Here is a 72,089-nt window from a genome sequence, read left to right as displayed (position 1 = left end):
TATATCAGGGAGAGGGAGTAGGAGTTTTGCTCTATTTACGAAAAACTTCTCAAGCGAGTATTCCTGTGACTGAATAGCCTAAACTCACTCGCGAGCGATCCCCACTACTTCTCCATCTAGTTGAGCTCCGAGTGAGAGCGAAAGACATTTTCAGTATTTCGCTTCACTCAGGAGTTTTTCGTCGACTCCTTAGAAATGCTTGACTCGCGAGTCGAGTGAGAGCAAGAACTCATGAAGTTACTCCTGAGAGGAGCGAGTCGGCCCAAGACGCTTGACCAAAAACTCCCCCCACCTGTGTTCTTCTCGAATATTATTATCAATAAAAAAAACTTTTATAAAAAATCGACCCTACAATTTATAAATAAATCGGAATTTGCATTTGATTCATATATAACTTGTCAAGACGATTTTTTTTTATTATTGACTTACCGTAATGAAAAAAAAAAAAAAAACTTCATTTTGGAAACGTTCTCGTGATAATTTTTTAAAAAATTATTAATTCATTGTTATTAAAAAAAAACTTTACTTTGCGAACATTTTATGTTCATGAGGTCAAAAACGTTCTGAAATTTTGTGAGGTCATTTGAAACCACAAATTCAACGGGGAAAAAAATTTGTTACTAGACAAAAAACCCTACGCGACTACTTTTTATTAACAAAAAAACGCGTTTCACGATGCGACCGCGGAAATAAATGGCTCTAAAATAAAAACTGTTTACAGGATCAGGTCATCTAATAACTTTTATTTCGTAGAGGAAGAATCATAGAAACTGTTTATCGAATTTACCATCAAAATATTCGACGCTTTTCAAGTTATTAATGTTTAAAGTCAAAAACGAAAATTTATGAACAGTTAGCCATAAGTATAACTATTAATAATATTTATATATATTGTATATAATGTAATAAACAAATCTTCAAAGTGTAAAAAAAAGAATATGTTAAAATTCTGAGTGTTGAATTTTTAACATTTTTGTGTGTTAATTTAACACGCAGAATTTATCTTGATTAAACAATCGCAATTGATAGATTTTTTAACACACAAAAATGTTTTTTTATACGAAAGTAACACTTTATATATGTTACTGTCAAGCCAACATACAAAATACGTTAAAAATAATTTTGACTATCACAAAAGAATTCTTAGAAAATTTGTGACTTTTAACATATACGCGTTTTCAGTATGAGGACTTAAAATATTTATTGCTGCGGGACTTTTAAAAAATTGGACTTTCCATATCTTCGGGGATTTATAGAGAGAGAAAGTGGGCATAAGACGTAGTGTCTTTCTCTAAATGATTACGTCTGCGCGTATCCCCACGGACAAAGATTATGATCTTTTTTTTTCGTCTCCAACTACTGAAATTCTCTTTGTAATCATTTCTCATTTCTCATTTTGTTATAGATAATATCATCAAAACTTCTAAAAAATCGTTTCTACGATATACGTATTAAAAGATCGCAAATTTCCTGAATCGGAAAAATAACTTATCGTGTACAGAACGTTTTTTTTTTTGAAGTTTATGTCCTTGTTTATAAAAAGCCCAAGGACCGTGGGGATACGCGCATCAGACGTAATCCTTTAGAGAAAGACAACGTAGTTTCGTCTTATGCCCACTTTCTCTCTCTAGCAATTCCCGAAGATATCTAAAGTCCAATTTTTTCTAAGTCCCACAGCAAGAAATTTTTCAAGTCCTCACATTGAAAATTTGTAAAAGAAAAATAAAAAAAAATCGACCAAAATTCGTATATAACATTTAATTCAGAATTTCTGTCGTGTAAAGAAAAAAACAAAAATTTCCGTAAGAGTTAAAAATTCGTGAAAAAAAAAAATTTTTTTTCTTCAATAACTTTTTTACTAATTGGGCTATTGAGCATAACTTGAGTTCAAGAGAAGAATCTTTTCATCATCTACATGAATTTCTACATATATATGCAAAATTATCAATAATTGTTATAATAATGGCTAATTGCTTATCGATTTTTGTTTTTGACAGTAAACATTAATAATAAAATAACTAAAAAATTTTTGAATGTTTTGATTTGAAAATTAGTACACATTTTTTATGATTCTTACTATTCAAAATAAGAGCTTAGATGACTTGATCCAATAAATAGCTTTTATTTTAGAGCTGTTTGTTTACGCCGTCGCGATCTGAAACGCGTTATTCGCTTATAAAAGTAGTCACACATGGTTTTATTCCGGTGAAAATATTTTTTCGCAGTATTTATAATGTTACGAATAATTCCACGAAATTTCTATACTCTCAATATTTGATACAGTATGACTGAAGCTTTTTTATAAATTTTTAACCTAACGGTTATCTGATATAGTTCTCTAACTACACACATTTGTGTATAAGAATTAGCATATTTTCTATTTCTTACAATGCTTATATATCATAAACAAATAATGTTATGACAAATATTCGTCTGGACCTTTTTGTTGCCCGATTATTAAACCATTCAAATATATTGTTTTTATATTTTTTAAATTATTTGTTTATGTTATTTTGGAATAAAAAATGTATACCCGAATAATTATTTTCTTTATACCTCGAATAGAACTTGAAATTAATATTTTTATAATAAGACTTCGTTCCTATCTGGTGTCCCACGACACCACACGGTTTTTTTTCAAATTCAGAAGAAATCAGGGGTGCTGATTGAATCACAGCCGTGATTCAATCAAGTAAAATTCATGAACAAAATACATTTAGTTCACTGACCAAAACTTAGACAGTTGAAGAAAACCTTTTGTGAAGACCGACCGTATGACGATACTATACCCAATCGGCTTAGGACACTATCTTTTCGTTCCGATCTTAAAAAAATTCAGTCTGTTGTTTTAAGCCGATGAGTAAAAATCTTCGTGTTCAATCGGGTCAACGAAAAGACGTGAGTGGAAAGGTGTGAATTTTATCCCCACCACATCACGACTTGAACTGAACGAAATACTTATATTAGGAATAACTCAAAACAACCTTTGAATTAAACTTCTGAACAAAACCTCGTGAGTAAAACGTTTAGTTCACGGCGTTTGAATCATTCAACTGCACGAGCCAGTGTTCCGCTAGATGGTGCTAATAATAATATTGACATGAATAGTGTTATTAAAAAAATGACCATTCAATAAAATATGCTTATGAAGCTTCTGAATATTATTGACAAAGGGGCATTGGGAGGAGACGCTTAAGATGGGGAGGGGGGGAAAGTGGTAATTTAAGCTATTTGTAAAGTTAAAAATACAAACTAGTTGAAACTGCCCGTAAGAAAATTATTGTATAAAATTTTATAAAATTTTAGTAAAATCTTATTATACCTCAGCACAAGTATTTTTCAGTCAATGCGCACAAGAAAATGATCAAGGATCATTTTTTTAGTAGATAAAGATCAATTTTAAAACATTTTTTTTTTTAAATACTAGAAAAAATATAAGGAAAAAAGTTGACATAAATTTGGAGAGTGATCATTTTTTTTTATACAAAAATTAGATGTAAAATGAAATATTTCATAAACTATTGAGAAGTTATCGAGACAAACTAGTATCATTGTTTTTAAGATTTAATAACGAACAAAATGAATTCTGAACGAAGTCTCTACGACAAATAATTGCTGTGATAAAAATTATTAAAGCGCGAAAGCCGAAAAAGCGCGTCATTTTGTCCGCGCCCGGATAAACAAAAGAGTGTAACTCGGCAGCAAATCGATGATTTTACAATTTTTTTTTTTTAAGTAAACTTTTTGTTAAATAAAAAATAGAAAAAATGAAAAATAAATAAAATGAGCTAATAGATAACTTTCTTTGAACCATTAACCCAAACAATTACGGGTCAGTACAGTTAAAAAAATTTTTTTTTTCATAAAAAAACACGACTTGAAAAGTTTTTGAAACGTATCAACAATTAAACAAAAATTTATATGCTTTTTTTTGATACGACAGAAATTCATCTCGCGAAATTCTGAATCGAATGGTATATAGGAATTTTGGTCGTTTTTTTGAAATTTTTGTTTTATAATTTTCAGTACAAGAACTTATAAAAATTTCTTGCTGCGGGACTTAGAAAAAATTTGACTTCGGATATCTTCGGGAATTGCTAGAGAGAGAAAGTGGTCAAAAGACGTAGTGTCTTTCTCTAAAGGATTAAGTCCGTGCGTATCCCCACGGACAGATTGTGATCTTTTTTTTTTTTTTTCGTCTCCAACGACTGAAATTCTATTTTTCATCAATTCTCATTTCTCATTTTGTTATAAACAATGTCATCAAATTTAAAAAAAGAACGTTCTTACAATATATGTATCAAAAGATTGCAAATCTACTGAATCGGAAAAATACCTTGTTCTGTAAAGAACTTTTTTAAAAAAGTTTGTTATTTTTATAAAGAAATTACTTAACAAATTTGAAAAAAACTCAAATGATACGTACAGTGAGCATTATTATTTTGTATTCTCAAGTGTTTTTTTGTTATTTTAAGCTACAACAGATTTCATATTCTTGTTAGGCATTAGATGATTACTTTTCAAATTTTTCATGCCATTTTATAAACTTTATAATTTTTTTATAAACAAATGAATTAATTTAATATTTTGGAAAAATTTTTTTTCACTATATTGTTAGCGCTGAAAATAAAAATTGAAAAACAATTTTTTTTTTTAAAAACGCATTTATAATTTTTATTAATAAATGCGTGTTGTCAGAGAACTATAACAGATAAACGTTAGGTTCAAAATTTTTAAGAAAGCTTAACTCATACTGTATAAAAACGACTTTAAGGTCGAAAACTGTATCTGCAATAGTTGCAAAGTTACAGCAATTTGTTTGTTGACAAATTGAGTCAGTGCTTGGACTTTGTCGTACTCTAAAATCCTGATGTTTTTTAAAAAATAGAAAAAAATTTTTTTTGCCATGTTGTTGCAGGTTGCTGTTTTGGTAATTTTTTATGTTCTAGAAAAAAATTAAAATAAAAAACAAAATTGTTTATAACAAATTGTTCAACAAGTAAATGAATTAATTGTTGACAAAAAAATTTTTTTTTTTGCCATTATATTTATAAATGCAAATTACGATTCAAAAAAAAACGATTCCTTCATTATTTATTCAAATAATCAAAATATGAAAAAAACGATTATAAACAATAATATATTGTTTTTAAGAAAATTTTTTTTTAAATCATCATTTCTTTACGGTAACAATATAGTGAAAAAAAAATTTTTCAAAAATACTTTATTAATCCATTTGTTTATAAAAAATTTCTACACGAATGGAAAGAAAAAATTTAAAAAGTAATCATATAATGCCTAACAAGAATATGAAATCAGTAATAGCTTAAAATTGAAAAAAAAAAAATGATTTAACATACATTATTAAAATTTTTAATTTTTTTGTTACTTCAAAAATTAATAATTAATGAAATCAAAATATTTTATAAGCTTTTATACCGTCATCTCGTTGAGTATGTTTACAAAAAGGGCTCCAAGAAACAAAAAATTTATAGATAAATTATTTAAAGTTTTATACGCCTTTTATGACAAACCCGTAAAAAAAATGTTGATTAACAATTGAATAACTTTTTGAAAAATGATGATACAAGTTTTATTACCGCGGAATCATATTCTTTGAAGTGTTTTGATGACACCAGAACGTTTTCAAATTTTTTTATTGATATTTAATTGCATAAAAAATCATTTAAAAACTACATTCACTAGAGTGGCGGCGCGTGCATGCCGAAACTGCCGCCCCGGGTCAAAAAATTAGATCTGTTTTAAAATAAATAATAAATTCAAATATTTTTCCTTTAATTCAAGTTTATAAATCGTATTTATTTTATATAAGAATTTAATCTGTTTTTGCCCGTACTAGTCATTATCCAGGCTAATATCAGACTTATTTTCGTATGATATTTAGTCTGTTTTAAATCGTGTTTAGACTAAAAACAGACTTTATTATTATAATTATTGGTCTGTGTTCAATTGTTTTTAAGGACAAATACAGGACTTTTTATAAATATAAATAATAATAATAATAATAATAATAATCTAGATTTATTAATTTATTTTAATTTTCTTGGTAATTAAAACATGCTAATGCGCTTCCATAATAAGATGTCACACAGAGAAAATGTTGGCTCGAAATCTACCAATTTTTACAATGCTGTCGACTAAACTTGAAATAGGAAGTAAAGCATCCAAAAAATTATCGTGCTCTTACAAGAAATGATTATATTGTATCACGTTACTTATTACGCGCGAGAAACTTATCGATGAGCTTCAATATCAAGTACTTCCATACATTATAATAATTTTGATGCAGCATAATAATTTTTTACAAGAGCATAGTAATTTTTTGGATACTTTACTTTCTGTTTCAAGTTTGGTCGTCAGCATAATAAAAATTGGTAGATTTCGAGCCAACATTTTTCTCCGTAGCACAAGAATTTTGATGTTTTCTTATGCCAAAATATTTTCAATTTTATCCAGTAAATAAGAGAAAATTCTTGACATTTTAAGAGTTGCTTTATCACTTTTATTCAATGATATAAATATTCAATGAAGACAACTAAAAAATTAAGCTGTCAAATTTTCATTGACTGCCGACATTTTTAAACAAAAGATACTAAATAAATAGTAAATAAAACATAATCAATTCTGCAACTTAATGTTTTTTCATAATTATTGCCCATAAATAAAAATTTTATAAGTCCATGATTTAATCTAGATTTGTCCTTGTAAATTTTCAGAACTAAAATGTTTTAAAGTTCACGAATTAATCTAATTTAGTCTGCTTGTAACGCGTTTGTTTTTTAAGGTAGCAGGTCAAAAACAGCTTAAAATTTTCATAAAAGATCAAAATCATATCAAATAGTCCAATCAGACTAAAATCAGGTCCAATTTTTCAGTCCAGGTAGATCAAAAACAGATTAAAATTTTTATCGAAGTTCAATAACAGACCAAGTAGTCCAAATATAGTCCAGTTAGACTAAAATCAGATCAAATTTTTCGACCCGGGGCGCAAAAGCCGATTTTCAATGTTAAATTGAAATTATAAATATTGGAGCTACAATTCGGGGAGTTAAGAACTTTTTTACTAAAATTTTCTGCTCTTTCAGAAACTTTTTTCATATTTGAGCTATCACTTATACTTTTAGAGATTTTGCCAAAAAACTGGACGGCTAATTTTTCTAACGGTTTTTTGTTAATAACAATTGTTATTTTATTTTTCCACCTAAAATCCAAAAAACGTCTTTCTCTAGACGCCATTCCGGATCGTTTGAGCCATCAAGCATACACTGAAAAAAAAGTTTAAGTCCTATTGGTATACTCTTTTTTAATAAATCGGTATTGCGGATATAATATAAAAAGTTTAAGTATTATCGCAATACTCTGTTTAAGTGAGTGGCTTATATTTTCCGTACGATACTATAGCAAGTCCAGAGAGTATAGTAAGAAAAGTAAGACTCAGCGCGTATGTCGCATCTTTTTTCCCCGTGTTTATATTATACCTTTAACCTGCTTTAACCTATACATCGTTCTTAAGAGCATTCAAAAGATTAATTACATAATTGGAATTAAAAATAATCATTTATGGATTCCTTTCTGATTCTGATTCTGATAAATCATTTATAATTGTACGATCTAACCATTATTAAAATTATTATTTCATCTTTAAATATTTTAAAAACTAATTATATGAGTATTAATATACCTTGTCACATCTAGGGTTAATACTCTGTGACTTATATTACAATTATAATTATTATTAATTATTTATTAATTTTTAAATAAATTTCATTTTTAAATAAATATAGCAATATTTATTTCCATAACCTTTCTTTTCTAATTCTGTCAATTTATGAGTGTAAGGATTTGAGTGTAGTGCTTATATGAGTTTTGCGGTGGCGCTTAAACTCGGTTTAAGCGTATGACTTAAACTCGTTTAAGTCATACGCTTAAAAATATTGCGTTGAGACTTATATTTGGTATAAGTATATTCGCAATACCAAGTATTGCGATATCACTTAAATTTATAAGCGTGGGACTTATACTTTTTTTTCAGTGTATTTTTAGGAGACCTGTAACTATTTTTTGCAGAAAATCAACTTCTCGACTAGTCTAAAATAGAATAAAAAGACATTATTTAGGTATCTTCATTGATTCGTTTATTTACCATTTGATATGGTATTAGTCTTTTTCTTAGACTAGTACTTAAGCCTTTTTTGTGTCTATTTAGACAGTAGATCTGGAGGAGTAAACTCCGATCGTGGTCGGAGCTGGCACACACACTTCTTTTTTAAAAGTTTATCATTGTTTATAAAAAATTAATTAACAAATTAAAAAAAATCGTTCGTACAATATAGGTATGAAAAGATTGCAAATTTTCTGAATCGGAAAAATAACTTATCGTGTAGAGGACTTTTTTTAAAAAAGTTTTCGTCATTATTTATAATAAATTAGTTAACAAATTTGTAAAAAAGTTCTCTTCACGATGAGTTATTTTTCCGATTCAGAAAATTTACAATCTTTTGATACCTATATTGTAGAAACGTTGTTTTTTTAAGTTTTGATGACATTGTTTATAACAAAATGAGAAATGATTGATGAAAAATAGAATTTCAGTCATTGGAGACGAAAAAAAAAAAAAAAGATCACAATCTGTCCGTGGGGATACGCACGGACTTAATCCTTTAGAGAAAGACACTACGTCTTTTGACCACTTTCTCTCTCTAGAAATTCCCGAAGATATCCAAAGTCGAATTTTTTCTAAGTTCCACGGCAAGAAATTTTTATAAGTTCTTGTACTGAAAATTATAAAACAAAAATTTCAAAAAAACGACCAAAATTCCTATATACCATTCGATTCAGAATTTCGCGAGATGAATTTCTGTCGTATCAAAAAAAAGCATATAAATTTTTTTTTAATTGTTGATACGTTTCAAAAACTTTTCAAGTCGTGTTTTTTTATGAAAAAAAAAATTTTTTTAACTGTACTGACCCGTAATTGTTTGGGTTAATGGTTCAAAGAAAGTTATCTATTAGCTCATTTTATTTATTTTTAATTTTTTCTATTTTTTAGTTAACAAAAAGTGATTTTCACTTTTTTTAAATTTAAAATTCGAAAAAATTTTTTTGGAAGTTACCAATTTTTCTTTATGGTTGATATATTATTTACTAAGGGAATAAAAAAAAAAAATTGTAAAATCATCGATTTGCTGCCGAGTTACACTCTTTTGTTTATCCGGGCGCGGACAAAATGACGCGCTTTTTCGGCTTTCGCGCTTTAATAATTTTTATCGCAGCAATTATTTGTCGTAGAGACTTCGTTCAGAATTCATTTTGTTCGTTATTAAATCTTATAAACAACGATACTAGTTTGTCTCGATAACTTCTCAATAGTTTATGAAATATTTCATTTTACATCTAATTTTTGTATAAAAAAAAAATTATCACCCTCCAAATTTATGTCAACTTTTTTCCTTATTTTTTTTCTAGTATTTTGCAAAAAAAAAATATGTATATCCGTTTACGAAATGCACTATTTGTTTATAAAAAATAGTCGTGCAGGGTTTTCTGTAGATAATTTTTTTTTCATTATTAATATTAATATTAATTGAAATTTCAAAACGTTCCAAATTTTTCTACCTCAGCATTCCTTTAAGCTGAATGTACCATATTTTATTTTCTTATGAAATCCAAAAGAAAAGAGAGTCAAAAAAGTAGTTTGAAAACAAATCAATAATGTCAAATATTATAAAATTCAAAGAGTTCTAAGAAATTGAGAATTAATTATATCGACTCATGTACGGTTGTATGAATTTTTCTGGTGACATATATTAAAATATGATATTACTAATAGCACCATCTAGCGGGACTACATTTCATGGAGTTGAATGATTCAATGGTATGAGTGGCAGTATTATTCAGACAGTTTTGTTCATGAGTTTAAATCAGTGAGGTTTTCTTCAAGAGTAGGCCTCAAGAGTTTTTGAATTGTATATAGTGTGAACAGCGTAGATGCTAGGTATAGTATTCATGAATAGAGCGGTGTCTTCGAAGCTGTGGTCAGTTCACTCATATAGTCAAGTATTTAAGTTTGTGGATTTTAGGATCAGAGCCCAGGTAGTTTTCTAGCTATACATTATACTCAATTCGGTTCTATAGTTCGTTTGGCGCCTAAAGTATAGTTCAGTTCAAAGTCGTTGCCAACATAGAGCCAACTATTTAGTTCAATGAATAAAAATGAATTTGAGTAAAACTTTTGTTCAGCACCCCTGGAAGAAATTCTTTAATTTTTTTCTCCGTGCGAAAAATGATTAAAAAAACAAATAAATTTGAAAATAAATTTTGTTTTGAAAGAACAGTATCCTTCAATTTGACCCTTATTGAATAATAAATTGATAATTAATCAATGTCTATTACAAAAAAAATCTATGTTTCGAAACAACTGGTCTCCTTTTAAAATATCATTTTAAAATAATCTTTTTAAAACTTTTATTATGTCCGAAAAAAAAAATAGTTTTTTTATTCGAAAAAAACATGTCCAACAAAAAATGATTCTCATTGATAAGGAAATTTTGAAATGATATGGTTATGTCCGCCGCTTAATTTTTAATTATTTATCCGGGATTACTCCCTTTGGTAGCGATAGTAATTTTTGGACAAGCGGGTTGAAGGGTGCGGACAACAATAAAGAATACGAGGAAGAATTTATCTTCCTATAATTTATTATTTATAGTGGATCTTTTGGAAAATTAAGAACCCAAACGTCTTCGAAGAGACTGGTGCTTTTGCTTAAGCCAAAAGTATTTTAAGTATGATAGAATAATAGTTCTTTCACCTACCTTTCGATGTCAATTCTTCTAGTGCGGCAGCTATTATCCCTCCAGAACTAAACAGCTCACTCGACCTTCCTGGGGTTAGTAGAATGGGTGCGGCTGGGTTGGTAGGATGATATCTTATGTACTACTTTCGAATGAAAACCGCAAGGTTGGAGTGATGAACTTGATCTTTTATTAAGTATTCCAAATTACACCGTTTTTACTGAACGTCACTTGTTCACTCTAGTTTTTCACAACTTTATATTTAATTTATATTATAGGATCATTTATCCTTAACAGATATTTCTATTATAGGATTCTAATTTATATTTAATGCGTCCTTTTACACACCCGGAAAGTGGTTTTATGCGCAATTAACTCGGCACGAGATGGAATCGCAAATTCACGTGATTTGCGTCACTGGTTCGATCGTACCGGATGGTTTCTAAAATCCGACAAATATTGTACTAGATGCACGATTATACGGTTGCGTCAAATCGAATTTTAGATCAATATTTGAGGATTTTTAATATAAAATTTAAGTTTCTTACTGACTTTTCGACGCCTAGGGCGGATCCCTGCAGTAAGGTTAATAGAATTTAGCAATCTTTGACTATATCTTATTGACTTTTCGACGCAGATGCGGATTCCTGCACTAGGGTTTAAGTTAAAAATTATTAAAAATCCTTTTATTGACTTTTCAACGCCTCGGGCGGATTCCTGCAATAAGAGTACACGAAATTTCGACGTTCGAAATTTTGCGGACCGTGAGTTTTAAGAACCGACTAGCCCTGAGCTATGGGTGCTCAGGCTTTTTATTAACTTTGGTTGGCGATTTAATAGGGAATTTATAATTATTGTCATTGGTGGAAAGTGACGACAGTTTATTGTTTATTCGTTGAACTTATTGCAGGTGTCTTCCCACTATTCTTTGCCGAATAAAACCAAGGTGAGAAAGCTGACGCTACTTTTTCGCGCGCTTTGCAATGAGGAGCTCAGAAATAATTATTTTAAATAATTATTAAAATAAAAAAAAATTATTCGGACATAACAATCTCCCGGAAAGTAAGAGGGTTGCAAAACTCTCTTGCTTTCCTAAACATATGTCCCCTCTTTTAAAAAGCCTGCGATAACGCTTACAAAAAAAAAGAATTTGAAAATGTCTTACAACTAATATATGATGTATAAAATATAAGATTATATAAGAATTTTATGAGATTATCTATTTTTTTCTTTTATATGTATGTAGAAATTCTTATGGTATTTTTTTTTGTATAGTTTTATATTAATATAAACATTTGTATAGTTTTCCCATAAAATCTACTATTTCCCATCACCAACAATAATATAATACTTAGATGAAGGTTACATAATATGATTACTAAATATTAAGATTAAATAGAATTATTTTCTTAAAATTAGGGTTACAATTATCTGATCAAAATCTTATTTTTTTCTTAACTATTTCCACATGCATACATATATGCACAAATATGGCCTTGAGAAATGTAATGCAAGGAAATAAGCTGGCGAGAACGGTTCACAATTAGTGCAAATCTGCATTGACCTGACACCTAGCGATGTTTAATTGCAAGTTGGATTTTGCCGCGTCTGCACGAGCGAATTTGATCTCCGGCTACCGTCTTATCTCGGTACGCATTCCGATTGCCTCTCGGTATAATTCGCGTGTGCGGATGTTCAATGTAAAACCTACTAGCGAGGAGCAAACAGTGTTGTTGCGTAAACAAAAAAAAAAGAAGCCAGAAAAAAAACTACCAAAATGTACCCGACTGACCAGCAATACGCGGGCTATTCCACCTGGTTCCAGAGCATGAGTAGCCGGTGTCGTTTTGACGTAAGTTTTTGCTTTATATATCATATATAGATATATATATATACAAAAAAAAACCTGTAATAAATTTCTCTCTCTCTTTTTTTTTTTTTTAGCAACTAGTTAGGATCGGGGTGATTGTGGAGGCGTTTACGGGCCCGATCAGCCCACTCGTGGGGTTGGAGCTCCTGAGGCAGCTGAGGAGGATGGTGAGGGTGCTCCCCCCGGAACTGGAGATTGTCGAGGGCCACTTCGCCCTAAGCTGGTTTGTGGTGGGGCCTCGGGTTCAGTTAGAGGTCCTGAACATCCAGGATGTGCGGGTGCTTGCCACCTGCATGATGGAAACGGCGGAGGATATGATTAGGTAAGCAAAAAAAAAATTTTTGAGTGTTTTTTTTTTTTTTAAAACTTCATTCCGTTAATTTCTTATGTTTACCCTTCCCCTTTTTTTTTTTTTTTTTTTTTTTTAGATCAGCAACGGGACTACTGCGGGATATCGAAGGGGAGTAAGTACCCATCAGTGGTCCAGCGTTTGGGAGGATCGTTATGATTTACATATAAAAATATAAAATTTATATTATACTTATTATAAAAATTTTTTTTTCTGTAATTAATAAAACAAAATACATACCAAACGCTAATTATATTACGAGTCTCGTTCTTCGACATTACATCGTAGTACCGCTACTTTGATTAGTTCTAACCACACGTTTTAGAGTATGAATTGAAAAATTTCGGCTTCCCGCCGCCTGCTCCTACGTCGCACTCTAGTGGCAAATTGTCATAACGTTCTTTGTGCTAGACAAAGTCACATGTTTGAGTATTTTATTTATTTTACACTTATCCAAAAAATTAAAGGAACAAGAAAATTTTATAAATTTTTTAGTGATTTTTGGAAAGCTGTAGTTTCGTGAAAAATCATCGCATCGAAAAAATAAAAAAAGCAAATTGAAGCTTGAAATCTCTTGTTTAAAGATCTTCCAGCAAAATATTTTTTTGAGCCACGGTTTTTGCGGAATCATAAGAAAGAGGTCGAGACAAAATTTTTCTAAATTTTGTGGTTATGTTTTTTAGGTCTACTGGGCCGGGAAAAATTTTTTCAAAAAAACGAATTCATGGCTCGTTTAGGAAATTTATTCAGCTACAATTTGCTTTCTTTTTGTTTCTCTGTACGACAATTTGCTGCTGAGATATCAGCCTTCAAATGAAAAAGGATCCTTTTGACTTTGATTATTGATATCTCAGCAAGTAATGGTCACACAGTTATTTAAAGGGCAGTTTAATAAACTTGAATAAATCCCCTACAAGCTTCATTTTCGATTTTTTCAAAAAAATATTTTTTTTTCATTCTTGATATCCATTTGAAAAACCCACAAAAAATGGCCATTTTCTGGTTTTTTAGTCAACTCATCGCTACTCTGCAAATATTGATAAAAAAAATAATGTTGCCAGGTAAATTTATAGCTTAATGTACCTCCGAAAACCCTGGAAATTTTTAAATTGATCCATTGAACCGTTTGTCCGGACCGATTGCTCAAAGTTTCACAAAATAATTTAAGGAACAAGTTTTGTTCCTTAATTTCTGTAATCATTACCAAAATGAAAAAATGAATTTTTTTTGGATTTTCTTTCATTTTTGCGTTAGTTATTCAGTAAATGTAAGGTAAAGAGGAAAAAAAAAAATTTTCCAAAAAACGAGACCAACCAAGAATTTTTTTACATTTTTTTTTTTTTACGTTTTATTCGAGAGGTTATTTTTTTTTTTTTTCGTTTTTCGGAAAAAAATTTTTTTTTTCCTCATTACCTTACATTTACTGAATAACTAACGCATAAATGAAAGAAAATTGCTGGAAAATCTTTAAACTAGAGATTTCAAGCTTCAATTTGGTTTTTTAATTTTTTCGATACGATCATTTTTCACGAAAATACAGCCTTCCAAAAATCACTCAAAAATTTATAAAATTTTCTTGTTCCTTTAATTTTTTGGATAAGTGTATATATCAATTTTTATTCACGATTTACTAGCCTAAATTGTTTTTTTTTGGATCAAAAAATTTATTTTATTTTTTTCCCAATATCAAGATAATGGGTAAAGATAAAAAACGAAACAGAGAAAAAGATGAAAATGATACTTGCGAAAAGCGGATTCGGAGGTTAGAGAGAGTAGTGCAATGTCTCTCAGACACAGTTATGAAAGCATTCGAAAAAGGTAAACTAATTTTTTAAGATAACACGACGTCAGGACTCGATAAGATGAGACCTTGACGGGCGTTCTGGCTGGTGAATTTTGCACGTAGGAGGCAATAACAACCAGTGCAATAAACGTCCATCTGGCATTATGAGAAAAATTATTTGAATAAAAATTTTTCTTACAGATGGAATTCGGGTCGATTCTGATAAAGAAAATGAACCCCTCAATCCTCAAGTAGAGGATCCCGCATTGAAAGAGCCAAAGTCTGTCTCGGACTCAGACAAGCTCGTTGACGAGCTTGCGCAGATGCAGGCTGAGGATGTGTCCCAAGTAGAAGCTGATACAGAGTCTACTGAGACAACTGAGTCTAAGAAATTAGATGACGAGGTCGAACTGCTTCTGGGAGATGATCCAGGAGCAAAGAAAAAAGAACAAGTGGGGTTGCACGAGAGTTTGGTGTCGCGTTGGTCAGCTTGGCTGACTGATGGTTTACCGAAAGAGGTTAAAGACAAGGTGTTAGAGAAATATCCGCGTAAGGGAAATATTTCTCTCGAGGCCCCAGAATTAAATAAAGAAATTGCAGCTACGCTGAACGAAACGGGCGTCAAGAGAGATCAGCTATTTACCCTAGAACAAAATCTAGCTGGTTCGGCCTTGTCAGCCTTGGGACAAGGCATTACAATGATCGTAAGAGATGAAGAAGAACCTCTAGATCGCCTAGAGTTGTTAGAAAAACTAGCGGATGCAGGCAAACTCATGGCACAATTGCACTACCAGGTCTCTTCAGCTAGAAGAGCTTTTATCGCTCCAATATTGACCAAGTCAATGAAAAACTTGTTACAGGCGACCAAGCCTGGGTCTCTGTTGTTTGGAGAGAAGCTAACCGAGAAGATTAAAACCGCAAAGTCTCTGGAGAAAATTGGCAAAGAGATCAAAGCGTCTCCTCTTCCTTCGTCCTCTAGTAATAACAAAAAAGTTATCAACCCAATGCCGAGACGTACTTTAAACTGGAAGGGCCCGTATGCGAGACAGGGGAACTCGTATCAGGGCCCGAAACAGTATCAGACGAAGTTTGCCCCATCGCAGCACAGCAGCAAGAGCACATACAGCAATGCCTCGAAGTCAACCAGCAAGACCCAGCCACCAACGGATGCAGGGAAGAGTAAATAAATAATGAGGTGAGATTAATTGCAGGAAGGCTCAGTCAGTTCCTTCCTCAATGGAAAAAGATCACCATGGGCCCTGAGCTTTAATAAAGATCTGCGTTTTTCGTCAGAAGACGAAAGATTTTTAGAAAATGAAATACAAAAGCTAATAGCTATCGGGGCGATAGTTAGCTGCGAACCCGTAGAGGACCAATTTCTATCACTGTTTTTTCTGGTTCCAAAACCAAATGGTGCTAAGAGATTCATTTTAAACCTGAAATGCTTAAATCAATTTGTAAAAACCAGTCATTTTTAAATTGAGGACATGAGAGTAGCCTTAAAATTAATTTATCAAAATTATTTTCTGTGCAACTTGGACTTGAAAGATGCGTATTTTTTGGTAAAAATTGGTCCTCATAGTCGAAAATTTTTAAGATTTAAATTCAAAGACCAGATCTTTGAATTTCAATGTTTACCTTTTGGACTTTGTACAAGTCCGTATGTGTTCACAAAATTACTAAAACCAGTCCTAAACTTTCTTAGAGAAAGAGGATGGTTATCGACAGCGTACCTAGATGATACGCTTTGCATCGGTAAGTCTCTGTCTGAATGTAAGAATAATGTAGCTGCAACGAGAAAAATTTTTAAAGAGCTTGGATTTATCATAAATGAAGAGAAAAGTAAACACGAACCAGATTACAAATGTCAGTATTTAGGGTTTATTATAAACTCCAGAGACATGACACTCTCCTTACCTGTGGAAAAGAAGTGTGTTAATTAAAACAATTCAAGAATTTTTGAGCAAAGACTCTTGTCTCATTAGAGAGATGGCGGGTTTAATCGGAGTATTGGTCGCAGCATGCCCAGGTGTACCGTATGGCATGCTATATACGAAGATGTTAGAGAGAGAAAAAATGAAGGCACTAATCCTAAATGATCAAAACTTTGATCAAAGTATGATTATTCACTCACATGTAAAGAAAGATCTTGAGTGGTGGCTGAATGATATTCCAGTAGTAAAAAATCCGATTAGGTCTTTAAATTATAGGTTAGAGATTTTCTCTGATGCATCGCTCTCTGGTTGGGGTGCTGACTGCAATGGAGAAAATGCTCATGGATTCTGGTCTCAGAAAGAAAAGAAGTTACATATAAATCAGTTGGAGATTATAGCAGCGTTTTTAGCGCTTAAGTGCTTCGCTAAAGAAGCTCAGAATTGCGAAATCTTACTTAGAGTTGACAACACCACGGCGATTTCGTACATCAATCGGATGGGTGGGGTACAATACGTAGAACTTCATCAAAGAGCTAAAGATATCTGGACTTGGTGCGAAGAGAGAAAGATCTGGATTTTTGCTTCTTACATTCCTCCACGAGAAAACACAGATGCAGACAGGGAATCTAGGAGAGTCAATATAGATACTGAATGGGAATTAGGAACCCCCTTTTTTCAAACCATAATAGAAAAATGGGGGTGACCAGAAATAGACTTGTTCGCATCAAGAAGTAACGCTAAGACCGAAATATTCTGCGCCTGGAAACGGGATCCAGAATCTCGTTACATTGATTCTTTTACTATTGATTGGAGTAGATTTTTTTTTTATGCATTCCCACCCTTCGCGATGGTTGCCAAAGTATTGCAAAAAATTATTTCAGATAAAGCTCAGGGAATAGTGGTGGTTATCCATTGGCCTACTCAGCCTTGGTTTCCCTTATTTAAGTCAATACTATTAGAAAAACCGCTGCATTTTTCGCCTTCAACTAATCTACTGTTATCTCCTTGCAGATCTCTAATCCATCCGTTAGCGAATCATCTTTCCCTGGTTGCAGGGAAGCTCTCCGGCGCTCGTATCAACAAAAACTAATACCAGCAGAAACAGTAGAAATTTTAATTTCTTCACTAACAGATTCTACCCTTAAACAGTACAACGTAGTTCTTAAGAACTGGTGGAGTTATTGTCAGAGTACCAACGGAGATCCTTTACAACCAGACATCTACCTAGTACTAAAATATTTAACCTTTCGATTCAATCAAGATGCATCATATGGCACGCTTAAGGATGTATGAGCGAGGGCGTGGGGGAACCGTGAATATTGAAGAGTGGGGATGGGCGGGGATGGTTGTGGGGTGAGGTAACGGAAAGTACCACGTGACGTCTAGTGTACATTTGACAACACAGCTTTATGGTTATTTTCTACCGCTAATATTTGAATGTTTTTAAAAAATGACAGAGCTCTTGAAACGCTATAAAAATGGTCAGTTTCGTAAGAAACGACCCTTACAGCTAGAAAGTGATCAATCTTTCGCAAATAAAAAGAAAAAAACTGAAAAAATATGTGATTCCAACCCAGGTATGTATTTGTAACAGTTAACCTTATCAATTGGATGTCATTAAAGTGTTATTAATTAATAATAATAATTAGTCATCATTTTTCTTTATCAAATAAAGTCTGACTTCAATTTGATATTTCAGAACCAATCATAGAAGGCAGGAGAATTGTTGACATCAACAAAATAGCTGTTGACATGTGTTGCGATGTCTGTGATGATGCCTTGTCATTCCGATTTATTAAAAATGAGGATGTCGTTGGATTGAGTAGTTTATTTTCTATTGAGTGTCACCGATGTAAAAAAATACACATGATCAAGACATCGCCTCAAACTCCTACTGGTAATTACGTGGTGAATGGGAAAGCTGCCATGGGTAAATGTTTTCAGTAATAAAATTAGTTACAACATATCGTGACTGTATTTTTTTAATTATTTGACAATGATTATTATTTTGTAGCAATATTAACAAGTGGAATTGGCATAACTCATCTAAATAGTATTTTAGTATGCCTCAATATTCCAACAGTTTACCATACTCTTCTGAAGAGATATGAAAGAGAGGTAGGTATAAATATTGAAAAAGTTGCCAAAGATAGTTGCAGGGATAGTGTTGAGATTGAAAGAAATCTGACAATAGCTCATAACAGGTAGTATGTTTACTTATCCTAAGAAAAACAATAATCAAGTAGTAATCAGTTCAGTAATTTATTACTTTATTTTTTAGCCTTTAGGCAAAAATAAGAAACTAACTATACTTATTTAGTTACTATTGTTTTATTAAAGATCAATAGAAATACTAATATTTGCAGCATGAAGTATACTAATAACTAATAGAAAAATGTACTAACAACACCAAATAACCCAAAATAAATGCTTCTGTAAGAAACTAATCAATTGTAGTTTTTATTGTATAGTAGATTTAGACTAAATTATTATAAAGATATTTTGATAAAATATTTTTAAATAAAATTATTTTGTCTTTTTTAATTTAAATTACGTTAACAAAGTTCAAAGTCATCTGAGCTTATCTCTGATGATGATATTGTCGAAATAACGGTGAGTGTAGATGCTGGGTGGCAAAAGAAAGGATCAGGCAGAACGTATAATAGTTTAACAGGTAAGAAATATTTAATTAAAAAATTATTAAACCGTTTTATTGAGAATTAATAGTAATTTCTTTTCAGGTCATTCAACAACTATTGGTCACTTGTCAGGATTGATTCTAGGATATAGTACACGAAATAAACGATGTGCGATGTGTCAAAGGGGTCATGAGAAAGATGATCATGACTGTCGTGAAAATTTCAGCGGAAGTTCGAAAGCAATGGAGCCAGATATGGCTGTTGAAATGCTTTTACATAATGAAGATTTTGTAGCTCAACGAGTAAGAGTTGGCACTTTAATTGGAGATGATGACTCGAGTACCATCGCTAGATTGCGAAGAGAGTGTGATCATCAAATTTTAAAATGGTCAGATTTAAATCATGCTACATCAGGCTTGAGTAAGCACTTATATGCTTTAAAGACTTTAACTACACCTGTTATTCAATATCTAAAATATTGTTTTCGTTGTTCGTTAAAAAGTAATCAGGGTAACGTTGAAACAAGTAGGCAAGTTTTACTCAATATCATACCACATGCATTTGATGATCACACAAACTGTAAAGAATGGTGTGGGTTTCATAAAAATCCTGAAAAGTATTAGCACAAATTACTTCCTGGTGGTAAAGGGTTAACTGGTGATAATTTAAAGTACTCTTTAGAAAAAATTTTTAGAAATTTTGCAAATAATGTAGAGCAGTTAGCACCTTGTGGTTCTAGTCAAGCAAACGAGTCTATGAACATGAAGATTGCCAGCAAAGCTCCTAAGGCTCGTCACTATGGTGGATCAGAATCTAATGACTTTAGAGTTGCTACTGCTGTATGCGAGAAAAATGTAGGATTTTGTTTTATAAAAAATGCTAACCAAGAAATGGGTTACTTACCACCGACGAAACACTCCTTGAAATTTTTAGAACAAAAAGATAATTTGAAAAGACTCCGGGCAGCAGAAACTAATACTGTGGCAGCCAAAAAAAAACGTCGAGAACTTTTTACATCTCGAACGAAATCCAATACTAAAGCACAAAACCGTGAAGGCATTTGTTATCAGTCGCAGAGTGGGTTAGATATTGGAACAGAATTTGTTGATCAGCCAGTTCCAAAAAGTTCTATAACTAAAGATGAAACTGTAGCAGCTGTCTTCTTCGATCTCGAAACTACAGGTTTCGGGCAATCCTGTGAAATAATTCAAATTGCTGCCAAGTATAACGATACTGAGTATAATGTATATATTCTACCAACAAGAGGAATCCCTCCCAGTGCATCGGCTGTTACTGGTCTTACTACAAACGGTGGCAAATTATTCTTATTAGGAATTGAAGTTGAGACTGTATCTGCTAAGTTGGCTACAGAAGAACTTTTATCTTTTTTAAAGTCAACAAAACAAAAAAATATTTTGATTGCACACAACTGTATGAGATTTGATGCTCCATTAATTATTAGGCTCATGAAACAGGTGGATTTATTAACAGAGTTTAGAGGTATCGTCAGTGGATTTTGTGATACCTTGCCATTGTTTAAATCTAAATTACCTGAACGAAAATCCAAAAAATTAAGTTTTAAACAATCTGCATTAGCAGAAGAATTTTTAGAAGCAGATGATTTAAAAAATGCTCATAATGCAATCAATGATGTATCAGTTCTTCAGAAATTAGTTTATCACGCTAAAATTAAGATCACTCACGATGAGTTGAAATTAAATACAGTGACAATTAATTATATTGCATATTTACAAAGTAAATCAAATATAATTAATAAATTGTTATCTGAACTACGTGTACTAGTGAAATCCGTCACTAAAAACAACTCTCACGATAATAAAAATAGTAAGAAAAATAGTAGTGGTTTATCTGCCAATATGGTAAAAAAATTAGCTGAAGCTGGAATAAATTTAAAAACTATCATAGATACCTATACATCGAATGGAGAGAAAGGAATAAAGATTCTGCTTGGACAAGATATTGGAGGAAAACCGCGCATCACAAAATCTAAAGCAATTATACACTTATCCAAAAAATTAAAGGAACAAGAAAATTTTATAAATTTTTTAGTGATTTTTGGAAAGCTGTAGTTTCGTGAAAAATCATCGCATCGAAAAAATAAAAAAAGCAAATTGAAGCTTGAAATCTCTAGTTTAAAGATCTTCCAGCAAAATATTTTTTTAAGCCACGGTTTTTGCGGAATCATAAGAAAAAAGTCGAGACAAAATTTTTCTAAATTTTTTAGTTTTGTTTTTTAGGTCTACGGGGCCGGGAAAAATTTTTTCAAGAAAACGAATTCATGGCTCGTTTAGAAAATTTATTCAGCTACAATTTGCTTTTTTTTGTTTCTCTGTACGACAATTTGCTGCTGAGATATCAGCCTTTAAATGAAAAAGGAGCCTTTTGTCTTTGATTATTGATATCTCAGCAAGTAATGGTCACACAGTAATTTAAAGGGCAGTTTAATAAACTTGAATAAATTCCCTACAAGCTGCATTTTCGATTTTTTCAAAAAAAAATTTTTTTTCATCCTTGATATCCATTTGAAAAACCCACAAAAAATGACCATTTTCTGGTTTTTTAGTCAACTCATCGCTACTCTGCAAATATTGATAAAAAAAATAATGTTGCCAGGTAATTTTACAGCTTAATGTACCCCTAAAAACCCTGGAAATTTTCAGATTGATCCATTGAACCGTTTGTCCGGTCCGATTGCTCAAAGTTTTGCAAAACAATTAAAGGAACAAGTTTTGTTCCTTGAATTGTGTAATCATTACCAAAATGAAAAAATTAATTTTTTTCGGATTTTCTTTCATTTTTGCGGTAGTTATTCAGTAAATATAAGGTCAAGAGGAAAAAAAAAATTTTTCCAAAAAACGAGACCAAACAAGAATTTTTTTACATTTTTTTTTTTTACGTTTCATTCGGGGGGTTATTTTTTTTTCGTTTTTCGGAAAAAATTTTTTTTTTTCCTCTTGACCTCACATTTACTGAATAACTAACGCAAAAATGAAAGAAAATCCGAAAAAAATTAATTTTTTCATTTTGGTAATGATAGGTGACACGCTCAAAAAAATAGGTGACACGCTTAAATATCCGCGGACAAAATATCCGCGACAAAATATCCGCAAAAAAATATCCGCAGACAAAATACCCACACGACAAAATAACCACACGACAAAATATCCGCGGAAATAATATCCACAGACAAAATATCCGTAAAAATATTTAATCGATGAAAATTCAATAGATCAAATATATGTCGATAAAATGAATTACCCTTAATTAAAAATCACAAGTTGCGACATCTAGTATATTTAAACGAAATTATATTTAAGTTTTCGAGCAACATATGTTTCGTGTAATCTATGCATTCCATGATTGCAAAAAAATTATTGTTCTTATTACGAATGTTTTTTATCACGTATTATTTAATCTCGTAATGCCACTGAAATTCATCGTGTCGCAAAAAGGAGGAAAACAGTTATTGCTCAATGATTATATACACTAATGCAAAAAATTAAAGGAGCAGAAAAATTTTATAAATTTTTTAGTGATTTTTGGAAAGCTGTAACTTGGTGAAAAAAAATCGTATCGAAAATTTAAAAAAAGCATTTTATAGCTTGAAATCTCTAGTTTAGGTGTATTTTTTTCAAAATTTTTTAAAAGCTCCGATTATTGCGCAAACATGAGAAATACCGCGAGCCAAAAAATTTCTAAATTTTTTTTTTTTTTCCGAAGAGCCTACGGACCGCGGAAAAATTCTTTCAACTAAACGAATGCATACATCGTTTAGCAAATTTATTCAGCTTCAATTTGGTTTTTTTTTTAACCTCGTAGGACGATTTGTCGCAGAGATATCAGCCTTCAAACAGAAAATGATCCTTTTGGCTTTGATCTTCGATATTTCAGGTACCAATGATCGCACAGAAAGTTGAAGGGCGGCGTTGAAAACTTGAATAAATTCCCTACAAGACCCTGTCATCATTTTTTAAAAAAAAAATTTTTTTTTATTTTTAATATCCATTAGAAGAAAGTACAGAAAAATGACTTTTTTTGGTTTTTTAGTAAATCAACCGCTACTCTGCAAATATCGATAAAAAAAATAATGTTACCAGGGACTTTTTTAGCTTAATGTACCCCCAAGACCCCTGTAAATTTTTAAATTGATCTATCGAACCGTTTTTTGGGAATCATCGATCAAAGTTTAGCTAAACAATTAAAGGAGCAAGTTTTGTTCCTTTAATTGTGTAATCATAATCAAAATGAAAAAATTTTTTTTTTTCGACTTTTCTCAAATTTTTGCGTTGGTAACTCAGCAAATGCAAGGAAATGACAAAAAAAATAGAAAATTTCCAAAAAATGTCAAAAAAAATCAAAGAAAAAAAAAAAATTGAAACTCGTTTTTTGTGTTCTAAATTTTTTTTTTGACATTTTTTGGAAATTTTCTATTTTTTTTGTCATTTCCTTGCATTTGCTGAGTTACCAACGCAAAAATTTGAGAAAAGTCGAAAAAAAAAAATTTTTTCATTTTGATTATGATTACACAATTAAAGGAACAAAACTTGCTCCTTTAATTGTTTAGCTAAACTTTGATCGATGATTCCCAAAAAACGGTTCGATAGATCAATTTAAAAATTTACAGGGGTCTTGGGGGTACATTAAGCTAAAAAAGTCCCTGGCAACATTATTTTTTTTATCGATATTTGCAGAGTAGCGGTTGATTTACTAAAAAACCAAAAAAAGTCATTTTTCTGTACTTTCTTCTAATGGATATTAAAAATAAAAAAAATTTTTTTTTTTAAAAAATGATGACAGGGTCTTGTAGGGAATTTATTCAAGTTTTCAACGCCGCCCTTCAACTTTCTGTGCGATCATTGGTACCTGAAATATCGAAGATCAAAGCCAACAGGATCATTTTCTGTTTGAAGGCTGATATCTCTGCGACAAATCGTCCTACGAGGTTAAAAAAAAAACCAAATTGAAGCTGAATAAATTTGCTAAACGATGTATGCATTCGTTTAGTTGAAAGAATTTTTCCGCGGTCCGTAGGCTCTTCGGAAAAAAAAAAAAAATTTAGAAATTTTTTGGCTCGCGGTATTTCTCATGTTTGCGCAATAATCGGAGCTTTTAAAAAATTTTGAAAAAAATACACCTAAACTAGAGATTTCAAGCTATAAAATGCTTTTTTTAAATTTTCGATACGATTTTTTTTCACCAAGTTACAGCCTTCCAAAAATCACTAAAAAATTTATAAAATTTTTCTGCTCCTTTAATTTTTTGCATTAGTGTATATACACGCAAAAGTGTAAATAAAAATAACATAACCTGGCGCTGTATATGTTACTCCGATACAGTGGCATGTAATGTTAAAGTTTATACAGATTCTGAACATCGTGACGGTTAGCTTATTATAATTATTATATATATATATTTTTTTTTTTATTCATTTGATCCGTAAAATTGCATTTGTTTACTTTATAAGTTTTATTTTATAATATTTATTTTAATTTATATAATCACTTATCTAGGTAACGTTATTGGTGAAATACCCAACCACAATCATGGAGCTGATAATGCTAATACTGAAGCAAGAAAAGTTAAAAAAAAATACGTAAACGTGGCGGTAACAACGATGATCCTCCTGGATTAATTATAGGAGATGTATTAGCTAATGTATCGTCTTCAGTAGTAGCACGTTTACCTAAACTAGTATCGTTGGCACGAAATGTCCAGCGTGTACGTAAAGATAAAGAAGTTGTATTTGTGGAACCAAAAAAACGTGAAGAATTGATAATACCAGATGGATATTGTAAAACTGGAAAAGGTGAAAATCTATTATACTATGATAGTGGTAATAACAAATCACGTTATCTAATTCTAACTACAAATTCAAATTTATAATGTTTATCTGAGTGTCAGCAATGGGCAGGTGATGGTACTTTTACATCAGTACCTCCGATTTTCAAGCAATTATACACATTGCACGGTTATAAAGATGGAAAAATGATACCATTAATATACATATTATTACCGGACAAAAATGAGCAAACTTATATTAATGTTTTGACGTTGCTGAAAAATCGTATGCCTAATTTAAACCCCAGATGCATTATGATAGATTTTGAGAAAGCCTTTATAAACGCGTTCAAATTAGTTTTTCCTCAGTCCGAAGTGAGAGGTTGTCTATTTCATTATAATCAAGTCGTTTGGAGAAAATTACAGTCCTTAGGGATGCAGGGTTCGTATAATTCAGACGTACGTTTTGCTTTGAATATAAGAATGTTATTGGCTCTAGCATTCGTACCTATTCATGATGTTGGTAATGCATTCAGTAAACTTGTTGAAAGTCAATTTTTCGTTGATAATGAAGTTGAGCTTCGCCGCTTACTCGATTACTTCGAACGTAGTTGGGTGGGAGTTTTATCACGAAGTGGTAAGAAACGTTTGAAGCCTCAATATGAAATAAGCCTATGGAATTGTTACAATGCAGTAATTAATGATGAATTACGTACTAACAATGCTATTGAAGGATGGCATAATTCCTTCAATAACAAAGTACGTGTTATTCATGCAAGTATATGCCGATTTTTGAAAGCCATCGTAAATGAGCAAAGTATTACTGAAAGTTTGATCACGCAAGCTAATACTGGGCTTGGAATTGCATCAAAGCGTAGAAGACAGTACTCTAATATTAATGCTCGATTGAAAAATATTGTGTCTTCATATGACCCTAATAAGCAAGTTCAATACTTACACGATATAGCTGCTATTCTTACGTTGTAGGTTATGATTATATGTATAACATATTAATTTGATTTCGATATATAAGTATACATCACTGTTCAATTAAAATGAATTATATGATGTTAATTTTTCTCATTATTTGTATTATTATTAATAATTTATTTTGTTGTTTATAATTTAAATTTTCGATTTCATGTGATTGAATATTAATAAAAACCATAAAATAGTTGATGATCAAAGATTGGAGATTAAAAAAGGCTGTTAGTTAAATATTATCTGAAAAATAAATACCATAAGAATTATTATTATAATCATATGTATTGTCATATTAAGTATTTGATAAATTAAATGATATATGTGTAGAAAAATATGATTTTAATAGCTTTTTTTGTACTGTTATTTTAACCATGAAATATTTGATGTGATGAATTCATCCATTTGTTACGTCAATTTTTTGGATATTCTGTCCGTAGATAATTTATTACACACACAAAAAATTTGTGAAAAAAGGGCGTTATCTTTTACACTATTTTATGTATGAGTATATTTTTCAAATTGCAAACATACAAAATTCGAGAAAAAACAGTGCTATGTTTCACACCTTTAATATCGTCATTTTGAGGATATTCTGTCCGTAGATATTTTTTCCGCGGATATTTTGTCGTGTGGTTATTTTGTCGTGTGGTTATTTTGTCTGCGGATATTTTGTCGCGGATATTTTGTCGCGGATATTTTGTCCGCGGATATGTTGTTACGCAACCAAAAAATATTTTGCTGGAAGATCTTTAAACTAGAGATTTCAAGCTTCAATTTGCTTTTTTTATTTTTTCGATGCGATGATTTTTCACGAAACTACAGCTTTCCAAAAATCACTAAAAAATTTATAAAATTTTCTTGTTCCTTTAATTTTTTGGATAAGTGTACAATCACTAATACTAAAACTTGAGGAAATTCAAAATAAATAAAATAATTTTTTTAACTATAATTATTTATGATTACCACAGTTTTTTTGTATTGCGCAACTTAATAATTAAACAATAATTATTGCCAAGTGTCAATTTTAAAAACTGTCATGCATGTATTTTTTTGTTTAATTTTAATTATTGAAAATTCATTTATTTATTATTTTTAATAATATAAATATTAATATAAACGTCACTGCGTTTGTCAATGTGTCATGTTATTTTTATTTTTAAATCTAAAAGTGAGGTTATATTTACATCCGTGTTTAATATTTTCTACACCAGCTTTTTGTGGCGCTCATAATAAAAGTGAAACGTTGCCAAGTCTTATGTCATGGCGAGAAAAAATTAATAAACTTGATTTATTTAAATTTCATTTTAACTTTGCTCTTTAGGATGCACCGTTGCATAGTGTTTTTATGATTTTATTAAATTACTATAAGTATCAACTTTCTTATTTATAGTTTTTTTTCACATGAAAAATACTTTAGCATATTCATATTTGATGCTTTAGTGTCAAGACTACCCGTTTCTCCATAAGAGCAATGTATTTTATTTCAATTTTTAATAATTATTTTCTTAAAAATTTGCCCCGTTACCTATGCTGAAATTTTGACAGCAAATTCTTTCGGTATAAATCTATCATTAAAAAAATTTTGAAGGTTTAAATTACATATTGTTGTCACGCTCATACATCCTTAACTCAGAGAGATCAGCGATTAATCTTATAAGCACGATAGACTTGGGTAGCGATTCTTTAATAAGTCGTTTTTTCAAAGGAGTGCTGTAACAGGGTAAAATAGATTCCAATGACTAATTAATTATTTCTAAAATTGGATTTGTCCACGGTCGATAACGGGCCCTAATTATAATTCGGTTTATTAAATTGAGTGATTCGACATGTCACCGGGAGTCGCTAATCAGTGAGACCCGAACATCCGCCCCTCTCATTTGCTAATTAATTTAGTAGGGATGAGTTTTCCGGGGGTGAATCGAAGAGTTATAAGGGAGAGCCGTGCCAAAAATCGAGAGAGTTCGTTGGACATCCAGGGAGAGTCAGTCGGACGACCGAAGGCGATGAACGCCTAAGTGAAGACAAGAGTTAGTGAACGACTAAAGTGATCAGACACATTGTAATACAAGGTTATCTAGTACATTGCGAATTAAATAATAAAAAGTGTCGTCAACACCCAAGTTATTTTCCTCTGCTTCTTTTCCTTCTTCATCGTCTGTTTCTTTTTCACTCTCTGTTCCTTCGTCATTGTCGTCTCTGTTAAATAAATAATTATTTAATGCCCTATCAATGTCATCCGGTAATTCTTCGTGCACAGGCAAGAATTTATCAGCTTCTTCTATTTCTTTTTCAGTAGCTAATTCAGCTACCAAGTCATCTGGTAATTCACCTGCAGGGTCAGTCAAAATAATTTCCTGATCTTCTATGTCATTAGCCAACCCACTGCTTACAAATCCAGCTCGGTGAAAACACTTCTCAATTGTTTGTTGACTTATGTCCATCCACGCACCATACAACCATCTTATAGCATGTAAAACCGTGACAGATTTATGAAATTCTTCTTTACTTTGACAGTTTTCAGCTTTAGACACGATATACTCCAAAAGTCTTGATCTATATCGATCTTTAACTGCTTTTATAATGCCTTGATCTAGAGGCTGAATTTCGGACGTCAAGTTTGGTGGAAGAAACTGAACTGTTACGTTGCTTAGAGTCTTAGTTGTGTTGTGACTGGTTGCATTATCGATAAGTAATAAAATTTTTCTATTTTGCTTTTTCATATAATTATTCAATTCAAGTAGCCAATCGTCAAATATCACTTGGGTCATCCATGATTTTTTATTAAATCGCCAAAATACGGGTAGATTATCTGGACGTACTCCTTCTTTTTTAAAAACACGAGGCCTGGCTGCTGATCCTATAACTAAAGGTTTAAATTTTTCACCTGTTAAACTGCAACACAGAAGTACGCTTAGGCGTTCTTTGGCCATTTTTCCACCTTTACACCTGTCACCTTTCTTCACAAAACTTTTTTTTGGTATTTGGCGGTAAAATAATGCCAGTTCGTCAGCATTAAATATATTTTTTTGATCATATCCAGCAATTAACTCTTGCAATTTGGTATTTTTCCAATCCTCAGCTTCTTCTAAATCAGCCGAAGCTGCGTCACCACATAAAGCTTTATAGCTTAAATTATTTCGCTTCAAAAACGATTCTAACCATCCATTACTACCTCGAAATTCACTAATTCCTAACTTTTCAGCTATTTCTAGAGATTTTTTCTTCAACATTACTCCGGAAACAGGAACATCTTTGGACCGACATAATTCAAAAAATTTCAGTACGCCTAGATTGACGCCTTCGAACTCCGTTTTCCGGAGTTTTCTTTTCCTGTCTGCGTTACAATTGTCATTCCACATTTTTAAAATAACATCTTTATTACGACCGATGTTAACTACAGTGGTTTTCGATACATCAAATTGGATCGCCACATTGCGTTGGCTCACTTTTTGCTCCAACAAGTCTACAATCATTTTTTTTTTATTAATATTCAACTCAGTATACTTTCTTTTAACACCCATTTCAACAACTAGACTCTAATACTGTCACTGGCACAAAGAACGAAAAGACAATGAGTAATGCAGTGAAAATAACGAAGGAAGATTCATTGATAATGTGAAAAGTGACAGAGAGAGAGGAGTCGGTCAATGTACAAAGGTCAATTACAGCTCAAATGTTTTCAAAATAGAGGTCACATTAGGCAGGTGGTCAATATAAAGAGGTGGTCAGATTAGAGAGGTATTAGTATGGGTAATGTAAGTGTAACTAAGCCGGTTCCTAGAAATACTGGTCAATATAGAGAGGTGGTCAAAGTACAAAGGTGGTCATTTGTACAGGTTTTACTGTAATTTGAGGAAAAAAAAGAAATCGTAGTATGGTTTTGCATATAAAATTGCTGAGACCTGCAAAAAATATTGAATCAATCGAGTTTTTCTTGAATCACTTGCTGAATATACTTCACAGTAATCGATTTCAGTAGTTTATCATGTTTTTGGGCTTCTTCACACGTTTTTATAGAAGGAATACGACCTTTTGCAATGTATTCATCAAAAATATAGCATATATGATAGTCAACTTTTTTTTTGGCATTAATGTTATGATTTTTAATCAGACTTTTGTTTTTTTCACTCTTATTAATTTGATTTACTTTAGGCATCGTACGATGAAAATTACTTAAATAAGTTTTTATTATTTGTGGACTGCGACCTAGTAAAATAATATACTAAGCTTTAAATTTTTTTATTAGTTGAAACGAAGGAAGGCTTTTGGTTCTTAAATACTCAGCAAAGTAACATGTTGAATTGTTTTTTTTTCATCTTCACTCCAGTGAGCTCGAGTGATTTTTTTAGATTCAGCTGAATTTTTTGTTACTTGTGTTTTAAAAGTAGCAACTTTAGCTTTAGATGTAATTTTGAAATTCGAGTCACTTGATGAATTAACAGTATCACTCTTATCTTGATGATCGTCAACATGAGACTGGTTATTACTCGAAGTGTCTGCGATATAATAGCATACGTTTCAATGAAAGTACTTAAAAATTAATGAAAAGTCAAATATTTATGTGTGCATCCTAGGTCGTGTCATTTTAGGGCAACTTTCTTTTCAACACATCAACAGCTCCTGTACTTGCAGGAAGGTAATTGTCTTACCTTATTATCTTGTCGATAATAGTTGAAATTAAAGCCTTTAATATTAATATTAACAAGTGTCTCATCGCGATTTTCTATTTGCTAGCTCAATAATACCATAGGAAAAAAAAATTTTGAGCTTGGAATTTTATACCTTGGCAATGGCTCATCGTACAGATGAGTTCAGGATATATTTACGTAGGAAATGGAACGCTCTACAAAAAAAGTTTCGTATCACTTCTTGATAAATCTATCTGTTCAAAAGTTATTAGAGCTTGAAGTCAAATTTGTAGTAAATTTCGACTTCTTTTGACTTTTCCGGTGAAACTGTCAGACTTATCACAAAATTTTGTGAAATCTTTTTTGTAGACAATTTTATTCCCGACAAATTATTTCTGACATTCTGAGTTTTTTTAAATTCCGCATTTTTTTCTAGTTACTTTCATTTTGATGTTAGGCTCTTAAAAGCGATCAGAAAACTATTTTTTATATAAGCTTGGAATCAAAATGAGAATAACTAAAAAGTTATGCAAAATTTAAAAAGACTTTGTCAGAGATAACTTGTAGAGGATGAAATTGTCTACAAAAAATATTTTATAAAATTTTGGACTAAATCTGATGGTTTCGCCGGCAAAATAAAAAGATCTCGAAACTTATTATAAATTTGATTGAAAGCTTTAATAAGATGGATTTATTAAAAAATGAAAAGAAACTTTTGTAGAGAATTCTATTCGCTACGGAAATCTGTCCTGAACTTATTGTAACCGTGTAGCAGCGATTTTCAGACGTGAGAGTGAGGCTCTCTCGCTTCCTTTGTTCTCTCTCTCTCGCTCTCATTTGGTTTTCTCGTTTGCGAGTTTGGCTGAGTCTTGGCGGTAGTCTTAGCGCAGCGGAGATGCGGAAATTGGTCACTGCGCATAATTGGAAGGGGGTCAACACGAGGTGCTGACCCGAGACAATTAATTTGAAGACGACACTTGTGCTCGAGTGCGCTGATCGACCAGTCGCTTTTCTTTTCTCTACTTTGCTTAAAATTATTTTCTCCAGTGATTTGTACCACTTGTGGTTGTGGCTGGTTAAGTAAACCAAGTGTTGTGCTGTTTTGAATATTCACCTAAGGAGGCTAACTGCTGTACATACCCGGATCTGTCATCTACCCCGTGGATCACCCAGGGACTAGGAAAATGCAACGTCGTCCGATTCCGGCAGTAAGTCCAGATATTTACTCGCATATATAAATAATTAATCTATAATGATTTCGTATGATGCCTCTTCAACGCGGTAATTTCCCACCAATATTTCTCATTTTCCACGATACTTATTCCCGCGCATATTGCCGATAAATTCTTGAAATAAAATTGTAATTACCACACGCATATTTATCTAAAACAAAGGGGAAAATTTGTATATAAAGGGTTGGTTAAATAAAATATAATAGTTTACATTGAGTATTAATTGAAAATTATCACCAGAGTCCTTTAGAGTTAAGTTATTTTCAGCCGCGTGTCCGGCTCAGGACGAGCCGACTCACCCCCGAGAACTTCAAATTTCCGAGCTTCAGAACCAGCGATAATCGACGAAATTCGCTAATTAAACTTATTAACAATAAAGTCCGGGAATTTTAACTTAACAGTGGTTCTTGGCTACATGGACACGCAGTAGCCAGGGCCCACCGTTATATTATTTGTACAATTATAACAAATACTGTTTTAAATTTCGCGACGGAGACGCGAATTATCCCAGTACCGTATGCGGTCACCCACGCGTATCACAAAAAAATTCTAATCTCGAAAGCCCAAAAATAAAACTTGATAAATAACGCTTCAATTCGTTTTTAAATTTTTAAATAAATAATAAGGTTATTAAATTATAAATTAAAAAAAATAAGATGTGCCTGGACCAGCTCTTCAGGCTGGGTTAGTGCACGTAGGCGCCAGCCCGTTTCTCCAAAACGGACAAAAACAGTTTATCAGGAGGAAATTTGCGAGGATAAATCCGAGCGAGTAGCCAGTAACAAGGCGGATAAAATCAATCGAAATAATAAAAGAAAAGAAATTACCAGAAAATAATAAATACAGTTAAATATATTTAAAATAATAAAATAAATTAAATATAGCAAGAAAAAGACCCAGGAAAATAAATATAGAGTATTTCCCCGAGAATTGTTGGATCCAATTATTTATATAAATTTATCAAGAATTTTGATACAATATTTCACTTTTAATACAGATTATAAACGTTAATAAACCCCTGGGGGTCGACTCTATATAATACAAAGAAAATTCCAAACTCAAATCCAATATTTTAAATCAGTAATGTAGTATAAATATAATATAATAATTCACTTAAACAAAATAATAATCCTTCAAGATTAATTAATGTAAATAAAAATTAATCGACACCTCAAACCTTGGGTTACCCCTTTACACTATATAGGGGGAGAAAGATACGGCACACACTCGCTTTCAATATAAATTTCCGGAAAATTATTACATAAATTGCTTTAAATAAATAATTATTCCTCTGTACGTAATTATTTATAATTAAAATTAAAATATAAATTATTTGTCCACTGGGGGATACGAAAAGAAAAATATAAATACTAATTCAGGATTAATTAATTGAATAATAATAATAACTATATTAAATAATAAAATAAATAATAATAATAATTCCACTTAATAATTATTATTATTTGCTCAGGAATTTTTCCTCTGAACTATTACGTCGTCGGCTTAGGAATTTATTTTCTCAGCCGGTGTATAGCTATAGCTATAAGTATATAGATATAGGTAGCTACCGATATATCGATATCGAACTACCGCAAACGCGCAATTTACAGTGTTAAATCATAAATTAAACAAAATATAATTATTTTATTATCCCCAATTCCCTTTATATATAGAGATGTATCATTCAGGGGTAGTAAAATATAAAATCCGTTAAATTATTCGACTCGCGAATTCCAACAATTCCCGGGGAGGTTACAGGTAACAATGCATGGAGAGAAATCAAAGTACTTACTTATTACTGCTTCAACTTCCAGAAAGCCTGATAACCACGTACCCGGTGAATTTAATAAACCTTTTACTAGATCGACCACAAATAATAATAAACAAATTTAATTAAGTAAAATTCGAAACGGATCAACAACGTATAAATGACACAGCGTCTGCTCAGTTGCACTTTCCGTACCTTTCTGAGTACTTAATGGGCTGGCCACTTGTTGGCCACCCACGTGGCGCAACAATCGCCCTTAATTATCATTATCATTGTTACCTAGCCCCGGGCCTTTAAATTAATTAGATAAATTATAAGAACATTTTTACCCCACCGGAATGATACATAATAAATTAAATACATATATTTAGTATTTATTTTTACCAAAATAATAATCGTAAAATATATGTATAATTAAATAATAATTAATTAAAGCCGCATGTTATCCATCGATATTGCAGGGGAAAATATCGATTTTTCCACTCCTCTATGGTCACTATTTTCATCTCCTCAATACCTGGATATCCAATTTAAACTGAACAAAATAAGAACAATGATTGGGGCATAATGTGACCACACATTATGTCCCCTGAATAACGCAAAATCATAAATATTCCCTTATAAATAATAAATAATAAATGTAATTATTTTTAAATTAAAAATTAAAATTTTCGCACACACGTGCTCTCAGTCACACTGCGCGCATGCGCGAGCAAACGCTGTCTCACCGGCGTGGCAACGAAATGCCCGCGTAACCATTCAAATTTAAACTTAAATACTATTTTAATACTTATTACTAATTAATCCTAAATTTATTTGAATGGTTACGTGACACAATTAGCAATTGCCGAGGTATTAAATTCCAAGCTTAAAAAGTTTTTTCCATATTGTTTAAATGGGAAATACAAAATCGCGATGAGACAGTTGTTAATATTTATATTGAGGGCAAAAATTGCCCTAAAGTGACACACCCGAGTGTATAAATGAATACTAGTAAACATCGATATTAATTAAATCGACTTCATTAGTAAACCCAGTGCGACTATTTAAGTTTAAGCCTTTACTATATCTAATTTTTATAAATTGCTTTAATGAAATTATATAAAATTATTATGATAGTATGCACGTTTTTCAGACTGCTTCCATTAAGGCTCCCATGTTTTGACAAAAATCAGAAATCTTAGGACACCCTAATGGAATATCTCTTGATCGTTCAAGGATTAATTTTTTTCGCATCGACACTCTTATTTCATACTCTTCTTCAACGATAACTGGCAACTGATCCGTACCATCCACATCGCTCTCAATTATGTCTTTAAAACTGCATAATAAGTGGGCAATTCCCTTTCTTGCTGTATTTACTTCATCACTTCCAAATTCTTCTCCAGACCTGCTACATATCATGTATCCATAAATACACGCATGTACCCCGCAATCGCCATCGGTAGCATCTTGGAAGGGTATGTTTTCTGGGCTATAAACTCTCCAATCTTTCGATCCTCTTGACTTACTGTGTCTACTCTCTCTAGACATCGAAATAACCCGACATATTCGTTCAATTAATTCTGGTGGGGCATTTTCGTGAAGGGAATCAAAATAAACCCTAATTTTAAGTGGAAAACAAACTACCAACAGTGTCCAATGACAATTATTAATTAAAACCGGTATTAACCACAAATTATAAGTTCCCGGTAGAAATTTATCAATCCATCGTGAAAATGCAATCGATATATCACCTTCCATTAATTTAACCGCAAAGTATGTATCAAATCGAATTACACTCAGATCATTTTTTCTTCCGATTGCTTCTAAAATAATGAAAAATGCATTCATTACTTTTCCGTCCAACCAACCCAAAGTTTGTAAAGTTCCTAAACTGTTTGAATTTAAATGAATTTTTGCAATCTCTAATGCTAAGTTGGGGAATCCTTTAGGGTACTCTTTCTTACTAAATAATCGTTTTCTGAGGTCGTTATAAAAGAGTACATCGTTCATTTCTTCACTCAGTTTCGAAGCGTCCAATTGATTCGCGGTTATTTCATCAGTGACAGTTGAAATATTTTTGAACTCATTTGCGTTGTTGTGAATATCATGAAGAATTACTTTTTCTTGAAAATTACACCGGCACACAAAAAAAATTAAGTAGAATGTGAATTTGACCGGACTTACCTACGGGTACGTATTTTGGTCCGCTGAATCCAAATTCGAGGTCAGTTTGACCCCTACACCCTCGAAATTTCGAAAAAACTTCAAAGAACCGTAAAAATGATGAAAATTGGCAGTTCTAATGATAAAAAAATGTTTTGGAACTAAACTAAGCGTGATTTTCATGTATTTCGATCCACTGAATATGAATCGAAACTCTATTGAGACCACGAGCCGTTTTAAATGTAAAAAAATCACACAAACCCTCCAAAATTTCGAAAAAAGTAATTTTTTTGGTTTTTTTACTCTCGTTTTTTACTTTTGAAGACTTAATTGCTTGTGCCTGTAACCAGGGCACCTCCACGTGGTAACGGTGGGCAACAGAACCATCTGGCAGTGTTCCTGGGTTAACGGCGTGTGTGCCGTCATGGCAGGTATAAGTGATAAGTACTTTACTATGCAGGGGGTCGGAGCCCCAGTATCGGCGTCTGGTCAGGGTGAGAAAGCAGGCTCGCAGGCGTCGTCATCAAGCGACTGCAACTCTTCAGAAGTGGGAAACTTGGCTACTGGAGAGTATTGTTATCGCCTCCTCCTAGCTGTTGGCTGGAAGTTTATTTTTAAGGTCTTAAATTTATCGACGGGGTCGATTCGCCCGGGAATATTAAAATATTCGACTTCGAGAGCGCGATGAATAGAAAAATATAAAATAACTTTGAACTTAATTGCAGGCTCTTTGAATAAAACAAAAATAATTAAATAAATAATTATGATTCTAGAAGACTGTATTTTATCAGCAGGTTTACAAGGCACGTCTTGTCGACTCGACTTACACAATGTTTCTCTCTTAGCATAACTTAAAATTATGGCAAGTCCGCGCTGATGGTTTGAGTGGGGTTTGGGTCGGTCTGACGTCACATGAGCGGCAGGATCGGATCTCCTCTTGACCACCGGCTCCGTCTGCTCTGCAGCTGTGCTGTTATCCGGCGTGGTTAGGGTTTTTCCCAGGGTACAATCTTTTATGGCTCTGGACTTGCCTTTTTGCCAACATTAGGGTATCCCAAGTTTATTATGGTCTCTAATCGGCTCAACTATTTTTAGCTTAAATACTACAGTTACAATATTTATAAATATTTTACGTTTTCAAAAAATAAAACCTTATGTCTAGACCAAATTCCATCTTTTAAATAAAAAGACAGACTTGGGAAAAATAAGTTCTAAGACTACGGGTTTTCCCGAGATCTTACAATTTTATGATCTCGAAGAATAGAGAAATGCTTAAGTGACCAGGCCTAGCTTAAATAAATGGTTTGGAAATTCCCAAAGAAAAATATGATAAGATATAACTAAAACACGACGGAGTATATTATATTATAAAATTAAATTCTGATATCTTTAAATAATCCCGCGGAATCGCGTTTATCTCATAATCTACGCGGTGTCGCTTTAATCGCTCGTACTGACCGTGATAGGACATCACAGTATACTATTACAAGAAGTAATTCTCATCTGTGTAATAAAAGTCCTGATTCATTTTGTTACATTTGTGGAGAATTCAATTCGGAAAAGATCGTTATCTGATACGATCAAAGATCATGTTCAATCAATTTTTTTTCTGTTATGAATGGTAATTTTTACAATTTTTTCGAATTTTTCCAGCTTTAGAAGGTGAATAGACTAAAAAAATTAAGATGCGAATTAAAGACATCAAAAGATATAAAATTTTATCTGAATTGGACCAGAAGAAGTTTATTTATCATGAAAACTATATTTTTTCGGAATTTTCGACAGTTTTGTGTGATTTCTGCACATTAAAAATGGCGCGTGGTCTCAATAAAGTTTCGATTCATATTCAGCGGATCGAAATACATGAAAATCACGCTTAGTTTAGTTCCAAAACATTTTATTTATCATTAAAACTGCCAATTTTCATCATTTTTACGATTTTTTAAAGTTTTTTCGAAATTTCGAGGTTGTAGGGGTCAAACTGACCTCGAATTCGGATTCAGCGGACCAAAATACGTACCCGTAAGTAGGTCCGATCAAATGCACATTCTACTTAATTTTTTTTTGTGTGCCGGTGTTATTATAAGAATTTTCTTGGAAATCTGAATCTAGGCAATTTGAATGAACATCGATTTTTTTGTCAATTGAAAAATGTAAATTAGCGTTAGCTTTTCTTTTGGGTAGTGATTCCGGTTTCCACTGCTCTCTCGAAAGTTCAGGTACGTGGCTTCTGCGTTTAAGGTTTCGGTCTCGTACGTCTGCTTGGTTCGTTGGTCTGTTGGTCCGTATTTCGTATTGTCGTTGTAGTAACCAGCCGGGTAGTAATTTCTCAATTTCTAATATAAATTAAGGTATCAATCAATAAAAGCACATAGTAATAAACAGGCTTAGTAGATTGATATATGTGAGAAATTATTGATCCTGTGGCATCTAAGTGACAGAAAACAGGTGTTTTCAAGTTAACTAAATACCGCAACTGATTTTCAGTAAAACAAATTACGTTCAGACTGTCTTGAATGTATCCACTGTAAAATTTACCTTGCCAAACATGGTTTTTTCTTGATTTGTCAGCCAATATTTTTAGACTGATTTCAGCATCGGGATGCAAATTATCGTATTTTTTTTGTTTACTTGAAATTTTTTTAAGTAACATTTTAGTCGGAGCATTATATCTGTTTCCGGATTGAAGGATATGTAGAAGAATTTTACTTAATTTCAGAGCTTCTAAAACAGATGGATTTTTATCTTCCAATTCTTCAGCTACTACCTCACGTTCTTTACCTTTACAAAAACGTCTATGGATTTCATTAGAATTGTGTTTTATTTCTCGTTGCCGATAAACGAGGATTTTAATATTTGAAAAAGCTTCAATAATAGGAACTTCGGAAACAAATCGAAATGATGTACAAGCAGAATTTTTGCAACTAGCGGCTATGGAAAAATAAGTTTTTCTTTTTTTATTACCCGTGTAACACCGAAGGCTATGAATTGTCAAAACACAACATTCGTAGGCAGTATATCCATTAAAATATTTGACAAACTCATCAGTCCAATTTCTTTTCAAACTAATTTTATTGGTCCAAAATTTTTCCCAAAATACAGAAGGTATATCTAAATCAATGTCTCGAATAGTACAAGTCTTTGCAAATGAAGCATTAAAACAACGATTTTTCTTAATAAATGGCGGCGTTTTTGTATTGGTTTTTGAACTGAGTTGTAGATCAGGCAGAGATAAAAATGTCATGTCAGGAGAATCTTTCTTATAGGGCAAATCTAAATTTGGAATTTTAATACTGAAGTCTGGGAAATCTGAAAAATTACTGGATTTAGAACTGTCATTCGAATCGGAAAGTACGGAATTATTATACCACTCGAAATTTGACGGTTCGGGAGAATCGGTCAAGTAACGAGGTTGGTGGTCTGGGCTCGAAGATTTTATCGGTATAAACGATGAAAAACTTGCATTATTTTCAATAGGCATAGAATTTTCTAAAGAATTAGTGGCTAGGTTATAAAGAGTTAAATCGTATGGATTTGTATCTTGATGAAAGCATAATGGGATTTCCTAAGAAATTGGAATAAATCCGTCAAAAATGACTTTAGGAGAAGGAATAGAACTTGGTTTGGATAAATTATGGCAATCGTCATCATTTACAGGATCCGGAGAAGTAATGCAATTATTTTTCGTTGTTTCTTCAGTGCTCATAGCTGAGTTTGACCTCGTAGCTAAAGTTTTATCTGTTAGATTGATGCTTAAATTTTTTTGGGCATTTTCAATAACTGGCTGATTAAATTTTAACCGCAATATATCATAACACTGAGACGTTTTTTTTATTAATGATCTTCGTTCATTATTAAGAAATAATTCAGAACATATTTTCCATAAAACAGATAAACCTTCTTTCTTTGATTCCCAATCATCTATACTTTGCAAATCATCGCTGCTTATATTAGGGTATAGTTGGTTCAATGCGCGCGCAATATTTTTCAGATTCAATTCCATATTTCAATACTGTAGAAAATAAGAAAGAGGAAGCAACGAAATAATGCAAACAAAAATTGATGAAATAACATAAAAAATATTACAAATGTAATTCTTGTAATATCATACAATTGTAATAAAAGTGAAAATTATTACGGACGATTATGAATTCTCCCACAACTTTATCATAACGCAAATGAATACATATAAAAGTAGAAATGACAATTGAAAAAATCAACTAATAAAATAAAAAATTTAGGTAGATTAATCAAATAAACAAAATTGACTAAGTAAATAAACGAAATTTAAATCGTAGTAAGACAAATGACTGATGTAAAAAAAAAACAGATTATTGCTAACAAATATACCAAAGCGAAAATAAAAAAATACAAAAATTGGCACAGATAAATAAATAAGATAGGAAAATCAAAGAAAAAAATTTTTATAATAAATAAACGAAATAGCAGTTAACAATTTCGCTATAAATTACATAAATTAAAATTGCAGTAAAATTTTAAATAAGAAACGACTCACTCACTTGTCGATGGCAGGAACACTACAGTGATTGCACAAAATATTAAAAACTCCAAAGCAGTGTGTTAAATCAACTGAAGAATGAGAACACTTCAATAGAAACAAACAACACACAACGATTGACTGATATCAAACTTGAAATATCGTGACAGAAAGAAAATATTCACTAACTAAAAAATCAAAAACTGAACTAGAACTCACAACCTTCGGCTACGCTGACATTCAGTATACTAAATTTCATTTAAACAAAAGAAACTATTTTAAAATAAGGTGATTCTTTGACCATAATCGATTAACAGACGCCTGGAATCGTGATCTAGGTGATGAGTGGAGACAGTAATTGGGAAAAGTAGTCGGATTGAAAATTTAACGTAAACCTTATTAACAAAATTAACTTTCGTTTGTGAATGAAATATTATACACATGGTGTATAATATCATAATACAGAGTATTAGGACAGAATGAATATAGACTGAGAGTAAACATAACGAAATGCAAAGTAGTGAAAAAAAAATACTGCCCCAATCTACAAATCGAAGATACTCAAAACAGCTATGAAAAAAACTGAGTCAAAGATCCCAAAATCCAATAAGCGTTGGATTTTTGAGATCAGAAGAAGTATATAAACGCAGAAGTAATTTCGAAAATTTCAAGAAATTACGTCACTGGCATTTTCAACGTTTTTTCAACGTCTGTACGATGATTCTGGAAGTGTCTACGAATCTCCGATTATCTGAGGCGGCGTGTACCACAGATATCGGGTCAAGCATCAGCTCATGTCTGAAAAAATCGTGAGCTTATGAAAAAAAAACTATCGAAAAAAAAATTCAAAAATATTCCGTCGCTGGGCTTGTAAATTTTTTTCTCAGTTTCTAGGACATTACTCGAGATGACTAGAAAATGTCGAGTCCTTAAGTCGACGCGGGCCAAAAATATCGGGTCCAAAGTCAGCTGACGCCCAGTACAACGGTCATTTTTTCGAAGAAAAAGTCTAAAAAATTCCGTCGCTGAACTTTTGAAATTTCTTCTGATTTCCTAGGACGTTTCTAGAGATAACTGGAAAATTTCAAGTCGCTAAATCAACGCAGGCCAAAGATATCGGGCTTAAAGTCAGCGGACGCCTGTTACAGCGGTCATATTTTCGATAAAGAAATCCAAAAAAATTCCGTCGCTGAACTTTTGAAATTTTTTCTTATTTTCTAGGGCGTTTCTAGAGATAACTGGAAAATTACAAGTCGCTAAGTCGACGCGGACCAAAGATATCGGGTCCAAAGACAGCGGACGCCGGTACAGCAGTCATTTTATCGAAAAAAAAATCCGAAAAAATTCCGTCGCTGCACTTTTGAATTTTTTTCTGATTTCCTAGGACATACCTAGAGATAACTGGGAAATACCAAGTCTCTAAGTAGACGCGGACCAAAGTCAGATAAAGCCCAGAAACACATAATTTCTTTTAAATTATAAAAAAAAAACTGATTGTTAAGCTCTGTAACTGACTTTTATATTTACTAAAAAATAAAGAGAGTAGCAAATTTTTATCTAATCTGGGACCGAAATTATTACTGCAGAAGAAACTGCGTTGGGTACAGTTAGGTCAAAAAGTTTTGGAATACCCCTCTGACTGATCTGCTAGATTCGTCGGCTAGTTTAAGCGACATATAATTTCCTTTACTAAATTTAGAAAATTTTATACTAAAATTAAGAATCAGGAGATACTATAAAATATTGCGACTTACTCTATCGGTACTGAAGAGATGGTGATTTTCTGACTAAAATTTAAATAAAAGAACTAATTTATTTATGCAATTATTATATGTTGATATAATTTATTGTAAAGAACTATATAAAATTAGATGAATCATTTTGAAGAAATTTTGTTAGTGTTAAATTTCATTGCAATTGACTAACACTTATTACTATTGATGACATAATGATGCAATACTCAACTAAAAAACAACTGCAAAAAAAATGGTTATTTAATTAAAGTAGAATTATTATTAATTTATAATAAATACTTATACGTATATCAAGCAATAAAAAAAACAAGATTTAGTTGGTAAAAATATCGCATTTATTATTTAATTTTGATAAAAATAATATACACGACAATTTTCATTCTGATGACCCCTTCCTCGACTATGATTTCCCCCACGGTTACGCCCTCGTCTGTTACGCCATGCCCCTCCTGCCGCCCATCGACGTGGCCGTACTAAAAACCAAAATTTTAAAACAAAAATTAAAAATTAAATTAATTATTTATAATCAACAAATCATGAAAAAAGAAATTATGAATTTTTGAAATCAAAGTAATCAATCAGAATTTGTTAATTGTACTTAGAAATAATTCATTTTTTGGTTGATAAAAATGTTTGATTGAAATTAATAAACTTAATAAGCAATTCAAAAGTAAAGAAATTCACGATTCGTTCTTGAACAAATTTTTAGTTATAAATGAATGATTTTTAATGAAAAAATTAATTATATATTTATTATGAAACTGGTCAAAGTATTTCAGATCATAATTCTTTTAAAAAATGATCATTTAAATGTACATAATTTGAAAACATTACTGAATTTTAATAACTTTGCACGAAATAATTTGTTCAGAAGAATTTGATTTTCAAAATAGTCTTACAATATTTTGTAATAATACTAATATGTTCGTTAGAAAAGTTCAATAATATCAAACTCTGAGTATTTTATTCTCAACAAAAATATATATTTGGGTCATTCCACCAAATAAAATTATTTTTACGGGGTGACCCTCGTCGATTTGGTTCAAACTTTGTGGAGTCGTTCTATATATTAAAAAAAAAATTCTCTAAAAATTTGAGCATTTTATATGCAGCTGTTTCAAAGTTATGATTTTTTGAACTTTTAAAAAATTTTTGTTTTCAACTTTTGCATTCATTTTTTTGAAGGAAAAAATTAAAAAAAAAAATGAGCACATAACAATTTTTTGTAGGAAAAATTCTCAGCTTTCCAATAAAAATATTCATTTTTTATTTTATGTTACAGAAGATCATTTAAAATTCGATTAAAGACGAAAAAACGATTTTTATGACTGTTCGGCGCTTGATACATCTAATTTGATATTTTCCTCTGAAAGCTGAGACTTTTTCCCACAAAATATGTGATTTTCACGAGGTGCATATTTTTTGTTTAAACAAAATTAAATAAAATATAAACTCTTCATGATTAAAAAACGTTAATTTTTTTTTTTTGAGGATGTTGATACATTTTTAACACATATATATCCTAAGCTATCAACAATAGGTGAGATAGGGTGCACTGCTTGTGTTTCTTTCACCGTTTTTTACTCCAAGTATCGTACGTCTAAAACATTTATTTTCTATAAAAAGTCATCATTTCCTGATTAAACGAATCGATTCGAAACGATTTGTAATGTTGAATGCCCATAAAAAGAGTGATTCAAAAGTATTCAAAGTATTCAAAAGCATTAAAAAGTATTTAAAATTTTTTTTCCAATCGTTTTAAGTCGTTTCTTTTGATAAGGGTTGCTTATAACAGTGAAATCAACGCTGGTAAAATTTTGAATATCCGGATGTATAAATTTTGCGGTGTGAGGATATATTTTCGGGTATGTATCTGCAGTAAAGCTCTAAAGACAAAAATTTTAAAACTATTTTTCATGATACCAGCATCAATGGTTCAAGTCTAGGAATTAGTAATTTGAACTTTGATTCTTGTGTTTTGTTCAATAGTGATTTCAGACTATTAATGTCATCTGCGTTAATGACAGTTTTGACTTTGTGATCAAGTTTTATAAAAATTTGTGTACATAATAAATAGTATTTATGGTTTTTGTTTAATTATAAATTGCAAATCATAAGTTAGGCGTATACTAATGGTTGATCACACCATTGGTCTTTAATTTACTTGATTCTAACTGGCTGCTGACACTGATAATGATTTTCAATGCAGGTAATCATGAAAAAAATAGTGCGTAACACGAGATGAAACACGACTTCAGATTGCAGTTATTGTCAGCTTTTGCCTACGGCTCGGGCAGCCTACTTTATTTTCGTCTGACATGGTTTTCTTTCATCTCTTGCCAGACAATGAACTATTACAGTTTGTTAAAACTATAAAATCAATGACTTGCATTTAAATAATTATTGATTTTGTTCAAACAAAAAATATGCACATCGTGAAAATCACATATTTTGTGGGAAAAAGTCTCAGCTTTTAGAAAAAAATATCAAATTAGATGTATCAAGCGCCGAACAGTCATAAAAATCGTTTTTTCGTCTTTAATCGAATTTTTAATAATCTTCTGTAACATAAAATAAAAAATGAATATTTTTATTGGAAAGCTGAGAATTTTTCCTACGAAAAATTGTTATGTGCTCATTTTTTTTTTTTAATTTTTTCCTTCAAAAAAATGAATGCAAAAGTTGAAAACAAAAATTTTTTAAAAGTTCAAAAAATCATAACTTTGAAACAGCTGCATATAAAATGCTCAAATTTTCAGAGAATTTTTTTTTTAATATATAGAACGATTCCACAAAGTTTGAACCAAATCGACGAGGGTCACCCCGTAAAAATAATTTCATTTGGTGGAATGACCGATTTGCTTGTCCAGTTCAATAATTGGCTAATTGAAAATAGAATACTTGTTCAGTCACGAGCTTAGGCAATTTGAAAAGCTTCGTGCATTTCCGCTACGATCGGGAGTAGCCGAACTCGCTACTGACTTGAGTGTCAGTATAGTGCCGGGTCACTCGCTATTTGGGCCCGACACATACAATTTCTTGCTCATGACCGTGCTACGGTGGCATGAGAACCCGCTACCAGTCAGCCAATCAGAGAAATTGGCGGCTAACTATTTCCTGTTGGCGCGCTTTTAAGCCAATGGGAAAATTCGTTACTGCAGCCATGCTGCCACGTCACCACCGAGCAGCCACGAAGGAAGAAGACGCCGTCTCAATAATCAATCTACATCGTGCAGTCTTACTAACCATCACGCGTTTTTAACCGCTTTACTTGTCGCATTCGCTATCGCTTATCTATGTAGTTGCATTCGCTATTTTTCTCATAGTTTTAGTGTACATATTGTTTAATAAAGATCTATTCTTTTATCTGTAATTTGTTTTAATTGTTAGTTATTGAATTAACCACACCTACACCAGAATCCCAAAGAGCACTCGCTCATTTTACAATACTACATAGTAAAAAAAATTTTTTTTTATATTATTGGAACGGAAGATAAGAAATTATAATCAAAAATATATTTATATTTATATATAATTTATTTTTAACGTACCATCTGCTACAACATTTGGAGCAACCACTTCTGCACCTGCTGCTGGTGCAGCTACTTGAGCGACGACTGCTGGAGGAGCTACTTGAACGACTGCTGCTGGAGGAACAATTTGAGCTCTTGCTGCTAGAACAGCTACTTGAGCGACCGCTGCTGGAGCAGCTCTTTGTTCAGCTGCTGCTGCTACTGGAGCAGCTCTTTGGTCACCTGCTGGTGCTGCTGCCGGATCATTTTGAATTACATGTGGAATTGCTGGTACCTCAAGTGCAACGTCAGCTTCATCATCATCATTTTGGTTTTGAACCTCTTCGTCAACATTTCTGGGCAGCTCTGGTGGTGGCAATAGTGGCAGTGCCTGTTGTTGTTCAAGTGGTGGCAGCGGTGGCCAATCATCATTTCGGTTGGCTTGTCTTGGAAACGGTGGCCGATAGACTTGCCGTCCGCGTGCATTGGCCATTTAGTCATAGGCCTGAATGGCTTCTATAGCTGCCGCTCTTGCTGCAGCAAGATCTCTTTCTTCTGAAAAGAATAAATAAAATTCATTTTAACAAAAAATCAAAATTGATTTGTTTTAATATATATATGTAGGATTTATGGTTGGGGAAAATCACTACTTAAATTAATAAACTCAAAAGAATTAAATATTAACGTGATATTTATTGATAACAAAATATGAGGAATAATTGTACAGAGCGAAAAGTGCGTGACACGGTTCGGTTGCTCGAGACTGTAAGCATATGTGTGTATATGAGGCTCGCGCCGGCGTCTACACGCGAGTCTCGCCGAAAATCACCCGAGTGGGACTCAAAGTCTTTTGTAGCTGTCGCTACAATACTCTCCTTCTAAAAAAAAAAATAATTTGCTTATTTAAAAATAGGTATAATTAAAAATAAAATGACTGCTATTTACAAACAAAATAATACTGATTAAAAAAAAAAATTTAAATATCGTCGGCGAATTGATACGCTGGTTTTAGTCGGTTGACGGATATGACTGTTTGCTCGTCTGTAGTTGACGAAATATTTTCCGTGCCTTGACACGACTTCGGAAGGACCCTCGACGGTGCCGAGAAGGCTGGTCCAATTTGATCGTTGCGTACCAATACGTGGGTGCATGTAGCCAGGTCTCTGAAACAGAAAACAGACTTTTTTTCATGACGCGCTGTGTCGGCTGGTGCCAAATTATGAAAATGTGCTCTCAGGTCTCGTGAAACGTTTTGAACGTCAGCGTGCCTATTTAATGGGACTATCAACTCACCGGGCAAGCGGATTGGCTCGCCGTATACCAGTTCAGCTGGTGTAGCTTGGATGTCCTCTTTCCAGGCTGCTTGTAGACCGAGGAGTACTGCGGGTAGTGCATCGGACCATGTGTCGTTGTGACACAGCAGGGCGGCTTTGAGTTGCCTGTGCAGACGTTCTACCATTCCATTGGCTTGTGGATGACCTGGGGTCGTCCTCAGGTGTTTTATGCCGAAAAATCTCGTCATCGCTTGGAATAACGCAGATGTGAACTGCGTTCCTTGGTCTGAGGTGATCCTCAGTGGTACGCCGTATCTGGCTATCCAGTTCTGGATGAGTGCGAGCGCTACAGTGTCAGCGTCGCCGTTCTTTAGTGGGACAGCTTCCGGGAAACGTGTGAACCTGTCGATGATGGTGAGACACTTGGTGTATCCGTGCGATGTTGGTAGAGTGACCAGGTCGATGTGAATATGCTCGAATCTCTGCGTTAGAAGGTCAAAACGAGCGAGTGGTGACGACACGTAACGATGGACTTTGTTGAGCTGACCATCTAGGCAGGCTCTGGCCCATTCTCGACAATCTTTTTTTATTGCCGGCCAGACGTATCGTTCTCTGACCAGTTTTATCGACGCTTTGGCTCCAGGATGAGCCAGGGAATGTAGCGAGTCGAAAACTTGCTTCCTAAGAGGACCAGGAATGTACGGTCTTGGTTTACCTGATGAAACATCACAGTATACCAAGATTGAGTAGTCCTCGAATTTGATTTGTTGCCACTGGATCGCCAAGTTTTGGTCATTGCGCAGGTCTTGAAGTTCTGGGTCTCTGCGTTGCGCAAAAACTAGCTCCTGCGTCGTGATAGGTGTCGCGATGGCTTCGACTCGGGACAACATGTCGGCGACGACGTTCTTGTGACCGGAGACATGACGGATGTCAGTCGTGAATTTTCCAACGAAGTCCAAACGACGGAACTGCCATGGCGTGGCTCTCTCTGTGCGTTGCTGAAACGCGTACAGCAAAGGTTTGTGATCAGTGAAGACTGTAACGTGCTTACCTTCAAACATGTGCCTGAAATGGCGCACTGCTTCGTAGACTGCATGTAGTTCACGGTCGTAAGTCGACAATTTTTGGATCGACGGCTGCAGCTTCGAGCTGAAGATAGCTAACGGCTGCCATTTGCCGTCTGCGTGCTGTTGGAAAACTGCTCCAATGGCAGAGTTAGATGCGTCGGTGAATATCGCCCACGGTGCGTCATCCGGGTGAGCAAGCATGGCTGAATCAGCCAGGGCTTGCTTTGCGTCCTCGAAGGCTTTTCGGAGCTCAGGTGTCTCGGCAATCAGGGTTGAACCTTTAATTTTTGGGCCTTCAAGCAGTTTAATCAGCGGTGCCAGGATACGGGCTGCGTTCTTGATGAATCTCCTGTAAAAGTTTATAGTACCAAGAAAACCGCGCAGAACAGCAATTGTGCTCGAAAATTTTAGGTTAATTATTGCGTCTACCTTCTCAGGCAACGGCTTGATACCTTTTTCGTTGATCAGATGACCAAGGTACTTTACCTCGGGTTGACCTAGTACACATTTTGCGACGTTGACTACGATTCCGTACTCCTCGAGACGTTTAAAGAGCATGTCCAGTAGGGTGTCCGTTATTTCCCAAATCGATTTTTATTTACCGATCGCCCCCTGAATCTTTAGTTTATGACCTAAAAAAAAAATATCTAACACAATGAGGCTCTTAATTTTCACATTAAACCGTGCCCAAATCATTTTATATTTCCCATTTAAATAACATGGGATTTTTAGACTTTTGACTCTTAATTTTTTTTCTCAGAAACAAATGAGAGTAAAAATTTTATCGAAGTATATTCTGATAGGAAATTGAACGCTCTAACAAAAAGTTTTCTTATGGATTTTCGATAAAATAACTCCTTCAAAAATTATTTAACGTTAAACTTGTGTTTGTTATCAATCCTATAATATTTTTAATTCTATTTTCATTTTTACCGTTTTTAGCTATAAAATCGTTGAAACAAAAAAAAATTATTATTATCACTAGAGTACCGATGATCATTTATGTAGATTTCATGACCTAAACAGAAAATCAAGGGAAAAAAAATCGTTTTATGAGAAGTAATAGAAACAACATACCTTTTCTCATACAGACGAACTTTAAAATGAATTAATGGAAAGTGATGAAATAAAAATGTAATAACTCCTTTGTCTATATTATAAGCAGATTTATTATCATTTTTGCTTTCTTTATAATTTTTTGTTAAGAAAGCTATGGTCGCATTAGGATATTTTGTTTTGTACTCATTTACAACTTGAATCAAATATTGTTTTTGGTCTTCTCGTGTTGTTAAAATGTTGATATACTCTCAAGTTAATTTAATTGCTCTTTCGGTGACATCATTAATTACTTGTAAATTGTTAACAATTCGTAAGTAAATTCGGATTACTTACAATTTTTTGAAAGATTTAACATTGATAGAAATTTTTTGAAATTAGATGTAAAACGTGGGCGGGCAATAACGACTATTTAGAAGGCTTACGAAAGAAAGCAAAAATGATAATAAATCTGCTTATAATATTATAGACAAAGAAGTTATTACATTTTTATTTCACCACTTTCCATTAATTCATTTTAAAGTTCGTCTGTACGAAGAAAGGTATGTTATTTCTATTATTTAAATAATAGAAATGAGAATTCTCATAAAACAATGTTTTTTTCCCTTGATTTTCTGTTTAGGTCATGAAATCTACATAAATGATCATCGGTACTCTAGTGATAATAATAATTATCTTTTGTTTCAACGATTTTATAGCCAAAAACGGTAAAAATGAAAATAGAATTAAAAATATTATAGGATTGATAACAAACACAAGTTTAACGTTAAATAACTTTTGAAGGAGTTATTTTATCGAAAATCCATAAGAAAACTTTTTTGTAGAGCGTTCAATTTCCTATTAGAATATGCTTCGATAAAATTTTTACTCTCATTTGTTTCTGAGAAAAAAAATTAAGAGTCAAAAGTCCAAAAATCCCATGTTATTTAAATGGGAAATATAAAATGATTTGGGCACGGTTTAATCTGAAAATTAAGAGCCTCATTGTGTTGGATATTTTTTTTTAGGTCATGAACTAAAGATTCAGGGGGCGATCGGTAAATAAAAATCGATTTGGGAAATAACGGACACCCTAATGTCCAGGTGCTCCAGGTACGGTTCCTCGTCGTCTGATGCTACGAGGAGGTCGTCGATGTAGGCGAATACAAAAGGAAGATCTCTCGTGACCTCGTCGATGAAGCTTTGGAATGTCTGTTCGGCATTTTTGAGTCCAAATGTCATATACAGGAACTCGAATCGGCAAAATGGTGTGATGATCGCTGTCTTCTCGATGTTTTCTTCAGCGACTGGGATCTGATTGTACGCTCTGGCGAAATCTATAACAGAAAATACTTTTGCACGCCTCATAACGCGAAGCGTTTGAGGTTGTGCATTACTCTCAACATGTCCCAGTCAAACAATTCGCCGGACTTAAATTGCATGTATTTCATTCATTTTGTATTTGTAAGGTAATACAAATGCACCATTATCAAGATAAATACTCTAATTATCACACTCGATGTGTTTAAAACACACATATTTTGTTTAACATTAATAAAAATATGATTAAAAAACTTTGTCGTGCTTGTCCGGATGTCTGTACGTGTGGATGTGCCACAATCACGGCCGTCAAACTCAACGTATCGGGACCATTCTTGTTTTATTAGCTTCAGAACGACACCGGATTTTTTGCTATTTAAAATGACTTTTTAATTCGCTGCCGTTTAATAATAATTAATAAAAAATATTGAAAACACTGGTCTTTTACATATCTATATATATGGGTGTATTTCTATGATTGTACGACTTCAGCCTTTGGCCACCTTCAGGCGCTGTTAGCCAGGCTGATGAATATGTACACGCATGCGCTGTACGTTTCTCATCGGACGCCAAAACCGCGAAAGAATGAACCCTAGAATTCAAGTAACTAAAAGTGATATTAAAAAAAATAATAATAATAATTATAAAACCAATATCATTTATTTTTTTATTTATTTATTTAATTCTAATTCCTTCGGTAGGATACTTGAATAATAAATTATTTTGTATTTTTGAATAAGCGTTATGAGGCGTGCACTTTTGGATTTTCCAAACTTTTTTACCTTTTAGTGCTGCTGCACAGTCGGCGAGTCGCCTGATCGAGTACTTGTTGTCCACAGTGCCCGTGTTGAGCGGTCTGTAGTCGCCACACGGTCGTCACTCTCCTGACTTCTTTGGTACGAGATGTAGCGGAGATGCCCATGCGCTGGTCGACGGTCGAGCGACTTCAAGTTTGATCAGTTGTCTAAACTCTTCCTGAACAATTTTCAGCTTGTTCGGCGCCAGAGGTCGTGCTTTACACGATACTGGAGGTCCAGGCGTCGTTTTAATGTGGTATACTACCGAGTGTTTCTTCGTCGCGGTGATTCCTTCTGGTCGAGTGATAGCTGGGTACTTGATAAGCAGTTTGTGATAAACTGAGTTGCCTTCGACTACTTTGATGCGATTTGCATCGGACTCGATGGAATCTACGCTGGTCTGGAGACCGGTTGTGTCGTACCGTAGCTGTTTATTCTTGAGGTCAATAAGTAAGCCAAAATGACTCATGAAATCGGCCCCGATGATTGGCTTTGTGACATCCGCGATGATGAATCGCCAGGTGAAATCTCGACGTAGGCCTAGATTCAATGATAAGGTTATGAAACTAGTCCAGTCGGCAAGTGATTTAAATGGCGGTCCTAGTAGATTAAGCGAGGCGGAGACCGATTTTGACGATTTTTTTTTTGATTCCGCACTAAAAAAGGATTTCCAAAAAAGTTGAACAGGTTTCCCGTGTTGCTTTTGATTATTTAAATATTTAAAAATTAGTACTTAGTTAACTTTTAAATATCTCGGAAACTATAGGGAAATCGGGAAAAAAAATTAAGAATAAAATGTAGAGAAATAATCAAAGAAAAAAATGAGACCAATCCGAAGTCTATACGACTAATAGTTTACGAGATATGATTTTTTTAATGCAAATTAATTTTTCGCCGCGCGCGCGGGAGTAAACAATTACCTGGAACTTTTTGAAAAATGCATAAATTAATAAAAATTTTTTTCTAATTCGTAGTTCTTACAATTCAAGCCGATAAACGAAAAGTTTCAAATCGAAAAAATAATTTTTTCGATTTTTTACATCAAAAAAACCATTTTTTGGTTTAAATCCAAAAAACCAAAAAATGGTTTTTTTAATGTAAAAAATCGAAAAAATGATTTTTTCGATTTGAAACTTTTCGTTTATCGGCTTGAATTGTAAGAACTACGAATTAGAAAAAAATTTTTATTAATTTATGCATTTTTCAAAAAGTTCCAGGTAATTGTTTACTCCCGCGCGCGCGGCGAAAAATTAATTTGCATTAAAAAAATCATATCTCGTAAACTATTAGTCGTATAGACTTCGGATTGGTCTCATTTTTTTCTTTGATTATTTCTCTACATTTTATTCTTAATTTTTTTTCCCGATTTCCCTATAGTTTCCGAGATATTTAAAAGTTAACTAAGTACTAATTTTTAAATATTTAAATAATCAAAAGCAACACGGGAAACCTGTTCAACTTTTTTGGAAATCCTTTTTTAGTGCGGAATCAAAAAAAAAATCGTCAAAATCGGTCTCCGCCTCGCTTAATCTACTAGGACCGCCATTTAAATCACTTGCCGACTGGACTAAACCGTTAGTTTCGATAAGTGAGCCGTTTGCGGCGTGGAGTTGGTATCCAGCCGGTTCTGGTTTGCATCTTAATCGCCCCCGAGGGTAATCTGAAAGATCTGAGCCAGAATCCACGAGGAAAAGTGTGTTCGTGGCTTGATCTGTTACGAAAAGACGGTTCGACGATGCTAGGGAGTCGCAGTCCGCCTCTACTGACTCCCGCTGGCATTTTCCTGAAACTTGCAGCCAGGAATGCAACGGAAAGCTTGCGCTCCGTACTTCTCGTGGAAACGATAGAGTCCTGACTTCTTCAGACGAGGTTTTAATAGACTGCGGCTCAGACTCCTGGACGCTGGGTTATATCCACGGTGTTTGCTTCTTCCACGCTCCTGGTGTAGATCGTTGGCTAAAGATGCAACCTGCTGAGCCAATTCTGCGACTAACTTCTCGAGTGGCAAAGTTTCCGGTGTTGCTGAAGCAGCAGCTACCGTGTGCTTCTCTAGGTAGACTTCGTGGATTTTGTCGGCAGTTTTTGCCAGTTGGTCCAGTGTAGCGTTGTCTGGAGATATAGAGAGCAGTTCCTGGGTCTTCTTTGGCAGGTTAGCTATCCATTTGGCTTTTATTACCGCCTCGTCGATCCTTGGAGCGAGTGCCTTGAGGTGACGGAGGAACTGCGTCGGTGTGCGGTCTCCAATGGCTTCGCCATCTAGGAGTTTTCGCAGCTTCGATGATTCAGAGGCTGAAAAACATTTTATCAGCGTTTCTTTGAGCTGCGTGTACGGATTGACCGCTGGAGGTGTGACGATCAGCGCCTCGACTTCTACTGCGGCATCTGCGTCTAAAAGAGAAACTGCATGAATAAATTTTTGTTTCTCGTCAGCGATGTCATGCGTCTCGAATCGCGCCTCCAGTTGCGCGAACCACAGCGCGGTTGTCTTCGGATTAAAAACCGGAGGGGGAGTGGCGAACATCGGCGATGTAACAATTTGTGCGGCGGCAGCGGGAGTTGCGTCTTTGTTGTGCTTTGTCATTGTCTACGGCATGCACTACGTCACTGCCAGAACACAAAAGAATCACACGAGTGTCACGTGAACACGAGAGAATTATGCGCGAAGCTGTTGCGCAGTAGTACGCGCCAAATTCCTGAGATTTCGTCAGAAAAATTCTCACCAATTTAATTCGCACTAATGGTCCCTTAAATTAATTACCGATGCGGCAAAACGTTCAAATATTGCCCAGCAATGCACCGGTGGTGATAATTTTAACTAAATCAATTTATTTCACAATTTCACAACGGGTGGTGATTGCGTAAGCCGGTGAAAACGCGGGTTATTCACCGTTTCACTCACTTTATATCGCTTGTAATCACATCGGGGTCACTAATGTAAGATTTATGGTTAGGGAAAATCACTACTTAAATTAATAAACTCAAAAGAATTAAATATTAACGTGATATTTATTGATAACAAAATATGAGGAATAATTGTACAGAGCGAAAAGTGCGTGATACGGTTCGGTTGCTCGAGACTGTAAGTATATGTGTGGATATGAGGCTCGCGCCGGCGTCAACACGCGAGTCTCGCCGAAAATCACCCGAGTGGGACTCAAAGTCTTTGGTAGCTGTCGCTACATATATATATATATATATATATATATATATATATATATATATTTTATTTGTTTTTATTGTCTACATTCTTTAACATATTTATATAATATGTACTTACCATTAGCATTGTTTTTGTTGTCCATCTTAATTTAGAAAAAAAAAAATAGGTTAATGAAAAAATGTTCATATTTTTAATTTATTTTGAAAAAAAAGAAATTGTATTTCAACAATAAGTATTTTTTTATTATATTTTTACCCAAAATAATTAATAATATTCTAAAAAAAGAAAAAAAGAAAATAAAATGGACGTACTTACGGGTTCTATTGTTAGAAGATTAATGATGACCAGTACAGTTTTGTAGTGATTTATTGCACTTAGTTTTTTTTTCTTTAGTTTAGGCACGCAATTGGTTATAATGAAATTAACATCGATTAGTAAATCAATTGAACTATTAGCTCATATGGTAATGTTTCGTTTTTACCATTACTTGGATAATCACCCTGATAGCCAGAGTTTCCGATCAGAAAGTTGGTGTACCTGAGTTGCGACCAACTTGACGACTAGTTGTCGCCAAGTTTCAGCTCGTGTAATTGTTGCCGACAACTTGGCTACAAGTTGCTCAGCAACTTGGCGACAATCTACTGCCGCAACCTGTCACCAAGTTTCTGAGCAACTTGTAGCCAAGTTGTCGGCAACAGTTACACGAGCTGAAAGTTGCTCGGAAAGTTGCCGTTAACTTATGGAAATGCTAAATTTTTGCGGCCAACTTGGCGACAGGTTGCGCTAGTAGATTGTCGACAAGTTACAGGCAACTTGGCTATCAGGGCAAATTAGCGGCAAAACAACAAAAACGCACTGTAGTAACTTGTTCCCCCAAGCCGCCCAACTTTAATTTGGCTTGAATAATTAGTGTGCTATCTGGCTTGGGGAAAGTAGAAAATCTTAGAGGGGGCGTTTCGAAACAAGCGTATAATTGCTTGTGGGAACCCGAAAGAAACAAGTGGAGTGGCCCTTTACATAGGGTATGGGGAGAACTTGCGTCCCACCACTAATCTATGCAAGCAGTTCACCAGAGCTGAAGTCTGGTACCATGGGGGATCCATTCCAAGCCCCACTTCGACCAGAGTCTCTCTATTTCCTGAGATGGGAGGAGTGTATGGGTCCAAATGAGGTCGGTCTCGTGGTGGCTGTTGGTGAGACACCCACATGCAATGCATGCCTAATGGGTAAGTTAATATGAGCTTACGCTCATATTTCGCTATTATAATATATGGTGAATTCAGTATATACAATATAGTCCAGTCGATGCGCACGAAAAAATGGTCTAAGATCATTTTTTCGGTGGGTAAAGATCGATTTTGAAAAATTTTTTTTCTTAAAATACTAGAAAAAATACAAGGAAAAAAGTTACCATAAATTTGGAGGGTGATCTTTTTTTTTTATAAAAAAATTAGATGTAAAATGAAATATCTCAAAAAGTATTGAGAAGTTATCGAGACAAACTAGTATCATTGTTTTTGGGATTTAATAACGAACAAAATGAATTTCGAATGAAGTCTCTACGACGAATAGTTGCTGAGATAAAAATTATTGAAGCGCGAAAAACGAAAAAGCGCGTCATTTCGTCCGCGCGCGGATAAACAAAAGAGTGTAACTCGGCAGCAAATCGATATTTTAACAATTTTTTTTTTTTATTCTCTTAATAAATCATATATCAACCATAAAAAAATTTGGTAACTTCCAAAAAAATTTTTTCGAATTTTAAATTTAAAAAAAGTAAAAATCACTTTTTGTTAAATAAAAAATAGAAAAAATGAAAAATAAATAAAATGACCTAATGGATAATTTTGTTTGAACCATTACCCAAATAATTACGGGTAATGACAGTTAAAAAAATTTTTTTTTTCATAAAACAACCCGTTTTAAAAATTTTTGAAATTTATCAACAATTAAAAAAAAAAAAAATTATTTTTTTTGATACGACAGAAATTCATCTCGCGAAATTCTGAATCGAATGGTATATACGAATTTTTGTCGATTTTTTGAAATTTTTTCTTTATAATTTTCAATATAAAAACTTAGAAAAATTTCTTGCTACGGGACTTAAAAAAAATAGGACTTCGGATATCTTCGGGAATTGCTAGAGAGAGAAAGTAGGCATAAGTCGTAGTGTCTTTTTCTAACGGATTACGACCGTGCGTATACCTACGGACAGATAATGATCTTTTGTTTTTTTTTTTTTTTTTTTCGTCTCCAACGACTGAAATTCTATTTTTCATCATTTCTCATTTCTCATATTGTTATAAATAATATTATCAAACCTTCAGAAAAATCGTTTCTACAATATAGGTATCAAAAGATTGCAAATTTTATGAATCGGAAAAATAACTTATTGTGTAGAGAACTATTTTTAAAAGTTTACGTCATTGTTTATAAAAAATTTATTAACAAATTAAAAAAAAAATCGTATATACAATATACGTATCAAAAGATTGCAAATTGTATGAATCGGAAAAATAACTTATTGTGTAGAGAACTTTTTTTTTAAGTTTACGTCATTGTTTATAAAAAATTTATTAACAAATTAAAAAAAAAATCGTATATACAATATACGTGTCAAAAGATTGCAAATTTTATGAATCGGAAAAATAACTTATCGTGTAGAGAACTTTTTTTTAAAGTTTACGTCATTGTTTATAAAAAATTTATTAACAAATTAAAAAAAAAATCGTATATACAATATACGTATCAAAAGATTGCAAATTTTATGAATCGGAAAAATAACTTATTGTGTAGAGAACTTTTTTTTAAAGTTTACGTCATTGTTTATAAAAAATTTATTAACAAATTAAAAAAAAAATCGTATATACAATATACGTATCAAAAGATTGCAAATTTTATGAATCGGAAAAATAACTTATCGTCCAGAGAACTTAAATTTATTTAATCAAATACGTGTAATACATTATAAATTATTTTCGCTGTGTTTTACTTCTCATTATTTTTACATTTGCTTCTTTGATTGATTTTTCTTTCGGCTCATTATCTTAATAGAATACTTCATTATCTTGTGTTAATACTATTTATGATCGTTGTAATATTCGTCATCGAGTAGAATGTGAATTATAAGTTCTAATTTGGTACTCGGTACATCCATGAAGTAATTATACCTAATGTGAATGTAATTTATGTTCATTTCAAAAGACACTGTGTCCTTTATGCTATTTTTTCTCAGACTTGTCAGGTAATAAAATAGACGCCAGGTGCAAGCCTTGTTCATTTGGTTTTACGCGCACGCGCATATACGAATAGGGGTTTTCGGTAAAGGCACAAATTACAGTAAGGCCCTTTTCGTTCAGTTAGAATATTATTTTCACATGCTTTGCATCGTTGATTGTGCTATAGTGAACTAACCCACGTGTTTCTGAAAATCTAATAATACAGTGATACTAAGTTTTAATATAATCTCAAGAATCATTGATTTTGAGGTTCGTGCTATTATCCTGAACTTAATAGATTCTTTTTAGTATTCGTCATACATAGACAAACATTAAACTTTAAATATTTAGAGAATTGAATTTTTGTGTATTATATTTGTATTGTGCTAATAAACTGAACAATGGAAGAGGAAAATTGTAATATATGTGGTGTAGGATTCGATGGAACGGACCAAGCAAAATCAACTGTAAAAAAGTTGGGAATACAAAAATTAATTGGTATTAGCCAAGAAATCGAAGATGATAAACACGTCGAATGGCTCAACGCGGAAAAACTCATTTTACATAAAAGCTGTTATTTCAAATATTTGAATCAAAATAGTATTGCAGCAGTGAAAAGAAGAAAACTATCTGAAACATCCGTGAACTCTGAAGCCTCTACATCAAATATTTTCGACTTCAAGAAATTATGTTTCATTTGCGGCTTAGTTTGTGATCAATTAATTGAGAATAAAAAATTATTAAGCAAAAGGCGTAAAATATGTAAATTGGTACCCAATTCTCCTATGAGAGAACGCCTAATGAACGCATGTAAGAAAGATGATGAAGAATCGGTCAAAGTTTTAGCACGTATTATTGATATTGCGGATTTATCTACAGTGGGAGCGAAATACCATCTCGACTGCTCTAAACGATTCTTTAGAGATCGAGAATATGAAAAAAAGACCAACCCTGATGGAGAGTCAAAATATTCGGCTCAATTCCAAACATTATTTGACTTTCTTGAAAATGCTGAAGATTGTCAGTGGAGCTTTGAAGATCTTCAACGACTCATGGGCAACCCAATACCATCCAATCAATATATAAAAGAGATGTTAATTTAAAAGTTTGGAGACAATATTGTATTTACTAGACGTGGTCCACTGAAAACTATTGTTACTTTGAAAGGTTTTAGCGATAATATGTTAAAGGATTATTTTAAAAGCAATTTACCAATTCAAAGTGAAGCTGATCAAAAGAGTGAAGTTTTAAAATTAGCTGCTCAATACATTCGTGAAGACATACGCGCAAGTGAACAGGAACTACAATATTATCCATCAGCAAGCGAATTTTTCAGCAGCGACAACGTGAAAGAAGTTGTTCCAACAAGTCTCATAATGTTTTTGGAAGAAATTATTTTACCTCACAAGAGAGATAAAGAAGCTTCTGCTAAAAAAATAATTTCAATCGCTCATGCTATTATGAGTGCAACTAGGCCAAATTCATTTATATCAGTGCTCCAGCTTAGCCTTTCATTGTATATTCACTCCAATCATGCGTCTAAATTGTTAATAAATATCCTACATCGGCTTGGGTTTTGTGCATCATATGATGAAACATTACTTTACGAAGGTTCAGCAGTTCTGGCAACAGTACCGACATTGCAACCGACTGAAGACAGTTTCTTACAATTTATACACGATAATGCTGATTATGATGTTAATACTTTGGATGGTAAAAACACTTTTCACTATACAGGTGCCGAAATGATTATCACACCTGGATCATCCGTTGCTTTAAGCTTAAGTATCAAACGCTTAAATCCTCCACCAAAAGCGTCAGAAATCGCTGCTAAATATAAAGTAAAAATGTATGACTATACAAAACCTGAAGTTCGAGGATTATCACAAATTAGTATAGAAGATATCCGAAAGTTGCGCCCACTTCAAAGTAATAAGAGCTATTTTTTGACTGGAGAAGTTATATGGATCACTGGTCATTGGTTAAAGGTTCCCAATCACCCGGGTTGGAGTGGATTTATGGAATTGCGAGCAAACTCATTTTTGTACGAAAAAAGTAAAATTAAATTTTTGCCTTTCATATATTTAAAGGCTACAGATGATAGTGCGTTATATACAGCAATCATTTTTGGCATAAAAGAAGCGAGAAAATATGGACAAAAAAACTTTTTTTTTACTTTTGACCAACAACTTTACATAAAAGCTCGTGAAATTGTTGCAGATGTACAGTCTAATTGTGTACAATCAGTTGAAAAAATGGACAAGGTGTTTATACGATTAGGAGGATTTCATTTGATTATGTCCTATTTAGGCTGCATCGGAAAAATCATGGACGGTAGCGGCCTACAAGAAGCTTGGGGAACCATATATGCAGAAAAATCAACTGAAAAAATGTTATCTGGTAAACACTACAGCCGCAGTCTACGTGCTAATTACTATACAGAATCAGCTTTGCTTATTATGATTTTAAATGAGTGTAATTTTACTACAACTGAAAGGCAACAAATTTTAGCAGCTGTTATGTATGAACCAGTTGATGGAGAGCTTAAAAGAAAAGAAACTGATAAAACTGTGCTTGAAAACCTTGAAATAAACCCGATTACAGCTGTTGTGAGGAATAAAATTTCAGAAAAGATGAATGAATTTTCTAAACGAGGGAAGACAGCATCTTTATGGATTTTATACATCAAAATGGTGTCATTAGTGCGTAGTTTCATTCAAGCTGAGCGAACTGGTGACTTTGATTTGCATTTGTCAACTATAATTGAAATGCTTCCTTTTTTCCACAGTTGTCGACACCTCAATTACGCTAAAAGTGCCCACCTATACGTTCAAGATATGCTGCAATTGGAGAACAAAATGAGTTGTGCAGAAGAATACCAAAAATACACAAAAGGTGGTGTTACGATGTTGGCATCGTACGCCTCCGTTTATCATCGGGTCAGAACTGTCACATGACAAATGCGGCAGTTCTGTCTATAAAAGAGCGCGTTAACGTGCGACCGGCGCTTTTTTTGTGTCCAGCTTTGCTCATAGCAAGTGGTCTTTTGAGTTTAGTTGTCACACGATAGTAATCGACCTGTTCGCTGATCGTCGTTACTATTTATCAATTTAGTCTTAACTCATATTTGTTGGTAATTCGTCTAGTGTCCGCGATAGTTAGTTCAATAAATTATCCTGTAGTTATTACATCATATCTGTTTGTAATAACTAATAGCTCATATTTGTTGCTATACCGATGACGGTTATTTGATTAAATTGGTAGAGAGCCCTGTACGTGTTAAGTACAGTAACTGTATTGGTAACCAGTGTGTGTGTGTACGACGTGGCAATTAGTTTATTATTAGTTCAATAAATAATTAAACTAATACCTGAAACCAGTGTTGAGTGAATTCACCTGTGCTTTCCCTAAGTCCACATTAGACAATTAAGGGTCTTCTCAGTCCATACATTGGGAATCGGTACAAAGGTCCAAGGAGGAGATTTCTGAGGATCAACCAACGCCAGTCCAAGGACATCAAGGACTTTTCCATCTCCGAACACAATCTTAGGCTAAGTACTAGTATTAGTTTAGAATTGTAAGGCCAGTTCGGGTAAGTTAATTAATACCTAACTTAAATATCACAAGTCAGAGTTTCATAAAGAGCTAGCGGGGCAAACTTTGACCCACGAACTGCACCCTTCCACCAGTAAGTGCAGGATAACGTACCCCAGCGTTGCAACTGGCGCCCAACGGGTTTTAATTAATGTAATAGTTAATTAAGCCTATATTTTATTGTATAATGCAATAAAGCGCAACGGATTTGTTAAATTTCTTCGAGTCAAGTTAATTGATCAAATCTGTAACTCACATCATTTTAATTATATAAATTCAATTAATCACTGTATAGTTAAAATTTTTGGACCTAAAATCAGTAATTTTCGAGTAGAGTCCACGAAATAAAAATAAGAACACCGGACAAAGAATTGTCGAGTATCAAGCAGGTTCAATTCGAGAAATTGTTCCCGAAAATTCCTAAGGCCTTGACTTTTTAGGCGTTTTATCAGGAAGAAAACGCACACTACCAGTTTTTCTATATTTTTCGCTCTAAAAATATAACCCTTTTTTTCATTTTTAGTTTATCTTTTTTGCTTAATTTTTTTTTGTTCAAAAAAAAAACCAGATTTTTAGTTAATTTTTCGGTAAAAATTACAAATTTGTTTAAAATTATCTCTAAAAATTAGAGAATCAAAAGAAAAATTACCCGGGATTAAATTTTTCTAGAAATTTCTTTTCGCCCGGGAACAAATAAAGAAAAAGGTGATAAAAACACGCTTCCGGTATTATAAATCAAAGCTAATTTCTCAAATAGAAAAAAAAGATATATAAATTCCGTGGGAATTAAGAATTAGTATAAACCGGAAATAGATTTAAGTATAATATTGTTAAGTGAAGTGAACAGTGCAGTGTATGACATTGTAAATTAATTATAAGTAATTTTATAATTTACTTAATATTTAAGATTACATTTAAGTATAAAAGAGAAAAATATTTGTTAAGTGAAACAGATAATATACCGAATATAGAAAAAAATTAAGTCTTTATACAAATAAAACCAGTAAATTAAGTTACAAGAGAATAAGGATTAAAATCTAAATATAAAAACACAAAATAGACTGTGTGAATAAAAATTCTCGTAGTAACAAGAAAAAGACTTAGTAAAACCAGTATAAACCAGAAAAATCTGGATATAAAATTTTGTCACGATAAAATTTCAGTAGAGATTAAAATTGTAAAGCAAACAGGAAGTAGCTTCTGTTAAGTAAGTAAAATCAACTAAGTGACAAAATCACAAAAATAAAAGATTTAGAGTTTGTAATAGCATAAAATGAAAACGTAGTCAAGCAAACAAAAACTCTCATAAAATAAACCAGAGTAAATAAGACTAAAATTTTGCTTTGTAACAAACCGGAAACGAAAAAATTAATAAATTGAAATTTATTCAAGATAATAATAATAATCGGCTTAGTAAATACGAGACAAATACCCGAACAGCCAGGTTGACTCATTGTTATGACTAATTTATTATTGTAACATAAGAACATCAACATAAAACAAAATAGGTGATAATCCGCAAACGCGGGAAACTTTTAAATTCAAATTATCTGTTTCAGAAGATCGCCTAGGAATTCATCAACCTTACTGTCGGTATAGTAGAAACTTAGTGATCAATTCATTTACCGCCATCTACCAGGGTAATAAATAACCGTATTTATGAGACAAAGTAACGTATAAAAAGTTGTTGACAGATATTTTATTACGCATCACAAGTCACAACCAGTTCAAAGTAAAATCTTTTTTTTATTCTTCAGTAAATAAATAAAATAGAGATAGTTTATTAAAAAAGTTATCAATAGAAACTTAATATATTATAAAGTAATAAAATACATTTAATACGAGTAATAAACGTGTACAGAGACGTAAAATAAAATATATTACGAGATATAAAATCCAGGTTATCCACGTGTTTACATACTAAAAGGTATTGATTTTAAATATTTTTATTTAAAATTTAACAGTAAAATAAATAGAAAAATATAAATTAAAATTTATACTGTACCAGTAGTTAAAATTTTTATACTTTTTGCATATAAAATATTTTTAATCCACATACGTGATCGCGAATAATAATACAGAATTATTGTAAGTCAACAGGTTTATATCAACGGAGATTTTGGTCAGCACGCAACGGGAATACGTTGCAAACACTTTATTTATTAATCAACTAATTTTCGTGTTTATTTTTTTTCGTTTTATTTTTTATTTCGAGTCGGAATTTAAATTTCTGTTTATTTTTGCAAAATGGTTAAGACAAGGAAATATACAAAAGAACTTCAAGCAGAAATGCGATCGATGGTGAACCAATCGATGGCCGAAATAAAAAAGGAGGTGAAAGAAACGATTCAACAGCATCTAAACACGACAGTACAGCTTGACAACCAGAATCAAATACCAAATGGGATGGACAACTTTGATCAAATAGAACAGATGTCAGAATCACAAGAAGTAAACAAACAAAAAAAGATACCAGTAGTTAGAGAAGACAGAATATTAACAAAACCTTTGATATTTAAAAAACATGGTGAATGGATGTCAGCAGACCAGTACAACTTCAACAAATCGCCTGAAGATGACGAAGAAGTAGACAGCGAGGAAGTTATAATCCACGCAGTACCAGAAACAGCACAACAAAATCTAAACGTAACAACTCTAACAAAAGAGGAGAGAGTATGGGGTCTAGATAAAATTAAAAGGAACATATTCATGTCAAATATAAAACAAGTAGAAGAATTGCAAGTACACAATGCAATCTGGTGCAAGATGATGGCTGACATGATCAACTGGACAAAACAAAGAGTAAAAACAGAAAAAAACCTGACAGCTCGTATAGAAATAATTGAATCTATGCCAAAAATTACCAGCCGCAAGCACGTAGAACAACTAGAACGAGAACTAGGTATAAAGAAAGGAGATGTTGGATATTGGGAAAATTCCATAATAAATTATATAGTGAAGGATGTACAGCTATGGGACAACACCGAAGATCTGGAAGGAATTCAAAACTCAACCCAAATATACCAGAAAACGCAACAAGAGATGGGATCACGTGATAAGAGAAACGTGCCCATGAATAATTACAACAAATATTCAGTGCAGTACACGCAACCTCAAATGTATGCGCACAACGGACCAAATGTACAGTATACACACATACCAGACCAGAGAACCCAATATCAAGGTCACCAGGGATTCAACACAATGAATACTACGTATAACACGCGTGAAGACAACATGAAGAAACGTGCAGACAAAATAAAATCAATGGAAATATTGATTAGAAGTAACAACTTGAAATATACAGCAGATTCACAGCCTAAACAATGGTTACAAGCATTTACTGAGACCTGCATCGAACAAGAAATGGAGTTCGAAGAAAGAATTGACTTATTAAAAATAGCAATAGCCAGTGAAAAAGAATGGTTTAAACAGAACGTTAACACATGGACAAATTGGGAAGATGTCAAAAAATCATTTAATGTGGCATTTTGTAAAACAACTCTAGACACGGAAGTACTTCAGGAAATATTCAGCATATACCAAAGGAAAAATGAAAATACACAGGAATTTGTGAGACACATGAGAAGCAAATTCGCTGAGCTAGAAGATCCAATGACAACAGCAAAACAACTGGAAATAATAAAACCAAAGCTGACCATAGAAATTCAGAGAGAATTGAATTCTATGCAAAAGGCAATGACGTACAAACAATTTGCTGAATTAATATCAATCGCAGAAAGCAGAGTAGCGGACATCCGGAGAGTGAAAGAAGCCAGAAAAATACCAGTACGTAGGCTACAAACAACAAGAGATTCAGTGAATGAATCTACGGAGTCAAGTTCTGAAGAAGAAGAAACAACTATATGCAGAGTAAAAAGAAAAAGCAGGAGAACTGCTGTAAATAAAATTAAATCGATAAATCACAATAAAGATGACGATAAAAAAATTAATGTCATCTTTAACAGGAAAAACCAGCACAATGACAGAGAGAGATCAAGATCACGAGATCGCAGCAATAGATCTGGGTCCAACACTTCAAGAGGCACGAGTAAATCTGTAGGAGGCACCTACACGTGCTTGAATTGTGGAATGAAAGGTGGACACAAAACCAGGGATTGCGAAGAGGATAGAGTCGACGTTTGTGTGCGATGTTTCACCGTGGGAGCAACAGCTAAACAGTGTAGCTGTAGAAAAAACTAACTGAGCGAGTGCGATATACGCAGTGTCCCGTACTCGCGACAACGTTAGCAGACTGCGCTTCGGAGCAGGAGGGGGGAGGCCACCCATCTCACCACCCCATGGAAAGTGATGGAGTATCAGACGACCGACAGTCAACGGCCGAATCAGATCAAAGTGACAACGGTGAAGTAAATAAAAACAGGTCTGATATAAACGATAATTATAAAATTAATAGTAGTGTCCAGAATAGTGTCGTGATGGGTAACTGTATAGCTAAATGCTGCGGCGCAGACTACTACGTGCCGTCTCCTACAAAGGACAAAACACCTGCAGTACCTAAGCCAGCGATTAAACAACTCATTACAGTATCTGAGGGAGCAAACGTGAAGCAAAGCGTACAACTAAGCGTAAGTAAACATTTCACGTGCTTAGTAAAAATAAATAAAATAAAATGTACAGCATTGTTCGACTCAGGTGCCGGTAGAAATTTCATGACACAGGATATTGCCAGTAAAATCCAGGATAATATAATAAAAATAAAATTCAATACTGCTAAAAATTCATTTATTTTAGCAGATAATTCAGCAATACAAAGTCTTCGGAGAATATTGGTTACGTTCGAGATTGAAGAAACCGAGGTACACGCATGGTTTGAAGTATTCGACCGGATGCCCGATGACATCATCCTAGGGATGAGATTCATGATGGATAACGGGATACAATTACGTGCCGATAACATGACGTGGACATGGAAACATGATGATCATCCAAAAGTTTGTGAACCAGTACAACCAGGTAACACAATCAGATCAATTCACTTGAACGTAGACGAACAAGATAAATTAACTAAATTTCTAGACCAGGAATTTGTATTAATGGACAAAGCTGAGCTCGGTACTCTGAAAGGAGTCGAGTATGAAATTGAATTAAATAATTACACACCGATACGCGTAAAGCCATATAGGAGGTCACCGAAGGTAACAGAAGCATTACATAAAATTATTGAGCAACTACTTGACCAGAAAATTATTCAGGCAAGTACTAGTGAATGGAGCTTCCAGCCGGTGATGGTAAAAAATAAATTATTACCAGGGCAAAGCGCGGACGACATCAAGACATGGAGAATGTGCATCGACTATCGACCGCTAAATAAAATAATGAAAATGGTCAATTATCCAATGAGACGCATCGATACATCATTGGAAGTCATCAGAGAAGGTGCATATAGAAGTGTCATTGACTGTACAAATGCCTATTATCAGATTCAGATAAAACCAGAGCACCGTAAATACACGGCGTTTGCTGTCGAAGGAATGGGGTCATTCGAGTTTGTAAGAATGCCTTTTGGTTTGTCAACTGCACCAGGAACATTTCAACGTAATATGGATCTGATAATTCAAACAATGAAGCAAACATTACGCCAGCTTGAACTACCAGCACATTGGATAAATTTTATCCATCCATACATGGACGATTGGGTAGTAGCAACACCAACATTTGAAATTCATCTACAAGTCCTGGGGATATTGTTCAAAGTCTTCAGAGAGGTAGGACTATTAATTAAAAGAGAAAAATGTTGTTTCTGTGTTGCAGAAATGAAATATCTGGGATTTATTATTAAAGGTAATGAATTACACCCAGATCCCAGCAAGCTGAGCGCCATAAGAGACTACCCAGAACCAGTAAATAAGAAACAGCTGAGACGGTTCTTGGGAATGGTAAATTGGTATCGCCGACATATGAAAATGGTTGCAAAAATCCAAGATCCACTCACATCTATTACCAGTGAGAAATCAGTATGGGTATGGGGTCCTGAACAACAGCAGGCCTTCATTGACATGAAGAAGTTACTCTTGGAGGCACCAGCATTAACGGTACCAGATTATAATTTACCTTTCATACTTTATACAGATGCCTGTGATACCGGTATTGGTGCCGTATTAACACAAAAGGGCCCAGACCGAGAATATCACATAACTGCTATCAGTCGATCCTTGAACAAGCATGAGAGAAATTACACCACGACAGAAAAGGAGTGCCTTGCAGTCATTTGGTCGTATCAAAAACTGAGAGGTTTTTATGAAGAATATCCAGTGACAGTTGTCACCGATCATGCAAGTCTGAAATGGCTTCAGAATGTCAAGAACCCGAGAGGACGATTAGCAAGATGGGTAGCAGAATATTCTCTGTGGACAATAACAATAGTTCACAGACCAGGCATTAGCAACGAAGCGGCTGACGCTCTCTCCCGAGCTTACGAGGGTATTGAACCTGAGGCTGAGAGGGTCAATCGAGTAAAAGACATAGTACAACAGTGGTACGACAGAAAAGTTAACGAGGTCAAGGCTACTCCAACACGCTTTCCTCAATGGAAATTCCTCGATAATGACCTATATTATTATCGACCGCGGCATCCCACGCAGTTATTCGACGATGCGCCGGAGCATTGGAAACTAGTTGTCAAACCAGAACAGCGCAAGTCAGTTATCAGCAAGGCGCATGACGAAACAGTATCCGGACATGGCGGAATAACCAAGACGTATCACCACGTGGCCAGTCATCACTATTGGCCTAATATGTACTTCGACGTAACCAAATACGTAAGCCAGTGTACTGTTTGTAAATTACAAAAACCAGATACTAATCCACCACAGGTGATACCAGGGCACAGACCAATCACCGAGCTATGGGAAAGTGTATCAGTTGATACAGTGGGACCACTGCCCAAGTCGCAGCATCAAAAGACACATTTGATTGTGTTATGCGATATGTACTCAAGGTATCTGGAAGTCCAGCCAATATCAGAACCAACCGGTAGTAAAATCATATTCTTTTTACGCTCAGTGTTTAATCGTTGGGGCTACCCGCGAGTAGTTGTAACTGACAACGGAACTGAGTTTGTTAATAAAGTTGTTTCTGAATATTTACAGACTAACAACATAGTACACGAATTAACACCGGCATATCATCCACAGTCTAACCCTGTGGAACGAATAAACAGAAATTTAAAATCTTTAATTCGAACTTTTCTTACAGATAAACATTCCAGATGGGACCAAAATCTCCCAGAACTTGTTTATGCTTATAATACTTCTGTTCACAGCTCGCTGACAGTAAGCCCAGCTTACTTAAACTTCGGCCGTGATCCTCGGTATCTAGACCTTCACCGCGGGGGAAAAGTTTTGACAGAATTAAATAAACCAGACCATAGAAACACGGTATTATCTTTAATCGATGAGCTCAGACATTACATCGAGTCATTTATGATCAAAGCTCAAAACAGACAAGACGAGAAGGTACCAGATCCTAACATTGACATTGTTATTGGTGCCAATATTTATTAAAAATAAACAATTGAGTAAAAAGGTTGATGGATTCGCAGGTAAGCTTGCGCCTCCTCGCAAAGGGCCATTGTATGTACACAGTTTTTATTCAAACAGTTTAGTAAACGTCTGTGATAAAGATAATAATATTATTGGTAAATTTAGTATTAATGATCTGAAAATACCGCGCAGATCAAACCGTAGAGTACCTAAAGTCGAACAATGAGTCGGTTAGGTATTATTGAAATAAAATTGTAACTTTTAGAATAAGCTAATACTAGTACGTTGCACAGTCTAATGATAGTTCTTTCACAGGATGGCAGAACTTGGGAGATTCTTGTACAGCAAAGAAACCTCAACAGACAAGAAAGCAGATCAACAACTACTGCGGACCTGTAAATTCCATGGAAGAATCGGCGATCGTAATTCATACTGGGCTAACCCCGTATTCGCCACACCAGCAGCGTATCTCAACTTTGAGATCCCGGTAACAACTGAAGTTACATTGGCGGCAGGCTTTCACAGACGCTTGTCAAATGTATTAGTTTATCATGAGAAGAATTCAGTGCTAGCTATGCCTGAAAAACCAGTTACAACACCAGTGCAGACACCAGAGCTCCCAATTCCATCAATGACGGTAAAATGCCAGATGATGATTGGAAGAGATCTCAAGATGGTTGACTCTAATTTAAGTCATATGCTCTCGCAGGCTGAATGGCGAGAAATAGTAAAGAAAATTACTGAGTCAATGACGCCGAAGTCCACCAGAACCATCGCGACTCAGACAATTGAAACAAGACTGGCTCCTGTACCAGAACCAGGTTGCCTCAAATGCAAAGAAAAAGGGCACACTCATGATCAGTGCCAGAATGAACTCAGAGGTGAGTGCTATTGCACTAATTGTCGACGACTAGGGCACACTAATAACACGTGCCCATATCAGCACTGGAACACCGATGGCTACCGAAAAATGAGAGGCTACTGTCGTCATTGCTCAACTACAGATCCGTTCATGAACGACGCGTGCCAGACATGCAGAACTAGAGTCCAGATGTCACGAGCAGCAAGAGGGGCATTCCAAATCTTGCCACCATGAACCAAGACATTCTCCCGGACGAGACCAGATGTACTTGTGATAAGTGATAGTATTATCAAGATTGCTCAAGAAACCAGTATTACATAAAAGACAATAGTATTTATATTATAAAACGGTTTTTTGTTTATTATTATTTTTTGATTTTTTATTTTTATTTTTTTTCAATCACACAGTACATTTGAAATATTTATTTATGACTAGAGTAATTACTTACAGAAAAATTGCTCAGATTTATTAATGCATGTAAACCATGCCAATTTATTATTTATTATTTATTTGTCGTTGTTCTAAAAAGAACATACCAGTATTCGCACAATAGTGTTGTATTCAGTTTTTGTTTGTATTCTTTATTATTTATTTTTCGTTCTTACGCACCAAAGTAGTGAATAGAAAAGGACATTGATGAGTCCAGTACTGATTACACGTGATAATACTTATAATAATCAAAGAAAATGTATAACAGTGCTTATATTTTGCCTAAAGTTTATAAATGTTTATTAAATAATGATAATTATATTTTGATATTAAAGAGGTACTCGTCAGAGTTATTGTAAGACAAGTATCTCTTGCCACAGTATGAATGAGAATAATGTTGCATGAACGAATGAAAAGTTACTGTCGGCGTAAAATACTTTCGATTAACTTTAACCAGTAAATTGTTAATTTATCATAAACAATACCCAGGTTAAAGTTAAGGAGGGTGGTGTTACGATGTTGGCATCGTACGCCTCCGTTTATCATCGGGTCAGAACTGTCACATGACAAATGCGGCAGTTCTGTCTATAAAAGAGCGCGTTAACGTGCGACCGGCGCTTTTTTTGTGTCCAGCTTTGCTCATAGCAAGTGGTCTTTTGAGTTTAGTTGTCACACGATAGTAATCGACCTGTTCGCTGATCGTCGTTACTATTTATCAATTTAGTCTTAACTCATATTTGTTGGTAATTCGTCTAGTGTCCGCGATAGTTAGTTCAATAAATTATCCTGTAGTTATTACATCATATCTGTTTGTAATAACTAATAGCTCATATTTGTTGCTATACCGATGACGGTTATTTGATTAAATTGGTAGAGAGCCCTGTACGTGTTAAGTACAGTAACTGTATTGGTAACCAGTGTGTGTGTGTACGACGTGGCAATTAGTTTATTATTAGTTCAATAAATAATTAAACTAATACCTGAAACCAGTGTTGAGTGAATTCACCTGTGCTTTCCCTAAGTCCACATTAGACAATTAAGGGTCTTCTCAGTCCATACATTGGGAATCGGTACAAAGGTCCAAGGAGGAGATTTCTGAGGATCAACCAACGCCAGTCCAAGGACATCAAGGACTTTTCCATCTCCGAACACAATCTTAGGCTAAGTACTAGTATTAGTTTAGAATTGTAAGGCCAGTTCGGGTAAGTTAATTAATACCTAACTTAAATATCACAAGTCAGAGTTTCATAAAGAGCTAGCGGGGCAAACTTTGACCCACGAACTGCACCCTTCCACCAGTAAGTGCAGGATAACGTACCCCAGCGTTGCAGTGGTTACTTTACTATTCGTAGAAGCGATAAATTCTTTAGTGGTGTTAGTGCAGATATGATAATGGAACAGACTTTGATGCGCTCCATACATACAATTCCTGGATTCTGTCATGGACGCGGATTCACTGAGAGTGTCATTGCTTCCTGGCTAAATACGCAAACATATGCAGCATACATAAATGAAGACTTGCAGGAATTTTGTGGAGTGAAAGGGGTTTTCAGTGAACAACATAAAGATTTCAGGGACAGTACTATCGCAAGGGATGAAAAAGATTTGAAAGCTTTAGTTGAGTGGTTTCAAAATCATTCACCTTTCCCGTCCACCGAGGCTATAATGTCAATCGCAACTGGGATAACAGGTGGGCCTGATGTTAATTGTTATGATGCTGAGAATTTAGGTATTACTTCACTAAATTCAATTTTACCTTCAGAAGAGGTTGAAGGTGGTGACACGATAACTCAATCAAGCTATAACTTTATAAACGTGAAGTTCAACTCGACTCTGCAAGTGATACCCATTTCTACATCCAGTGGCTCAATAACAATAGGTAAAAATAAGTATCCAATAGATGCCAAAATTTTATTTAGTCGATTTACTCGTTCAAAACCTGATGAAGCAGATTACCCGATATTTTTTGAATATGAACTAAGTCCCTATCCTTTATCTATTTTCGATTCTGCTTATAAATTAAGACACGGTGAAGAAGATTCATTTGCATTGTTTAATTCAATCGAAACTCCTGAGATTCACAATAAATTTTATATCATAGACGGTGAAACTCTTT

The 72,089-nt window shown here is 33.5% G+C and overlaps 3 protein-coding genes across 3 annotated transcripts; 1 reads left to right on the top strand and 2 right to left on the bottom strand.

The window, feature by feature from the left end:
- Nucleotides 1–25,395: 25,395 nt before the first annotated feature.
- LOC130673861 (uncharacterized) lies at nucleotides 25,396–26,175 on the top strand. The gene has a single exon (XM_057479077.1). The coding sequence runs from the start codon at nucleotides 25,396–25,398 to the stop codon at nucleotides 26,173–26,175; it is 780 nt and encodes a 259-aa protein (XP_057335060.1).
- A 2,045-nt stretch (nucleotides 26,176–28,220) lies between these two features.
- On the bottom strand, nucleotides 28,221–29,693 carry LOC130673860 (tigger transposable element-derived protein 6-like). Its single transcript, XM_057479076.1, has 2 exons — nucleotides 28,885–29,693; nucleotides 28,221–28,842 (listed from the first exon to the last, which is right to left on the bottom strand). Exons 1-2 carry the CDS (start codon nucleotides 29,691–29,693, stop codon nucleotides 28,221–28,223), a joined length of 1,431 nt encoding a protein of 476 aa, XP_057335059.1.
- A 23,271-nt stretch (nucleotides 29,694–52,964) lies between these two features.
- On the bottom strand, nucleotides 52,965–53,786 carry LOC130673859 (uncharacterized). Its single transcript, XM_057479075.1, has one exon. It carries the CDS (start codon nucleotides 53,784–53,786, stop codon nucleotides 52,965–52,967), a length of 822 nt encoding a protein of 273 aa, XP_057335058.1.
- Nucleotides 53,787–72,089: the final 18,303 nt, after the last annotated feature.

The sequence above is a fragment of the Microplitis mediator genome, chromosome 8 (genome assembly GCF_029852145.1).
Source record: "Microplitis mediator isolate UGA2020A chromosome 8, iyMicMedi2.1, whole genome shotgun sequence".
Taxonomy (NCBI): domain Eukaryota; kingdom Metazoa; phylum Arthropoda; class Insecta; order Hymenoptera; family Braconidae; genus Microplitis; species Microplitis mediator.
Note: the sequence above shows the minus strand (reverse complement) of the source record. Positions and strands in the feature narration are given on the sequence as shown.

Coding starts and splice junctions, on each gene's coding strand:
- LOC130673861 (XM_057479077.1), top strand. CDS start 25,396: ATGATACCATTAATATACATATTATTACCGGACAAAAATGAGCAAACT.
- LOC130673860 (XM_057479076.1), bottom strand. CDS start 29,693: ATGGGTGTTAAAAGAAAGTATACTGAGTTGAATATTAATAAAAAAAAA. Junction 28,843..28,884: donor TTGAATAATTATATGAAAAA/GCAAAATAGAAA, acceptor TAATGCAACCAG/TCACAACACAACTAAGACTC.
- LOC130673859 (XM_057479075.1), bottom strand. CDS start 53,786: ATGACAAAGCACAACAAAGACGCAACTCCCGCTGCCGCCGCACAAATT.